Consider the following 72,089-nt stretch of genomic DNA (forward strand, 5'->3'; position numbering starts at 1 on the left):
CTATCCTTGGAAGCCAGTGGGGTGACACCTCCTGTCTCCTAGGGAAAGAAAGAATGATATTTGGCTCGTGTTCTGTTAACCAAGATGCTCTGTTTACCAATACTTTTGTCTGACTCCTTCAAAATAGCTGATGTTCTTCATGAAGAACCAAAAGCAGTTCTAAGAACAGTATGTGCTTGCTGTATTGCCAAAGATGAAGTAAAATCATTTTTCTAGAGCCAGAAGGAGCTTTAGAGCACAGAATGTTAAGGCTGATGTGTGCCTTAAAACACAGAATGTCTGACCCTAGAGATGGAAGACAGCTTAGAAATCATCTCAATCCAAGCCTTATTTCACACACAATGAACTAAGACCCAGAAACAAAACCATGGCTAGCAATTCTGGGCAAATTCAGCTGCAAAGGAAGAAGATTTCAGGGAGACTTATAAGTAATGTTGCTTTTAAGGAAGGAGATTTGGCGGTGTTGGGCAGAGTAATGCCAAGCAACCCTGGGGAGACAGTGAGAAAGACAAGGAAGAGAAGTGAAGTGAAGGGGACGGTGTGCCCTGGTGGGGTGTAATTAGTTATGCTGAACAACTCCAAAGTATGTGTGGGGAGGGAGAGGAACTGCAGAGGACAATCTGCCTGAGTTGGGTATGCATGCTAGGCAACCCTGGGGAGTAGCCAAGGAGGAGGGGGAGGCAGAGGAGGGGAGGGGATAAGGAGGACAGTCTGTCCTTCTTAGGGATAATCTTGCCAAGTAGCTTGGGGATGGCACTCATGGTATCCATGGTTAGGGCTGGCCGTAGGAAGAAGTGTGAACCACAACCCACCTTCCACCCAGACAAAGCCCCAGTCACCCTAGCCTAGTTACAACTCAACTCAAAGAGATAATCTTCAGTAGAATGCATTTGTTGTATTTTAGAAAAGTCGTGTGTTACATATGCTGGACACAAAATGCCCTGGCCTAGGCCATGTTTGACCTTCTTCAGTTTTAATGACTTTTCTCTAAGTCCGAGCAGAGAAATGTTTGAGATGACCCTCAGCAGTCTCTGCTTTGGATGTGACAGTTAGGACGAATTCATTTTTAAAATTCACATAAAACCCAAAAGAAGCATACGTGACTATAAGAAAAAAGCTAAAGTGAAAATGGGTTTAAAAATAGGTACTTGTCAACAAAACAGCCATGCCTACTTACAGGAATTATTTATAGAAACTAAAATTACTCTAGAGAAAAAATAAAATTTCCTCACAAGTAGAAATGGGCTTCATATACCTCCAGATGATATCTGCTAAACAATTACCATTCATATAGCTACGTAGCTAATACAGTGATGGCCAATTTATACTATTATCATTGGAAAAGAAGTTACTCTACTAAATCGATTTTCCAGCAAGGAGGAAAAAAATGGAAAAGATCACAAATACCCCCTTCCCTATCACTCCAGACATCCTCTTGAAAAGTGATCCCCCCCCTCCAAATCTATAACCACCAGCCCTTTATAGTGCAACCAGGGTTGCACTCTGATTCATATCCCGGACCCACTGGTTGAGTCAGGTGAGGGGTAATAGGAATATTCTTTGCTCTTCTCTCCTTTTACCTCCATTACCCAGAAACCTCATCTCCTTCAAGGATCCTCAATCCACATTTACTATCCACTCAAGGTGTTATCTACTAACCTCCAGGACTCTTTCTTTCTCAATGAATTCAGTAAAGGCATACCTCAGAGATATTACAGGTTTGCTTCCAGACCACCATAATAAAGTGAATATCATAATATAAAGTGAGTCACATGAAATTTTTTTGGTTTCCCAATGCATAGAGATGTTATGTTTACACTATAAGTGTATAATAGTATTATATCTAAAAGAACAGTCTTAATTAAAAACAACCTTAATTTAAAAATATTTTATTACTAAAAAATGCTAGCCATCATCTGAACCTTCAGTGAATCAATCTCTTTGTTGGTGGAAAGTCTTGCCTTGATGTTGATGGCTGATGACTGATCAGGGAGGTGGTGGCTGAAGTTTGGGGTGGCTGTGGCAATTTCTTACAATAAGACAATTTCATAATTTGCAGAATCATTGACTCTTCCTTTCCCTTGTACACTTAGAGGCCATTGTAGGGTTACTAATTGGCTTGGTTTCAATATTATTGTGCTTCAGGGAATAGGGAGGCCTGAGGAGAGGGAGACAGACAGAAACAATAGATGGAGAAGTCAGAACACACACAACATTTATCAATTAAGTTCACTGTGTTATATGGATGCAGTTTGTGTAGAATGAAATGTGGTTTCTCAAGTAGACTATTTGCTAAAGTACTAGAAGCCTTTAGGCCTTAGTCAGGTGACCTGGGGGAGGGAAAAACGAAATTCCGGAAATCCCCCTGTCACCCCACTGGCCAAATAAGGAAATGTTAACAAAACAGCCAATCAATTTAAAAGATTACATGAGGAAGGGGAGGGTCGAGGTTTTCGAATGGTTTTTGCCTATATAACCCCTTTGGTTTCAGTAAGGCGGCCTCCTCTCTCTGGACTTCCCAGTGACAGGACCACCCGATTTTCACAAGATTCAATAAAACTTTCTAGTGAAGTGCCCATCAGAAATTATACACCAAAGCCCCCTAAACCTACCAGGGTCCCTGGAAACCACCTAATAGGCCACAATAGTGAAGGAACTTTTCACCTGTGGTGTCAATAACAACAAAATGTGGTTCTAAGGGGGTGTAATGCCGTTTCTAGTGAAGCCTTGATTACCTAGCAAAGCCCTGGGTACAAACATAAACAGACCTGAAACTGGGGCATGTTTCTAGGAACACAGGTGAAAAGCTCCTTCACTATTGTGGCCTATTAGGTGGTTTCCAGGGACCCTGGTAGGGGCCCCTTCTGGCAGGTTGTATCAGCAATGCCATATTCACAATGCCTATAGAGATTACAAATATGCTGATATAATTATCCATCACAAAATACATCATGCTTGCCATATGGGGAAATAAACTAGAAAATTTATTAAGATACCAAAAGACTGAGTCCCAAAACCAGAAAGTGAAAGCCATCAGAGTAGTTATGACATTGGCACAGGTAGATAAAGTAGAAAGCACCCACATTTTCAAGCCTTTAAAACAGAACAGGCTACCTCAGGCAAAGGTCCTCCTCTCCCCACGCACAGCAACCACCCAGTGTCCTGGAAGCGCACTCCCATCAGCTCCGGCCCCTGGCAGTCCTCAGCAGGAGTCCTTAGCAGAAAGTCCTTAGCAGTCCTAACTCAAAAAAGGGCTTCGAGCTGCTGCTGCCTCTGCTGCTGCTGCCGCCGCTGTCGATGTCGCCACCACCGCCAGCCACCGCAGGAACGCTAGCTTGGCTTTCGCTTTCTCTGGCTTTCGCTTTCGCTTGCTCCGCCCCTTCCTGCTATGTCAGCATGTCCAATGGGGCATGGAAGATCTTTAAATCCCATAACCCTTACACAGGTTTAGGGGGCTTTGGTGTATAATTTCTGATGGGCACTTCACTGCTTTCACCTTGAGACATCTCGGAGTAGTCAATTTGGGTAGGGTCTCTGTACCCCACACAAGTTCATGGCACCCTAAAACAATTACAATAGCAACATCAAAGATCACTGATCACAGATCACCATAACAAATAAAATAATATAATACTGAAAAAGCTTGAAATAGTAGCAGAATTACCAAGATGTGACAGAGATACAGTAGGAGCACATGCTTTTGGAAAAATGGCACAAGATTGTCACAAACCTTCAATTTCAATTATCTGTGAAGTACAATAAATCAAAATGCCACAAAATGAGGTATGCCTGTGTTTGGCTCACAGTCTTTCCCTCTGTCCCAACCCCTGACCTCATACTAAGAGATTTCAATATGCATATTGGTGCTCCCCCAAGCACCCTAACCTCCCAGGGCTTCAATTTATTCATTTTTTCTTGACCCCACCTCACTGAGACACAGAGATGGTAATACCCTTGATTTTGCATAAATGATTTTACCCATAAAACTTTTACTTTTGTGTTCATGAACTCTGAAATTCCCTTATCTGATCACAGTCTGCTGTCATTCCACCTCTGCCTTGCAACCCCAAACCCTTGGTCTTCACCAAGAAATCCAGGTTGGGGCATTCAGGTAGCACAGTGGATAGAGCACTGACCTGAACTCAGGAGGACCTGAGTTCAAATCTGACCTCAGGTACTCACTGTGTGATCCTGGGCAAGTCACTTAACCCCAATTGCCTCCCTCCCTCCCCCAAATCCATTCCCTCCACCCTTTAGTTCTCTCCCAGACCATCACTCCTGCATTAGCTAAACTCTTTACCCTTCTCTGTTTGACCCATTGTGAAACAATTCAACTCCACAGTCTTCTTAAGTCTTTACTGCCCACAAACACTCCTATATCCAGTGCTTGATATTAAGGCAATATTTATTGACTATTGACTGACTGATGTTTTTCCCTTTAAAAAAAAAAAACCTCTCAATCCATTTATCCAAGTTATCTATCATCCCATTTTTCTCATCCCTGTTATGGCTAAATTCCTTGGAAAGATTGTCTATGATAAGTGCCTCCACTTCTCTACTCTCTAACTCCCTATCAGTCCAGCTTCTGATCTCATCCAGTTAAAATAATTGCTCTCTCTGTTGAAGTTTAGGGTTTAGGGATGCTCAAGAGCCCAAAATACCCACACACTGGGTCCTGCTGAATGAATTTGACTCAAGTCTTCTCTCAGTCAAAGTGAAGCAAAGTTTATTAAAGATTAACCCTAATGGATAGACTCTTTTTTTTTTTTAAAGCAATTGGGGTTCAGTAACTTGCTCAAGGTTACACAGCCAGTTATTTCTGGGTGTGGTGCTAAGTTTCTGAGCCCGGATTTGATCCCCAGGTCATCCCGACACTGGAGCTGGTGCTCTTACTCGCTGTGCTACCTGGCTACCCCTTGGATAGACTCTTAAAGAAGCTAAGCATGTGTGAAGCTTGTATTGACAAGCAGGCCAGAAGAATCTGACACAGACTGAGTCTGGGCTAGATTAATCTCTGCCCCTTCATGGAGGCAAGATGGATCTTAAATACAGAAAGATTGTGGGATGGATCTAGGGGTGGTCTAGAGGAGGGGTTTGGGGAGGGTCTTGAGGAGGAGTCTAAGGAGGATCTTGAGAGGACTGAAGTCAGACTCTAGGAATGGGATTAAGGGTAGGAAATAGCTGAAGGCTATCTGGAGATGACAGACTAAGGAGGGCTAGGCTAGTTTAAGGGTAACAGAGATTTGGGCCTAGGATAATGAAAGGCTTATGGCCTCAGGCAAATGCCTCATCAAGTGGGAAGATTGAGTCAGAGTTCAAGGGGTTTCCCAGAGCCTGTACCCCTATCATCTCCAAAGTTACCATGTTCTCTTAATTGCCAAATCTAATGATTTTTTCTCAGTGCTCATCCTTCCTGACTTCTCTGAGACCTTTTATTCTGCTGATCACATTCTTCTCTTCTTTCTCTCTAGGTTTTCATGGCACTGCTCCCATTCTGGTTCTCCTATCTATCTGATCCCTCTTTCTCAGTCTCTTTGCTAGATCTTCATGCAGGACAGACACATTTGTCAACCATGTGTGTCCGCCTTCCTGGGCCCTCTTCTCTTCCTATACTAGTTCATTTGGTGATATCAGCATCCGTGGATTCAAGTATGATTTTATGCTAATGTTTCTCAGATCTACTTACCCAGCCCTACCCTCTTTCCTAACAACCATACTTACATCTTCAATTACTTATTGATGTCTCCAACAAGATTTGTAGAAAGCTCAAAAGAAATCAACATGTTCAAAATCATTCTTTACCATCCCCTCAAGTCCCCCCCCCCTTTTCCTAACTTTCCTATTACTGTTGAGGCCACCACCATCCTCCTGAAGAGGTTACCCATAAAGAGGGTTAGGGTTGCTCTGGAGACCCCAAAATACCAACACACCGGGTCCTGCCGAATGAATTCGACTCAAGTCTTCTCAGCCAAAGAAAAATATCATATTGGGACACAGGTAAGTCTGTGCTAGGTCATTCTATGGCGCTCACACCACATGGAGGGAAGATGGGGTCTTATATACAGAAAGGTTGTGGGAGGAATCTAGGGGTGGTCTAGAGGAGGAGTTTAGGGAGGGACTTCAGGAGAAGTCAGATGAGGTCAATGAGTGATTAAGGGGGGGAAGTTGCTGAAGGCTTCCTGGAGACTACAGACAAAGGTAGGCTAGGCCAGTTCAGGGGTGGATTGATATTTTGATAGGCTCAAGAGTGGGAAGAAGATGGACAATGGAGGGCTAGGCTAGTAACAGAGGTCTGGGCCCAGCCACAGTGTAAGGCTTATTGCTTTATGCAAATGCCTCATATGATTTAATCAGAGTTCAAGGGGGGTTCCCAGAGCCTGTACATCAAAGATTCAAGGAGAGCTTAAAGGGGCTCCCTCATCATTCCCTCCTCAAACAAATGGGAATCAAATTCCTTTGGGGTAAAGGGGCAAAGTTCTCAGCTTCTGAAAGTGCTTCCCACTGGCAAGGGGCATGGAGCTGTCCCTGCTTCTCTGGGTCCCATTCAAGTGGGTCAGACTCCAGAACATGGATGATGCCAGGTCCAGTGGACTGGAAAACTGGAATTTGGTCGTCCAGAGGTTGATGGCTTGAACCCTGTAGGTAACAAACCTGGCAAGGAGGTTAAGCAAACAAAGACCAAACAGGCACTCCTCTTCCCTCCCCCCCAAAATGAAGAAAAGACAATTTTCCTGGTCGGAATTAAAGATGACTATGGCAAGGCCAAAAGGGAAAGGGCAGTTATAATTTCACCTCTTTTTACTCTTTTTGCTGGAGGGCCTGGGGCCTTTCTAAACAGCTTAAGGTCCTCCAATGGCTCACAGGTATATTCTAGAGTCTCTGGGGGTGGAGGGGGAGAAGCAAGAGGTGGTCCTGGTTTAATCCTAGAATTATGAGTCCAGCTAGGGAGACCTTTGAGTTTTACTGCCGTTGGAGTGGTGAGTAGGGTCCCTTCCATTTGATGTCTAACTATTCTCCCTTTTGGGTTTTCCATGACTTTAAGTAGACCCAGTCTCCAGGTTGTACTGCTGCAGGACACTCCTTTTCATTTCCAAGAGGTTTTGGGAGATACTTATTGGCATATTCAGTCAGAGAATTTCTGACAACTCCTAATTGAGTTGCAAATTGGGTAATTAAATGCTATTCTGAGTCCACCAAGATGTCAGAGGTTAGGAAGGGCCTCCCATATATGAGTTCAAAGTGACTAAGCTTGATATTTTCCCAAGGTGTGATTCAGACTCTGAGCAGCCCAATGGGGAGATTCTTAACTCAATCTTCTCAGGTTTCTATGCATTGCTTAGTAAGAAATCGCTTAAGGGTATGATTCATTTTCTCTACTTTACCAGAGGATTTTGGCTGAGTGGAGGTGGTAAGTGATTTTAAGTGTCTTTGCCACTGCCTGGGTTATCTGTGAAATAAAAGCTGGGCCATTGTCACTCTGTAAGGAGCCAGGCAAGCCAAAAGGAGGTACGATTTCCTTTAATAGGAACTTTGATACCTCCTGAGACTTTTCAGTTCTGCAAGGGGAAGCTTCTACCCAATTAGTAAAGGTGTTAACAAAAACCAAAAGAAATTCAAAACCCTTACATGGGGGCATATGTGTAATATCTATCTGACAGTCTTCACCTGGGTAGGTACCCATCCTCTGAGCAGGTTTTAAAAGGGGAGGAGGTTTGACTGCCCCTTCGGCATTCACCTGAGCACAGGTTGGGCAGGCCTGACAGACTTGTCTGATGGTTTCTTCTAGCTTATTGCCAGTAAAAATGGGCTTTATCAGAGACTGGAGGGCATTCTTCTCTAGGTGTGTGGCCTGGTATAAGCCAAAAAGAAGCTTCCATTGACTTTCCTCTGGGATAAGAAGTTGTCCTGATGGTTTTTGAAACCACCCAGAGGAGAAAAGAGAGTATCCCCTTTCCTTAGCAAGGGCCTGTTCCCCAGGACTGTAAGAAGGTGTAAAGGAATCAGGGAGCTGTGGGAGTAAAGATGCCAGTATAGTCAACTGGAGGGCAGCATTCTTTGCTGTGGTGTGTGCCAGGCGATTTCCCACAGCCTGATCAGTTACCCCTTTCTGGTGGCTTTTGCAAAAGATAACAGCTACCTCAGAGGGCTTTTGAACAGCTTGGAGGAGATGTGAAATCTCCTGTGTGTGTTTAATAGGGGAATTTTTTGCTGTCAGATTTCCCTTCTTTCCAAATTGCTCCATGGACATTTAGCACATGGAAAGCAATAGCAGCCACAGAATCAAAGTCTCAAAAGCTTTCACCTGGTGGTCTAGACCCCACTCTAGACAGAATGAGTCAGGACCTTGAGTAGCAATTAATGGTTACAGTCCCTCCCAGGCCTTCGGTTTAATTAGATGTAGACCATGATGGGGGGACACTTTAGGATCTAGGAGTCAAACAAGTGCTGGTGTGGCAGAAGTAGCTCACCCAGGAATTTCCTGATCCCAACTATTGACTCAACTATCTCCCACACTTCTGAGGGAACATGGGGAGATCTCGGAGGCTTAACTAGAGAAAACTGGCTTCCCAATTTCACCAACAGGTCCCTTCCCAACAAGGGGACAGGATAAGAGGAGAGCATAAGGAAAGAGTGTTCAAACAACAGATCCTCAAGTAGGCAGGGGACTGGCTATGTCTGGAGACATCCCTCAAGTTTCCCCTTCCATGCCCTTGACCTAACTGGTCAAGGGGAGGGTAAAACCAATTGGTCAGAACAGAGAACTTAGCCATAATAAAGTGGGTAACCTTACTTTCAGCCTAAATGCTTGCCCAGAGCTCAGCAAGGGAAATGGAGAAGGTGGGAGCACTGCCAAGTCCCAGGCTTCCCCATCATTCCAAGTCTTGAGAAGACTGGAGGACAGGGTACTGGGAGGTGGCTCTACCACTTTTACCTCAGTGACCATCCTTCCTCCAATGTCCCTCCTGGTTAGATGGGCTCAGTTTTAGAGGTGTTGGTTTCTGGGGCTCCCTCTGGGAGGGGGTGCCCTGGAGGAGCACTCCTTGGACCAGTGACCCTCCTTGTGTCATTGAAAGCAGGTTTTCCCCTGCTCAAGTGACTGGGCTTCCTCCAAGGGGGTCCTCTGGTGGGGCTTTTCCTGGCCATGGCAGCCGCCAAGAATCAAGCATGTTCTCTGTCTCTGGTTCGTTCCCTGGGTTCTTTCTCCTTTGCTGCAACCAGGTCTCTGTTGCTAAAGACTCCAAAGGCCATCTCCAGTAATTGGGCCTGAAGTGTTTGGGATCCCATTGCCAATTTCTGCAATTTCCTCCTAATTTCTGGGGCAGACTGACTAATAAAATACATGATAAGGATTGCTGCCTCTTCTGTAGAGTCAGGATCTAAATTCGTATACCTTTTAATAGCTTCTGCAAGTCTATCTAGAAAAAGGGTGGGGTTTTCTTGATTTGTCTGAGAAATTTCTCCAACTTTCTGATAATTTACTTGCTTTTGAAATGCAGTTCTTAGGCCTTGTAACAGGCAAAGTGCCATATATTCTCTCCCAGATTTGATAATCCCCTCCTGGGTCACTAGTGGGAACAGCTGCTGCTCCTGGGGGTATTTTCTGGGGTCATGGCTAGCCAAAGGATCCCCAAATTTGGGGGCTTGTTCCCAGAGTCTCCTCTTCTCCTCAGTGGAACAACAGGTAGAGAAGAGGATATGCAGATCACCCCAAGAAAGTTCCCAGTCATGCAGGCTAGAAACCTATGTCTCTTCTCTTTATTGCCTCTCACCCACCTCCCCGAAGCCAATCGGTGGCCGGGTCCAGTAACATATCTAGTATACATTTCCTTCACTCTCTAACATTGCTTAGTGACAGTCAGTCACTAAACTGACACTGGAGTGTGAGGAAAATTAATATTGTGCTGTTATTTTAATAACCACTATTTCCCTGTGATCTGTCCTTGTCCTCACTTTGACAGACCCTGCTTGTGAAGGGCAGGCAGTTTCTGATAGAGTAAGACGATCCCTCCCAGTCCCCCAAGGCATTTGCCTGTTAACTAGCTTGGGCTGGGCCCAAGGCTTCTGTTTATCCTGTGAGCACAGAAGTCTACTTGAGCTAGACCCTCCCCAGGGATGACTCTTGTGTCCTTGCTTTCCTAACCAAACTTAGTGGTGACCTGGTCTACCCGAGGAAGACCAAACCAGAGGGAACCTGACAGAGGTGGCTAGAGGCAGTTGAAGGTCACAAAATAACCAGCATTCTTTAAGTGTCAAAGAGGAGTGTAATCAGCCATATCTGAGGGCCAGCCCACTTTTCCCTAGCTTCAGATAAATCCTTTCACTTGAGGATTAGTTCTGCCGCACCCCAGCAAGGAGGAAGTAATAGGGAAGAGGTGAGAACAATTAACTCATCTATTCATTAAAATGTCTATCAATCAGGATTGCCTTACTTTTGCCTGGAGAGGTCCAAACAATGCACTGTCAGGCCAATCAGAAGGAAGACACATCTAGGTTTAAAAAGCCCTGTGAGCCTTCCCTCTGGGCCTCTGGCACAAAAAGAGGTTAACCATCAAGGCCTTTATTATTAGGTTGCATGCCCCCCTGTTAACAAGATCTTCTTGCTCTGAGAATTGCCTCCCTTAACCTCACCATCATGTACTTGAGCTATTACAATAGACTTCTAGTTGGTCTCCCTGCCTACAGTTTCTCTCCACTCTAGTCCACCCTCCCCCAGCTGTCAAAGTGATCTTCCTAAAGTGAAGGTTTAGCCATGTCACCTTCCTTCACCTCACAATTCACTAAACTCTAGTGACTATTACTGCCAGGTGATTTTTTTGATATTGCATGGATGCCAGTGGAGCACATGGGTTTTTCCATTGGCTATCCTTTCTTTTCTCTGCATAAATGGCCAGCCCATAATTTTTCCTGATGATACATTTCTTGGATGATATCTTCTATGCAATTTTCCCTCTGCAACTCCTCATTAATAGTGTGTCACAGCTTGTGAAGGAAATTCACTATTAGAGCTATGAATTATACAGCCATTCTGAAAGAACATTGAAACTATGCCCCAAAAGTTGACAAACTATGCCCTAAGCACTTTGACTCACTGGTACCTCTACTAGGCTTATGCCCCAAAGAGATTAAGAAAAAGGGATTTATATGTACAAAAGCATCTAGTTCCTCTCATAATAAAAAAAAATAACATTAATACTAATATCAATACATAACAATTTAAATAAAATGGCAGCTCTTTTTATAGTGATAAAGAACTGGAATCTAAAGGGGGAGATAAATATCAATTGAGGAATGGCTGAACGGATTATGGGATATGAATTTAATCAAATACTCTATTGCTTAAGAAATTACAAAAAAAAGATAGGCTAAGAGAAACCTGGGAAGGCTTATATGAATTGATGTAGAGTGAAGCGAGCCGAACCAAGGGAATAATTCATATAATGATAACAGCATAAGGCTTACGCTCTCTGAACAATGCAGTGGCCAACCATGATTCCAAAGCATAGACCATGATCTGTGCTACATATCCCCAAACAGAGAAGGAATGGATTCAATATGTATGAGGCAGTGGGAGAATTCGTTTTGCTTGACTGTGCATATTTATTTGAAGGACTTTTTTTAAATTTTGGGGTGGGTTGGAGGGAAAATAAATGTTATTGAAACACATACTCCCCCCAGTGGGGCAGCCTGCTCAAGGCCACTGGGTACTTTTCCATCATCTTTCAGTGAACCTCTACTTCAGTTGTAAAGGCTGGTGGTCACAATGTCAATTCCCAAGAACACCTTTTAATCTGCAGAAAACAGCAAGGAAACCAACTATTCATCCTAGTTAGAACTGTGTAGGGTAGTGACTTTGAGGGTTAGGTTCAGAGTCAATGAGACTTGGAATTGAATTCTGCCTTTGATATTTGTTAACTTTGTGACCTTAGGCAATTTAATCTCTCTGAGCCTCAGTATCCTCATCTGTAAAAGAGGGTTAACAATAGCTGTATTATTGGGGCGGCTAGGTGGCACAGTGAATAGAGAACTGGCCCTGGAGTCAGGAGGACCTGAGTTCAAATTCAGCCTCAGACGCTTAACAATTACTAGCCATGTGACCTTGGGCAAGTCACTTAACCCTAGTTGCCCTGCTCTCCCCTCTCCAAAAAGCAAAAAAAAAAAAAAAACCCCAAAAACCACCCAACCAAAAAAAAAAAACAACAACTGTATTACCTCCCTCACAGGGTTGACATAAGGTTCGAATGAGATAACATATATATAAAGCACTTTCCAACATTCAGAATGCTATGGGAATGTTATTATGAAGCACTCCCAGATTAGGAAATCCCCTCTACCAAAACAGGTTGGCCTCATCTCTGCAAACTCAGATAGTCCAAGAGTTGCCTAGAGCACTGAGAAGTTGTGACTTGCCTATTGTCACACAGCCAGTATCTATCTGAGGACTTGAACCCAGGTCATTCTGACTTCAAGGTCAGGTCACTAGCAACAACACCACAATTGCTTTATTATTATTATTACTAAGAACGAATAGGAAGATAGGAAGGGGTACTTTACAGAACACGATAAAAAAATTTATTTGGAAAAATAAAATACTTAGAATATCAATGGAAATTATGAAAAAAGATAGGGATGATGGGAGACTAATAGTACCTCCAGATCACAAACAGTATCATAAAGTGGTAATCATCAAAACCAGCTAGGACTCGTAAAATTAAGGTAGATCAATGGAATAGACTAGACAAGGAAGAATCAGGAACAATGGAACTATTCAATAACTCTGTGTTTGATAAACCAGAAAATATAATTAGGAAAGAACTTCCTATTTGCTAAAGAGACTACAATGTCCATACTCTTTGACCCAGACATACCACTATTAGGTTTATACCTCAAAGAAGCTATTGATAAGAAGAAAATACTATATACTCTGAAATATTTATAGCAACACTTTTTATAATAGCAAAGAATTAGAAACAAAGTAAATGCCCACTTACTTAGAAACAAAGTAAACTTCCCATTTACTAAACAAATTGTCTTTTTTGTAATTCTTGTCATTTCAGTCATTTCTGACTCTCTATGACCCCCTTTGGGGTTTTCTTGGCAAAAATACTGGAGTGGTTTGCCATTTTCTTCTCCAGATCATTTCTCAGATGAGGAAACTGAGGCAAATAGAGTTTAGTGACTTGCCCAGGGTCACTCATGTCTGAGACCAGATTTGAACTCACAAAGAAGAGTCTTCCTAACTCTAGACCTGGCGTTCTACCCATTGTGCCACCTAAATGCCCAGACAAATTGTGGCACATGACTATAGAATATTGCTGTGTAGTAAGAAACAATGAATATAAGAATACAGTAAAGTTTCGAAAGAATTTACATGAAACTGATGAAGAATGGAGTATACACAATGACTATGATTATAAATAAGAACTATCATAAAACAATCACAAATGAATGTTGTAAAATTAGAAAGGACATGCCCCAAAGAAGAAATATGAACAGACAATCCCCATCCCTACTTCACAGGTGTGTGGTACATTGCACATATGCTCAAACTATTCAATGTACTTATCAGTTTTGCTGATTTTTTTGTTCTTTTTCTCTTTTAAAAATGTAAGGGGTTCACATGAGGGGTGTTGTTTTGTTTTGCCCATGTAGGTTATACGTATCCACGTGGGTCTGTCTATAAATATGGCTCATAGGCAGACAAGAACAGATATTTTTTCTAGCCTTTCCTTTCCCAATTCTTCTCCAAGAAGGACTAATTCCTACCAGGAGGGAAAGCAGCTTTCTGTTGGGGCCAGAGACTGGCCGCTCTGCTCTCCTCAGAGAGAGAGGGTACTGGGTTAGAATTGGAACTATCTACCATCTTAAATATTGTTAGTTAAGGGGAAGTAATTTTCAGGTTTAAGTTATTAACTTAAAGGTTTTTAACTTCTAATTATTATTCCTCAATGGGAAAGGAGGATCCCAAGGTCTATTTAACTTTTTTCCCACAAGATGCCAGTTCCACAATGAACTCCCATAGCTGATAGCAAATAAATTCATTTATCCAAATGGCCAGAAAAAAGAAATCAGGGGAATAATATACATATGAGACTATATAACAGAAAATAGAGAATGAATGAGCTCTCCTTTTGGGAATGAGATAACTTAGTTCAGTCAAATAAGAGAATCCCAGACCTCACCCAAAGGGAAATTCACTGAATTCTCTAGTATAGCAAGCTGGAGAAAGGGACATGATAGAAAATGCCAGCTCTTTTACATGCCAGGGTCTTCCTTTTCCTTCAGGAAAGTGAAGAGAGGTTGGAATGGTGTATCTTTATTGTCTTAAAGCTGGAAGTTATTCTTTCCAGCTCTGACTCTACCAGCCCTCCTCCAATGAGGAGACAGTTCTATACAACTGACCCTTTGAACAAAGAGTTACAAAAGACATATTATTTATTATATGGAATGGCTGAATAGGGGAAGGAGAATGATACTGGAAGAAATTATGGAGATGTAAAAAAGCAAAGGATATCAATAATTTTTTTTAAAAAATAGGCTCTGAGTGAGTTTGAGGGGTTCTCATGTGAATAAAGTACAGTAGCTTTAGCCTATGTTTTGTGTCAAATGTCACAACCACTCAGCAATTCTTTTTGCTGGTTCCTAGCTAGATAAGCAAGGTTACCAGATGAATGGTATAAATGGAGAGAACTCCAGTTGGAGAATCAGATCTGAATTCTCATTTTTGCTCTGCCATAACTAGCTTTGAAATGTTGAGTTAAGACACAACCTCTCTTCTGGAAAATGTGCTACATAGCCTAGATGACTTCTTCCAGTTTTGATATGCTGGTTTAGAATTCAAATCTCTCATTTTAAGTGCTGCTCATATTCACTTCAATAATTCAAAAGATCTGGACATACATCCATGTGAGTTGTTCTCCTCTGACATCAATTGCAATTGTTACCCCTGTCCCTTACTCACTGGAATTATCAGGACTCTGTCCATGGGTTCTGTTAGGTGAGTTTTTGCCTTGTTAGCCAGAACTAGGTCTTTTTTTTTTTTTTAAGCAATCAGGGTTAAGTAACTTGCTCAAGGTTACATGGCCAGTTGTTTCTGGGTGTGGTGCTGAGTATTTGAGGCCGGATTTGATCCAAGTCATCCCGACACTGGAGCCAGTGCTCTTACTCGCTGAGCCACCTAGCTGCCCCTGAGAACTAGGTCTTTATTTCCAACTATTTCCAAACTATACCATCTCTACTCTGGCTACTCTCTTTACCTTCTCCCACTGAAACCACTTGAACTCTGCCCTTAGGACCCTGAGCCTTTGGGTGAGCCTTTGCCTTGAATTGCCCAGAACTAGGACTCCAAGTCATTTCCTGGTATTTTCCAGATCATGCCCAGCTTCCTAGCTCCTCTCTGTTTCCCTCTATTAGAATGCCCTCCTTGAGGACAGATTTTTTTTTGCCTGCCTTTGTATCACCAATGTTTAATACAGTGTCTAACACATAATAAACACTTCATAAATACTTCTTTCATTCATTTATTCCCTGCCTTTGTAGATGTTTATAAATTTCTATAGTCAAAATAATTCTTTACTCAATGGTCAACCTTCTCTGGTGGTAGTCCTTCCTCTACAAACATAACTAGACTGGTCCTCAGACAGCCCCCTCTCAACAGGTCCATACTCATAGCCTTGCTGGCTTGGTAAGATCTATGAATTTCTGTGCCATTGGCATAGCCTTTAAGTACCAAGGACCACTTTCATCCTTTGGTGAGGCATCAGAAAATTTTAGTGGAGAAAGGAGACAGAGAAGCAGCTGTGATATAGTGGCTTGGAGTTATTCATTTATCTTTAGTCCACAGGCAACTCTTCAAAGACTGTAACTGCAAACGAGGTTCAGATCTGCCTTGGTGGAGGGAGATTCCTCACCAGAGAGGTCTCTATACATATAAAATCACATATCTAATTAAAAAAAAAGGTATCCAGGACTTTCTCATTCTCGTTCATGTTGGTTATTCAAATTTAACTATCTAAAACCCTCTTATATTCTTTTCATTTGCAAAGATATCTTTCTTAAAACACTTTGGATTGAAATTGAAACTTAACTTATTTTTACCTTCTGCTAAATCAAGTCAGTTTCCTGTTTGGGTGACTGAGTCTGGGCCCTAAATCACTCAAGAAAAACACATTAGATGCCTATAATCTAAAAAAACCTGCTTTCCTCATGTGGACATGCATTAATTTATTTTTTTTTGCTTTTTAGAGGGCAATTGGGATTAAGTGACTTGCCCAGGGTCACACAGCTAGTTTTTGTGTTGTGTCTGAGGCCAGATCCGAACCCAGGTCTTCCTGACTCCAGGGCCGGTGCTCTATTCACTGTGCCACCTAGTCACCCCAACATGCATTAATTTATGTGGATCATAATTCATCTAGATTTCTCTCCCTTCTCCCTCTCCCCAGTGACTAATGAATACTTGAAGATGCAGGGTTTCCTTCAGTGACTAATAGCTATTGGGAAGCCAAGTCTTCACAGGGATATGGAAATGATTAAACTCTTGAAATTATCTTATCTTATCTTAGTGCATCAGCATGTTCATTGTTCACACTACCTGACACATTGAAGAACTGCTACCCTGTTATGTTACTCACCTGGAATTTACTCCAAAGCAAACAAATCAAGAAAGATAAATGGATTACCGCAGCCTGGAGCTTCCATGTCCATTACTATGAAGAGAGGAAGTAGGGTAGAGTGGAAAGACCCCAGGACCTAGAGCTCCTGATAATACTGTTTCAAGATATGTTTTTTTTTAAAAATTAGACAATAAAGTTCCAGCTATCTGAGACTAGGTGAGAATTAGTCATTCTAGAGAGCTGGATTATCTGGACAGTTGCCCCTTTAAATACCAAAGCTCTCATCTTAACTGAGTAGAAAATGTTTCCTCTTGTTTAAGTCCCCTGCTGATGCCTCATTAAGAAACAGAAGTAGCCCTGACTTCTCCAAGGCTATGCTAGCAGAAGTTAAGCTCTGGTAGGTCCTAGTGAGTGGGAAAGACTTAGAATATGAATTTAGTAATGTCATCTATGGACCAAGATGAGCTAATCTTCAAGGGGCTCATCAGAAAAGGGATGGCCAAAGCAACTCCTGGATTCTAATTAAAAAGGCATAAAAGGGTTGAAATTTAGACTCAGTGAGGAAATCCTGGGTCTTTAAAAGACTAAAGAAAAACTCATGGCTCCATTCTTCAAAACATATTGTCATGTATTTTTGTCATTCAGACCACACAACAAAAGTTATGTTACTTACCTGAAAGTGAAGTGCCCTAAGAGGAAACTAAAGGCTTCCAGATGTGTAAACCTAAATACGTGAAATCATACCAATGGCAGAACCATAGACCGTGTCACTGGATTCTGCTAGTTCTCATCATCCACTCCCTCCAACCTCGGGCCTGTCCCAGAAACAGAACAACCTGGACATTTCTTAGGATCATGACATCACAAATTAGAACTGAAAGAAGCCTTAGAAATCATCAATTAAAACCCTCTCGTTTCAAAGATGGGAAAATGAAGCCCAGGGATGTTGTGACTTATCCAAGTTTACATATCAACCAATGAGCATTTAATATGTGCCAGGTACTACAGCAGACACTAGGGTTACCAAAATAAATATGAAACAGTCCCTACATTCAAGGAGCCTATGTTCTATCAAGGGGAGATAATAGGTACACATGAATATATACAAAATAAACAGAAGGTAATTTGAGGAGAGAGGAAGCACCAGCAGCTGGGGTGGGGAGGGGATGAGTAAATATCTCATGTAGTAGGTGGCATCTGAGCTAAACTTGAAAGTAAACTAGAGAGGCTCACAGGGAGGAAGAGAGGAAGGAGTGCCTTCTAGGCATGAAGGAGAAGCTGTGCAAAGGATGTCATGTGTGAGGAATAACACAGAGGCAACTTTCACTAGTCAACTACAACAAACCTCAAAAGATAGCTTGGCGCTAGGCTTTGAAAGGTTTTAATTGATAAAGGGTTTGTATTCGATCCTAGAAGTAAAAGGGAGCTATTGGAGCTATTGCTGAGCAAAGAGGAGTGATATGTCAGACTATGGGAATACTACTTTGATTTCTGAGTGCAGATTGACTAGATAGGGGAGACAAAGTAGAAGCTATTGTAACCAAGCAAGAGGTGATGAGGGTCTAAACTAAGGTGTGGTTGTGTGAGTGGAGTGATGGAAACCAGTGTAAGAGATAGTGTTGAGGTAAAATTGGTAACACACAGTGAACTAGATATGATGGGTGTGTGTGTGTGCACACGTGTGTGAACATATAGGGTCAAAATGACTTTGAGGTTGCAAACCAGATACTGAAAGGATGATGATACCCTTGAGAGAAATAGGGGAATCTAAAGAGGGGTTTGTGTGTGTATAGAGATACGTACATACATAAATATAACACACACACACAGGGTCATACAGGCATTCAGAGCTGAACTGGTATTTAAAATCAGGTCTTCTCACTCAAAATCCAGTGCTCTTTCTATTATGCCGCTTTGCCTCTTATGATGGTATACCTTATTGGCCACTTAGCATGAGACCCACTGAAAGGTCAGCACCACTAAGCCCAAGTCAATCTTGTTCAAGTTCACAGGGATATTAAATAGAGCCTCTTGTCCCTTCCTCTTCATTCTCTCCCCTATCCCCAACAAATTTCCTTCACTAAAGATGTAGATAACCAATCAATGCATACTGCTAAAGTGTCATCCTCAAGATTAATCTTCTTGGTAAAGAGGCAGAGAAAATAGTCAACTAGACATTTTCTTTACTGCGTCTTGGATGTATTTTCAGGGAAAACCCAGGAACCTGAGTTTCTCTTAACCCAATTCCAATACTAAAACCTTTCCACTAAATGCTTATCTCAATATTAAATGCCCAAGAGGTTTTTATATTAAACTGTTAAGAATCTACTCCGGTATTTTCCTAGTTTCGATAACAGAGGAAGATGCAGTTTTAATGTTAACAAGATACACACTTAGTACTCAAGTTGTTAAATCATTTTTTCCTCACTGTTAACCTTTAACTTTTGCTTAACCAATTTTAAAGTCAACCAATTAGAAACAGACCAAATATTAGTTAACTCTACTAATTTAAGAAAGCTTATGATTCACATCAGAATCTCTCTTCTTCAGGTAGACTCTGACGTTATAGCCCAAGTCGGAATTTTTATCACATCCATTTTTAATACAAACCATGGGGACCACCTCCAGTTGTCCAGATCTGTATCTTGCCACTGGATCCAGATGGCTCCAAAGGAGAAAGTGAGGCTGATGACTTTGCACAGCCCTCACTCACTTAAATACAACTCACTTGCAAGGCATTGCATCACCTTCCTGATGTCATGGTCCTCTTCAAGAATGAAGGACAAACAATAACAAACTATACAGAAAGAATGAAATGTTAAGAATCTGGGTTTCTCTAGCATTCTAAATAAATGGGCTTTGTTATGATTGGGGATTATAGGGTCAAAGAGAATACCAGCAGAATACAAGGCTTTTTTTTTTTTTTCCTATTTATACAAAGAGAGACTTTCTAAATGAAGCTAATTTATGTATTTCCTGTGGTTTTTAATAAGAATATTTTTTAGTCCCTGTTCACTTCCTGGGTCCTCTTTTACACTGTTTTCTAATTTTTACATATTTTGGGGGAGGACAAGGTGGTGTCTGTGTTATGTAGCACACCCCAAAAGGCAAGGATGAATCGAAAATCCTTTCCCCAGGTTCCTCACATAAAACGGACTACCCACAACCTAACATCTTTCTCCTTGCCTCTCAAATTGTGACTTTTCCCCATATTTTCGGCCAGGTAACAGTGAACCTCAAACTTCTTTTAAGGACTGCATCCTGCCATACATGGGTCTTTTTCTGTACTCTATCTTCTTTCACCATTGAGTTACTCGGGACCAAAACATACAAAATGCTTTGCAAGGCCTAAGTAGCAGATATTAGTGTGATTAGGCATAGCTGAGGTATTTCCCTTGGCTACAAAGTTGGGTGGAGGCCTACTCAGTCCAGTATGGTATACTGTTTTGTATTTTTTGGAGGCACTCAGGGTTAAGTGACTTGCCCAGGGTCACTTGAACACAAGTTCAGCTGAACACAAATTTGAATTCTGGTCCTCCTGACTCCAGGGTTGGTGCACAGCACCACCTAGCTGTCCCCAGTATGGTATACTTTAAAGAGAACTGGACTTAAGAATCAGGTGATCTGGGTTCAAATGCTGACTCTGCCACTTATGAAATATAGAAATTATAATGTCTTTGAGCCTATTCATTTGTAAAATCACACAAGATTATGAGGAAAATGTTGTGTAAACTTTAAAACACAATAGCTTTAAATACATGAGATATTATTCAGCAGTTAGAGAGAGAGACTGGCACCAAACTTTATAAAATCATCCCCTATCAAAATCATAGACCCAGCTCCCAAAAGAAGCAGGAGGTTCACTGTTACCTGGCCAGAGATATGTGTAAAGTCACAAAGGAATAGCTTAAGTGTCAGGGCATGAGGATGCTGAGATTCAATTCAATTTCATTTATTAAATGTCTATTATGTGCCAAGTACGTTGGTTGGTACCGGCAATTCAAAAATCACAAAACAAAAGTCACTGCTCTTCAAGGAGTCTATATTTTCCTTACATTCTGGTGGAAAGATGCCTTCACATTTCTATCCACCAAATACTATTTTAATGAAAAAACCAATCCTCTTTTAGAAGTTTATATTTTGTAATAACAGAAGCAGTGCATTTTGGGTAAAAGAAAAAAGCTAAGGAAGAAAACCCCATTTTTAACTGACAGGCACAATCACAAAATTCCTTATTACTATATACACTGTAGAAAGAATTTGATACTACACAGAAAAGTAAATCATTTTAATAAAGGATTGATGGTCTAACAAAGTCCTCTGACAAGATCATATTTTAAGTTATGTTGGAAAAGTCACCGGTTCCTAGTGGATGGGTAGGAATTATATAAACCCAAACAAATAGTTTTAATATCAAGAGTCAAGAACTTGGAAATGGAGACACAATTAAAGATTTACATATGTAGAGAAGTCAGGAAATGCTCTGTCAAACACTTCCAAAGCCAAGAATGTGTAAAGACTAACAAAAGATTTAGAGACTTCCCAACAAAAGGCAGGTGGGCCATGAGGAAGGAAGGAAAATCTGGCAATATTCTGTGGTGAGACACATGGAAATTTTCATTTTAAGTATGCAAGCTGTTTCTGATCATTTTTAAGAAATGTCTCCATTTGGAATTATTTTTTTAAACCAGAAAACCCTTTACAAAACTCACATACCAAATATTTTTAAATGCTTCTAAACTATTACTTTATTCCACCCATGCATTAAACCTGGCATCACAACTCAGCATGTGATGGTCTATCATACCTGAGAAAACAAAATCTGATGACTTCAGGAGCTAACTACGGATCAGTTTCCACACCTCCAAATCCTCTATACAAGTAATGTCACTTTTTCTTAGTGTTAATCTTTTTGTTCAATGTCATACAAAACTAAGAAAGGTACACATACCTTTAGAAGTCCACTTTTAAAGGTTCCTTTCCTAATGATAAATGAGAAGCATAAATGCTTCATGTGGTAATCAGCATTCCTACTTATCTATACTGAAGCAGGAACTGTTCAAATTATGTTATATTATGTTTCTATGAAACATCAAATAAGAAATCTCATTAAAATAGACATACTTTAGCAATATAGCAACTGTAAAATAAAACATCCAAATATATTATCATCAGTGTCCACAAAAACTGAGGAATACAGGTATGTAGGTAGAAAGTTGCCAAGCTCACTACACTAAATTCTCATTTTTCCAATAACCACTGGATAAGCCCTGTGTGTGAGCATAACAATGTGAAGGCACAAGGAGTAGCTAGAACAGACTTGATTCCTGAGTGTCATCACTGGACCTAAGCTATGCTCATGGATGCCATGGGATAGTGTAAGGCACAGACAAGGGAGAAGGAAAAAAGACAGTAAAAAAGAAGAAGATAAAGCAAAAGGAAACAAGAGGAAGGAGAAAGACAGGGCAGGAAAAACAAGAGAGAGACATAGTGAGATGTTTTGAATGCCACTTAATGCTCCAATACCATTCAACAGTGTTGATTATCATTTCATTTGGGAAGGTATATTAGACACAGAACTCTTGAAAAAAAAAAAGAGAAAGAAAAGATGCACATTAGGTTTTATTCCTGTAAATATTTATGAAAAGATATTGCACAAACCAATCAGGCCTTTACCATCAAGAGGAGGGAATATTTACAAAGTAAAAAACATGGAAATGCAAATGCAGACAGAGTAATTAAAACTTTTATTTATATATCTAAATACAATTAGTTTCCCTGATTATAGCCCATAATCAGTAATGACCTAAAATACATTATCTGCTATACCAAATTGGTCTAGCCTGGTGTTTTTGTGAAAATCCATTATGTGTGTATCACACTAGACCATTAACTTTCTGAAAAGCAAAGGTTATGCTGAGCTTATGTCTTTTTCTTAGAGACTGTTACCATTTTTTTAAATCAGAAGAAGAAATTATAGAGTATGGTATTTGTTCAATAATTTAAAAATTGAAAGTAGTACTAAAACAGGTAATGATATATTCCCTTCTTGAACATTTCAGGCAACAGATTTTTTTGCAGATCCAAAGTCCAGGGTAAAAAAGACTAATCATTCCAACACTCTGGCTCAGCTCATTAGCCAGTTGGATGGTCATGGTGCATTTCTGGTGTATAAGTAAGTAGAACAATCATGACCCAGAAGTGAAGCAAAGCCTGAAGAAAGAAATGATGTATAGATTAGTCAGCAAGTCATTTAATGAGGACCTACCATGTGCATAGCATTGTACCAAGTACTTTACTAACTACAACTGTGATGCTTGAGGAATTTAGAAATCTAACGGAGGCAGGCTTGGTATCAAAATCCATGTTGTTGTAACACATATAGCTATTCAACAAATGATCAAATGAATGCAGTGGTAAAGTAATTAATTGCTAGAATTTTTAAAAATTAAACAGAGCCTTGTCTTGAAAAACCAAAACAAAAACATGAGGGGGTAGTCACTAGGATATAGGAAGAAAAACTCCTTAACAATCATAGTATTCCAAGAACTAAAATGGAATCTTTGGAAGGCAGTGGGTTCCCCTCATCAGAGGTGTTTTAGCAGAGGCTAAATGACCACTTGGGGATATCATAAAATGGATTCATGCTTTTGGGTGGGGGGAGAGCAAAGCAGACCTCAAGATCCCTTCCAACTTAAAGGTTCTATTGCTCTAATGATTCTGTGAAATCTTAGTGAATATATATCAAATGATGTATCTGATGATTAAAGGCAAACTTAGAGCTGGATATTAAATTCTAAAAGGGTAAATATTTATTAATTCCTTCCCTAAATAAATTAAGTAAAAATCATACTATAAAGCACCCTGATAACCACAGATTCACTAATGGTGTAGATCAAATTATGGCCCCCACATTACATACTAATATGTATGGATATGTGTACATGCATGCATATGTATGCGCACACACAAAAAGTTATATGCATACATATGTGTGTATACACATATATTCTTTCTCTTGAACATTCCCTCATTATTAGTCATATAAAATCCATTTTATATTTTTCCTCTCTAAATTCTTTGAACATATTTTATTTTCTAAATTTATGGAGATCTTCCCTCTAGTGGATCACTGAGAAATTTCATTTTGTGCATGCACAAGTTTAATTGGGAAATTATTAGCTTAGGCAACAAATTCACCACTTACATAATTTAACACAACTACTTTTATACTAATCTACATAATAATCTACATAATTAACATACATTCAAAGGGAACCCCAAGCTCTTATAACAAACTTGCTAATGAAGTATGAAGAAAAAATTATTTAAGGTTAGTATGGTACTTTTTTTTATCAGAACAAGCTTAAAAATAAAAGGTTACATTAAGTTGAACAGAAATTTAGGTCACCTGAGATCCAGATAAAAACTTCATGTCCACATTGTGGTCATTACTTTACCAGTCATCTAATGATGCAATTTTAAAAAATTTAAGTCATAACTCTCCTAAACTAACTTGACACTTTAATAAACAGTTATTAGCCTGTCAGTTGGAACTAGAAAAAGACTGGTCAGAAGATCAAGTACAGCTCCCCAGTGGAGCTTACTCACCATATATATAATTACAAATATTCTTGCAATGGGGTATCTTCGGAGAAAGATTCCCAGACGGATGCTGTGCAGACATAAAAGATAATTAAAACTCAAAGGAAAGTTCCCCTTGACTGGTAACACAGTCTTATTTCACCCCAGCCCTATTTATCATTAACATGGCAAACCAAATGCACCACCACCAAAGGACAATTTTTTTTCTAAAAACTCAGAGAAGATTGTTTAACCTAGAGTAACTATTCCAAAATAATTCATAGTTGTGAGTGCTGAAAAGAACATTGGTCTTGGGAGTCACAAAGTCTGCCACTTACTAGCTATATGACCATGGCCAAGTCCCTTTAACCTCTGAGCCTTTTTCCTCATCGGAAAAGCTGCATTGTACCACAGAGCTGCTGGGAAGATCAAATGAGATAGTGTACACAGAGCTCTTCCATAAGGAAACAGCAAAGCGGCACACAAACGGAAGCTACTTATTACTGTCATCTTTAAGGGGAATAACTATGGCTTAGTTGTTACATTTAAGCTCTGTCCCCTGCTACAAAGATGAGACCTCAATTGGAGAAAGCCTAGGACAGGTGGAAGGCAGGTGTGCTGGACTTGGGCTCAAGGCCCAATTCTTCCCCTTACCGGTTGTATCATCCTAAGCAGGCCACTCTACCTCAGTTTCTTCATCTGCAAATTGAGGGAGTTGAACCAGATGATTTCTAAGGTATCTCTAGCACTCCCATTCTGTGATTCTTTCCCTACAGCTGCATTCACATGAGGCTAGCGTGACTCAATAAAAATTTCTTCCATTCAATTTTTCTCCTAGAAATAAAAAAAGTACTAACAACAAGGCTGGGTGGGATGCGACTGAACCCCACCCAAGAACCGCCATCTGTGACCCCGATGCAGTAACAGCTTCATGCCAACAAAAAGCCCTACGGGCATCATCTTCTTTGATTCTCAACAGCCTTGGGAGGGAAGAAGCACAAACAACGTTCTCCCAACTTTATGGACGAAGGAAGAAACGAGTCCCTAGGCTCAGTATCTTCTTCAAAATCATGTAGTTAATAAGTGATAGGACCTAATTTGAACCCAGGTTTTCTGACTTCAAGGTCACTACTATTTTCATAACTCTACCCTGTTTCTTGGAGACTTTTGATTAGAATCCTCTATTTTGGAGGGCACAAGAGAACAGAAACGAAAGAAAAAATGGCACAAGTCAAAAAAACGACCCTCCCTCTCCCACTTCCGTGCACCATTTTACTCCTCAACAAAATGAGCAGTTCGTAAACCTGTCCTCCCCTACCACTATCATGGAAGGGAGGCATCTGAGCTGGGCCTCGAACATGGGGTAGGATTTCAATGCATTAGACTTTAATCTTTAAATTATGGAGTACTGACATAAAATCTAGCAAAGGCAAGTTAACAGGCCCCAATATTCAACTCTTCAGGTTACAAGAAGATTATGTGAAAGCATTTCCTTTTAAATATGAATGTAACTTTGTTTTTATTTATAAAAATGTTACAATTTATACTAAAAATAAACATTACTTGTTTAAAATAACTTCATTTGTTCCATTAATCTAGCAAAATACAGGACAAATAGGGTCTTTTTTCTCAATTAAAAACGTTAAGTGATGATATAATTTATAGAAAGGGAAGCCAGGGTTAATCATGTTCCATTAAATCTTCATGTTATAGCGCCACTATTCTGGGAATATGTAAAGTAAGGCTCATGTCCACTGTCTTAAAATGACTAAGATAAATGTCACTCTTAAAACTATGGTTTTGCAAAATGATGCGTTTTACTCTCCATGACTGGAAAGACTTTTCAAAATAATCTGTGTAATTCGTTTCTAAATTACCAAGTATTAGTTCTTACCTAAACTGGTCGACAGTACTGGCAGCTTTCCGTACTCTACCATACATTCCTGCCATGTTGGTTTCTGAATCACCGAAAAGAACAGGAACATTTCGTACACGTGTTCCTAAACAAAAGAACAGTTGATAAACAAACAGTTCTACTTGTGGCCTTTTTTATAATAAAGAACTGTCTGTACCTTTATTACTACCCATCTACATCAAGACTCTCAAGGCCTAAGCCAAAGGACTGATGGTATTAGTGAATCACTAATTTGCAGCATTTAAAAGAGATATTTTGCAAAAAATGTTTGTGTTGGTTAATATTTCAATCATCAATTATCTTTGGCTTTTATTTTTGAACTAAGAGATCAGAATTTAAGAAAGTAGATCTATCTCTAAGAATTTAGTTCAAATGCTCTCCATTATTCATGAATAGATTACTAAAGCAACTCTTGCTTTTAAGCTTTTAAACTGGGCTTTAACTATGGTACATAGCCCTCTACTAATAATTCTTCATACTGTAAGACAACCTTCAGCTTTTAGCCCTCCTTTCCCAAGATGAGATACTAATTCCTTTAATTTCTCCTCCCGAAACTATCACCTATTTTTGTTATCCAGATCACTGATGAAAATATAAGTAGAACCTGGCCAAAAACTCAGCATTAGAGGAAGTTTTAAATGTTAATTAAAAAAAAAAATTTCTCCTGATTATGATTAAATAAAATAAAAACACAAACTAATCATCAATAACACATCATTCTGTGATCATTAGTCAAACTACTTACTTTAGTTAGACAAAATAAAATATGCTTTCCTAATGAGCAGACTTAAGGTCAGTATGATATAGCATAGTAATATACAAGCTAGACTCTCTAAATTGTACAAGCTTTCAGCATTCTTCTTCCAATTACCTTCGACACCATCAATTCCAGACATATTAATAGAAGGTCCATTACTATGTCCAGGGACAGACTTTATCTGTTGCTCAAGCCGCTCCAGCTGATAGACAAGAGAGTTCTTTTCGGTGCTAAGATTCTCCAGCATGGTTTGCTTCTGAATCAGAGTCTCAGTCAGTTGATGAAGTCTATTTTCTAGCTCTGATTGACTACTATTGCTTAGAGTTTTGTTTGTGAGCTGAAAGTCAAAAAAGTTGAAAAGTTGTCTGAATATTTCAGTCAGTTCATGAAATGAGTCACTATTTCGTACTATACAAAAGTAATTAAGAACCTATAAGTCAAAGTTAAAGTTAATTTTCTAGCTGGATTCTAACATTCTTAGTTTAAAAAATGCACAATGATTACTCGTTGTTTACAAAATAAAAAGAAACTCCCTTAGCACTTAAAATCTTCCACAGTTTAGACCAACCATTTCTACTTAATCCTTTTTTCCACTACTTCCTACCACGTCTTTTGTCAGGCTTGCTATCTTTTTCTTAAATGGTTCTGTTTATATTTTCCCCAGCTGAGAATGCTCTATCCACTTAAATCATCTTCACCTATCCAAATCCTATCCACCTTCCAGGGCCCAGATCAATCCCTAAATGTTGATAATGCCTTTCCCAATCTACACATTTGTTGCTTCTCTAAATTTTTTTCACTTATACCACAAATTTTGGCACTTAATATTTATTTTATGCAAATAAATCTTGCCTACCCAACCTGAAGGGCTTATATTATTTTTATGTCTCCCACATCACTTAACATAGGACAAGGCATATTAATAATAGCTGTTAATACAACAAATGAAAGTCTATTTGCTTACAACAGGGTTAAAGTTTTTAAGATTTTTACAATAATTTCATAACCAATCTATTTTAAGCTAGTCTTTCAGATTCTAAATATGAATCAGTCTAATAAGTTTTTCCCCCAAACTTATATTTTTCTCCAGGAAGCAGAGAAGTAGTCAAAATAAATGGAATCAGCAAACATAAATCACTGATCACTCTAGGTAAGTGGTTATTTGCAAGCCTTTGGTTCACCTTTCCACTCTTTATTTATTTATTTTTTGCTTTTTGGAGGGGGAAGGCAGGGCAATAGGGGTTAAGTGACTTGCCCAAGGTCACATGGCTAATAAGTGTGATCAAGTGTCTGAGGCCGCATTTGAACTCAGGTCCTCCTGACTCCAGGGTTGGTGCTCTATTCACTGTGCCATCTAGCTGCCCCATCATCTTTCCACTCTTAAAAAAAGAGCTCAAATTAAAATAAAGCACTGTGATTGTTTCCCAAAGAGACACAGTCTAAAATGGATCACCTTCCCATACTCTCATTTTTTCCAAAAGTTTTGAACACTGTATGATGAATAGCACCTGATTCCTGAGTTTCTGGATTTCATCTTCTCGATCTTTAATTCTGCTTTGTAGTGTACTTTTGGTTCGAAAGAGTTCTTCTTCTATATAACTGAATTCCTGAAAAATGAATAATAAACATTAATAGGCTTTCCAAAAATTGGAATAAACTCTTGTTCAAGTTCAGTATTATATAAATAATTAGCACCTGAATAACTAATATCTTGCTCCGAAGACAGTTAACTCAATAAATCAGGTGGACGCAATGTACTACAAAAAGTACTACAAAGTACGCAAAGTACTATAAAAGAAGTTATCAAATAAAGAAGAAAATACTTTGCTCTAACATGTTAAGAAAATTAGCTAACATGCTGGAAATAACTGATTAAATTAAAACCAATTAAAATATTATTTCAGGCCAGACTCTAAGACTACCTGTCAAGGATCATTTTGTATCCTTTTTTCTTTTACCTCTACTGAAGAAAGCAAAAAACAAAAAAAAACCTCCTTCTCTCACTTAGGTTTCTTTTTTTTTTTTAATTTATTAATTTGTTTGTTTCCTTTTAATTTACAGGATTCAATTCCACAATTCCTTGGATTTCACATTTTGTCCCCCTCCCTCCCCTCTCCCCCCCATGGCGTCTTATAATCAAGTATAGGATCTGTAGATACTTTCACATTATACAATGGTCAGGTTATGAGGATGGATTGTACCAGCTGGGATGAAAAATGGTATAGAGGACATAAAATCAAATAAGAGAACAAAAAAGATCAGGTATTTTGCTTCCACCTGGATATAAATTTAGTTCTTTCTAGTTCTTTCTCTGGATGCACGTTTTTCTCTCCATCATGCGTCTTTTGGGATTGACTTATATCCCTGCATTGTTGAGAAGAGTCCAGTCTATCAAAGTTGGTCATCACACATATGTTGTGTCCGTAATTGTGTACAAATTCCTCCTGGTTCTACTCTTCTCACTCAGCATCAGTTCTTTTAAGCCTCTCCAGGTAAATATGAAGACCGCCTGCTCCCCGTTTCTTATAGCGCAATAATATTCCATAACATGCATATACCACAACTTGTTCAGCCATTCCCCAATTGATGGACACCCCCTTAATTCTCACTTAGGTTTCTAAGCTTCATTATTATCCACAGCTGCTAGTGTCAGCAAAGACCTTCATCTGACTATGGAACTATTTCACATCCTTGTAGGGAAAAACACTAAGTTTATTCAAATACTCCCAAATGTTACTGTAAGGGGTAACCAAATGTTTCAAAAGTTACATATTTTAGTACATAGATAACACTAGAAGGGGAGTGCTGCTGAAGTTGAGAATGGGGGAAATCTGAGAAACATATAACAAAGGACAGAACTAACAGGGATCACAGACTTTAACACCTTCATTTTATAGAAGAATCAAAGTAGTTTAGAAATGAGAAGAAAAACCAGAACAGTAACTTAAGATGGGTAAGAGTCTATGTAAATATTTATTAGTAAGCCGCCTGATTTTTTACAGGCCTGCAGGGAGGTAGACATGTTATGGTTATAACGTTCAAGTTAAAGGAATACAGAAATCCTAGAAAGCTATTTGATCTGATATACTAAAGTGTTTCAGGTCTGTAACATGGGTCAAATGAATAAATGGCTTAAGGGTACATTCAACTCAACTTTTCTCTTATTCCCACCCTTACTTTAATGAGCACTGATAACAGGAAATAGTATACCATCTGCTGCGGTTAAAAAGTAAAGATAATTCTGAATCATCAAGAAAATTGAATTTGTGCCTTTTAATTACATGCTAGCTGACCAAGTTAATTAAAATGTCATTTCTGAAAGGACAGATAATTCCATAAACTGAATTGCCTGCCAGAGTTTATGACGTATTCTGTAGTTTGCTTGGTTTTTTTGGTTGGTTCTCATTTGCCATTTATGAAATACAGAGACTTTTACCTCACTTCCTAAGGACAAACAGACTGTTGTAAATAGCACACTGTTTCAAAAGTAATAACTTCTAAAGTAACAAATATTTCAAAGATTTTATCGAACTAAGACTTGGAAGATATCAATTTCTAGGAAACAAAAAATACATAAAAACTATACTGACAACAACAAGCCTTTGAAAAAGCTACCAATGTTACATATTATTTGTCTAAATATAGAAAAGTAAAAATTCTGATTTCCTGACTCTGATACTCACCATCTATGGTCTCTTGGACAAGTCACTTACTCCCTTAGAGCCCCAGTTTCCTCATCTGTAAAATGAGGATAATACTTACACTACCTACTTCCCAGAGCTGTTTTGTAGGAAGAATTCTAACAAATCTTGAAGTGCTTTATCCATGGTGAGTTTTATCATTATTCAATGAAGTGCCTATCATAAGCACCTGACTTTCTGTAACAAATGATTAGCATTCTTAAAAGCAACTAGAAAAATTAAAATCTTCCTGCTGAAGTTAATTTTTCTGTCTAAAAACATTGTCTTTTTGTCCTAAAAAAAATTATTAAATGAATAGTTCTATATTCCTTCATGATTCTACTTAGTAGTTATCCTTAACAATATCCCAGATTAGCAAAATGCGGAGATTTTTTATTTTTTGACTTTGATCGACTACAACAATTAAATTTCTCTCTAAATATTGTCACTCTAATTCTCCAAACACTGGAGGAAAGGAAAGTTATACAGGCTCTGCACTCTGTCAGGGGATCCTCTTTAGCTTTGTGTAGACCTGATATAAATAGCTATGTAAATAACTAAATTAGCACAGCTACATTATAAATATTATATATTTTATTACGTGGAATGTGTATGATATGTTAAAAACAGAAACATTGCTAAAAACGTAGTCAAAATTTAGTGTACTGCTTTCAGCAGTTTTACACTCCAATAATGTTTTCTATAAAGCAAAGCTTCAAGTTAATGGAGGCTTTTGATCCCTAAGCTCTCCAGTTTACATTAATAAAGCACTTAATGATAATAAAGTACTTTTATGTTCTATTAAGGAGACCATGTAGGTGTATAACTTACAGGTGAGGAGACTGAGTAAAGAATGCAAAACTCAATACTGAAACTATTCTTTATCTACCCAGTTTAATTAAGTGTGAGTTCTCTCTCTTTGTCCCATTATACTAACTACAAGTTTCTCTTAGATTATTCTTTATTCTAAAAGGTTTTCACAAGGCATTTTTATGTCCTGTAAGTAAGGTGAATTCTAGTGTAGGTAAGGTGGCTTTTAGTGTGCATAAAGTGAATTTTTATTATTTCTTAGAGTTCAGTTTTCCCAGGATCCATAGTCAAAACAATCTCTTGTTCACAGATATTAGATACAAATTCCCATAACTATGGTTCAAAACATCTCCACCAAGCTTGCACAGCATTATATAATGATAAATAATATAAACATCCACTGTGACTGTGTAGTGAGATAGAAAGATGAGGTGATGTAAACTTGTGAGGCTATTGCTGGCAATATGCCTTCTTTTTCTGTTGCTCCTATAAAACAGGTGGTCAGTGGTCAGTGAATGGGGTTAGTGAATTAGTGAATGGTCAGTGAATAAGGGTTGAATGCATGAATGCTGTGCGTGCCTTGATCAGCCCCCATCAAGGCTTGGGGGGGAATCTGTGTTTGCCTCAGATGGCCCCCACTGAGGCTTGAGGGGATTTAGGGGACACACAGGTAGTACCTATCTCGACTGACCATTGAAATGTAGGGATAGTTGCCCCCCATCCCCCCTTCTCGCCAGTCCTGCAGGAAGGGTGATTAGGGAATGCTGTAGGAGTTTGTCCTCTCATTATCAGCAATCCTCTTCTGAGAAAACTAGACTAGAATAAAGTAAGATTATTAACCCCTTTTTAATGTCTTTCCTGTCTGACCAGATCAGTGTGCTAGTAGCCCTTTTGTGTGGTGTGTTTATTTGTATTACATGTCCTAATGGAAATATTTTGCTTCTTTAAACAGAAGAAGTAGGCTAAAACAGTGACAGATTCAGGATTACGGATTGAAAACTGGAAGTGGCCTCAGAGGTCAACCCCATAAAGATACATGTATTTCACAGACAGTCACAATCTGACCCAGTCTCTTTATCTCTCTCCAGCCTTGTTTCATAGGATCACAGATTTAAAGATAAAAAAGACATCAGAAATTCAACCCCCTTCACTTTACAGATGAGAAAACTCAAGCCCAAGATGCTAAGCAACTTGCTCAGGGACACAAAGAGAGCAAGCAGGAGGCCAGGATCGGAGCCCAAGCAGTCTGACTTCCAATGCAGTACTCTTTCCACCAGACCAACAATTGTTAAACACGCAGAGAAAAGACAGCAAGCTAACCAGATGAGTGAGATGCGGTTTGTTTGGCAGCTTCCTACACCGACAGACTCAATCACGACCAATACTTTAAAATCAATGTTGTCCCAGGGACTGAAATAAACACGACTTTACATCAAGAGCCTTGTGTGGTGGTTTTCCATACCCAATAGGCAGATGGCACAATTCCTTCTACAGTCTGGACAAGACAACGCTCACCTGCTTCTGGCGCTCTAGCTCAGCCTCTACTTCCTGTCTGGCTGCTTTCTGTTCAGCCATTTGCTCTTGGAGATCTTGCAGCTGTTCTCTTGAAGATTCAGCTTCACTTACCTGCTGACTTTCCATGTCCTAAAAAAAGTCATCAAATTAGTCAATAACAATAGTTTATATTTACCAAATTAGTCATAATGTAGGTCATATAGCTCTCCCACAGGACTTTTATAAAACCTGAGAATGATTTAGAATGAGTGTGTGGCTTTTGTGACATAATTTTGGAGTGAAGGCTTCTATTCAGACTTAAATTCTTACTTTATGTCTTGCCCTGTACCCTTTGTATCTGAGTTTTCTGGAAATTCTGCCAAAAGAGCACAAATGCTGGCAGGATGCTGCTGAGCACCATCCTGGCAAAGGACTGTACATCCATCGTCTGAAGACCACCTAGCTAAATGTGAAAACATCACCAACTTGGCTGCAGGGCCCTAATTTTTATGGTGGCAGAAATCTTCAAGTACCATCCACTAAAGTTATACCTAGATCGGTGACAGGAGTACCTTTGTCCTATACTGATAGAATCAAGGATCCTTGAAGTATACCACCTGTACAACCAAATGCAAATATACCTGCTTAGCATTTAAGCCTTTCACAACCTACTCTGATCTACTTTCCCAGACTTGTTAGTCGTTACTCCAATTCCACAATGCAGCCAAACTGGCCTTTCTGCTGCTCCCTTGCACTCCCTTGCTCCTCCCTTCTCTGTGGCTCTGCACAAGCTGTGTCCCATGAAACACCTCTTCATTTCCACCTCCAAAAATCTCCAGTTTCTTTCAAAGCTCAATTCAAGGACCACTTTCTAAATAATGCCCTGCCTGGCCCTTCCAGCTGCTAGTGCCAACCCCATCTGACTAAAGTACGTTGTATTTATTTCGTACACATTCATACATGTACATCTCTCTTAATAGAATGTCATCTCTACATTTTAGGCAAGACATGTTTTGTTTGTATCTCTGGGTTCCCAGAGCCTAGCACAGTGTCTGGCGCCTACTGAAGAAGGTGCCTGACAAACCCTGATGGACTGATATGATACTCATGGTTAACCTGTGAGGCTGTAGGTACGTATTACTTCCATTTTATAAATTATGAATGAATAAGCATTTGCTTGGTCACTGTAACTTAAGCATTCAAACTTTGGACTTCTAAGTCCTATGCTATTTTCACTTTACCACACTGCCTCCTTGAAGGTAACAGGAATATGGTAAAGATATTTGGAAAGCACCTGGTAAAGGTGCCAAGTATAACACCACCACTTTTATGCAAATGCACAAATTAATGTTAAGATATATAGAAAAAATACTGGGTAGATAATCCAAAGGTGAAAGTTACAGAAAAGTTAATTACTAAATTCTTTAGCAACAACAGTTTCCATGTATATGATGCCTTAGATTTATAAAACACCATCTTCATAAGAGGTAGGGCGGTACAGTAGATGGGGTGGATTTTGAAGCCAGAAGACCAGCAGAGTTTTGCCTCTGTTGTTGACGATGTGATCCTAGAAAGTCACCCAACTTCTCAGTGCTTCAGGCAACTCTTTAAGACTCTAAGGTAGGACTAATGTTTAAAAAAAAAGGAAAAAAATTAACTAACGTTTAATGTGAAGGTATTTGTAGAACCTATAGAGGACTGCATGCCACCATGGAGGGGGGGGGCGGGAGAGAGGGCGCAGAGAAGGTGGGGAGAATGGAGGAGAAAGAAAGGGAGAAAATTTGGAACTCAAGGGATTGTGGAACTGAATGTTGTACATTAAAGGTAAATAAATAAAATTTTTTAAAAAAGAAAGAAAAAAAAGACTTTAAGGGGCAGGAAAGAGGCTGGCCCTAATTGGAAGAACATGTTTCCTCACCTGGAGTTCTGATACCAACAAAGTCAAGGGAAATCTCTCACATCTGTCCCCTTCTCTTTGTTTCATAACCAAGACCTCTTTACTGTTTTTCCATTTTCTTGTATTTCCCCCCTTCTTTTTGACTCCAGTCTGCTTTGTTCCCTAATTTATAATATAATCCCCTTTATAATGCTGCCAGGGCTTAATTTTCATCAGGTATAATGTAAGCTCTTTGAGGATAGAAACATTTATTTTTTAAAACCTTTAGTGGGGGTGGCTAGGTGGCACTGTGAATAGAGCATCAGCCCTGAGGTCAGGAGAACCTGAGTTCAAATCCAGACTCAGATACTTAACACTTGCTAGCCATGTGACCTTGGGCAAGTCACTTAACCCCAATAGCCCTGCACTCACCCCTCCAAAAAGCAACAACAAAAAAAAAACCTTTAGTGACTCCCCAGTAACCTACTAATAAAATTATAGGTCCTGGCATTCAAGGACCTCCACAGTTTGGCTCCAATTTAACTCTTAACTACTATTTCACACAATCACAGAATTAGAGCTACTCAAACCACATCATTTAAAAAAAAGGTAACAGGATCAGAGAGGGTAAGTGTCTTGCCCCAAAGTTACACAGTAAGTTACAGAGTCAAGATTTGAACTCAGGCCCTTTGATTTCAAATCCAGTGCTATTTGCACGATATCATTTTGCCTCTTAATACCACTATTCCCTTTCACATACACATACCACACTCCATTTCTCTGAATGTTCACTTCCTGCTTTGATGCTTCTCCTCATACTAGTACCTCCACCTACAACATCATTCCTTTTCCAGCTAAACCTGTCCAAACGCCTACCCTTTCAAGTCATAGCTCAAATGTTACTTCATCCAAGAAGTCTTTTGCAATCTTGCTTAGTGGTGACTTCTCCTTTCTCTGAATTTTATATCCTTCATTACACTTTCATATTAAACCTTGGACATTTCTTCTCCTTTACTAGATCCAATGAAGGGATGGACCATGTTTTTATTCCTATTTTTCTGCATAGTAGCTTGCAAGCACCAAATGTTCAATCAAAACATCTACTGAAGGTAGACTGCGTTCTAGAATGGTCATTCCAAATGTAATTTCTTAAAAAAAAAATTTTTTTTTGAGCTTCTGACTGACATGTCAAAATGATATTATCTCCATCTAAAGGCACTTAGTGAAAATCAGATTTCACCAAGAGGAATAGTTCTATGCAAATGAAAAACAATCATTCTCATACCCTAAAACCATTCTCAAATGGTAGGAACCTCCTACCTCCTCCAAAAGAGCTAACTAAAAATACACGTCTTTTAAACGCCAAGTGTCATTGTTGCTTTACTGCTCTAATCAGTTAGTGAACACAAAATGGATTAATTTCTGCACAGAAACTCCCACGTCACCATGAACTTCAGACAGACCGACTAGTTCATGAATGTTCTTCTTGTCACAGCCTGTATGTCATCACTCATCACTGGTCTTACAAACTTCTGTTAGTTTAATCATGGGAGCAGATGACTATAAGGTTTACCTGTAACTCAGTTCTAAGCTGCTGTAGCTGGCCCATCAATTTTTGTATTTCTTCTCTTTGCATCTCTTTCTCATGCCGAAGGTCTTCTAATTCCACAGTACTTGCAGTATGGCTATCCAGACCTTCAAAACCAGATCCTTCTTTCAAACTGCTAATCAATTTTTCCTTTGACTAAAAAGAGATAATGATTAAATGTGCGAAAGAGATTTATTATCAACAAAATCAAAGTGATAACAATGAAAGATTTTTATCTTGCATATGAATCATAGCCAAAGTTCTTTATCAGGGAAAGTTAATATATTCCTAATTTATAGCAATAAAAAATAGTGAAACTTGACATGGCAAAATCCTTGAGAGTTCATGGCAAGGAAATATATTGTAGCTAAAGAAAAGCGGAGGATTCTAATTGCTCTGGTACCTCTAGTAACAAACTCCTGAGATGATTTTTATTAATGCTCACAATGAGTCACACTATACAGCAAAGCTCTAGAAGACCACATAAATATAAACTGTGTATAAACTGCACATTATTTTTTAATATGATGTAATAATAGCAAACTATCATTTATATAATTCATTAAGTATGGCAAAATGTTTGATTTATGCATATGATTTTCATAAAAAAAAAAAACCTGTGAAGCAAATCAATCCTGTTTTACAGAAGAGGAAACTAAGGTTCAAAGAAGATAAGTGACTTACAAAGGGATCACATAGTGTCAAGGCAGGATTCCAACCAAAGGCTTCTAGATGCCAATTCTAGCACTTCTAAACTTCAAAGCAAAAGCTACCATTTCCTTAGTAAATAATGTTACAGAAATTGTTTCAAAGTTAATTTTCTGGTACACACTGACAGCAAAAAGTATAAATCTTATGCTCACTTGAAGTATGCGAGAAGCTTTTTGTTTGTAGTCAGTCAGTTCTTGTTTAAGGGATTCAACACTGGTCTTAGACATTTTGACTTGCTGCTGCAATTCATCAGCTCTCCTCTTTTCATCCATGTATTTTCTTTCTGCTGTGGTGACTGCTTCTGCCAAATTCTGATGTTCCATTTCTACTTTACTGAGGCGAGCAGCAAACTCGCTCTGAAAGAAATATTCACACAATCATTATTCTATCATTTTGCAGCCACATATTTAAGAATCTAAATATGTCACTACAGATTCAGTACTTAGAACAGACAAAACACAAAATTAGGTAGAGTCTCTCCTTAACAGTCCTTTTATGCATTGGAGAATTTACAGTTGATAGAATTCCAGAATATTTAATATGAGAATAATTTAATACTTATAAATGGAAAAGTCTTTTTCTTGTATGATGGATGACTTTTAAAAATTTAATCTTATTTAGTAAGTTATTTTTAAATAATCTTGAAATATATGGAATGCTTTAAAAAAAATCACATCTGAAGATGACAGAGGTCAGGGACTTGCCTGAGTTCTCCTCCAAACCCCTCCAAAGACCTTGAAATAATGCTCTAAAACAAATCTTGGAGTGGCAGGACCCCAAAACAGAAGGGTAAAACAACTTTGCAGACCAAGACAACTTAAAAGTTTGGCAGGAATGGTCCATTGTACCAAAGTGAGAGTGGAGCACAGTCCACTGCAAGCCAAACCAGCCCAGCCCGGGCCGGGCCGGGCCCCAGCAAACCAGTAGCAGGCCTTGGGAGTGAATGAATCAGCAGCTGCTTCCAAGTTCTCAGCCCTCAGAGAGTAAGGAGGTTGAACAGCTGGTCAGAAGGAGATTCCTGGGGTCTCTTTACTGGCAGTGGGAGCAGGACTCTGCTGATGCGCCCACACTCATATCCGGGTCACAGTCCTGGGGGGCAGTCCCAGGGTGAGGAGGAGCATCAGCACACCAGAGCTTGCAGCCACAGGGGAACAGGGGACCTTCATCACAGCTCCAGGAGAGAAAAGAGTGCCAGTCACTCACAGACTAGAGCACTGGACAGAAGAGTGGTAAATGCACCTTTCCTGTCATGCCACCTTGGAAAAACTGAAAACTTATAGGTCTCTAGAAGCATCTATGAAGACAGCTGCATAAAACCCCTGAAGCTTGGGACAATGTGCCCTCCAATCCAGAAGCAGAGCCCTACTTTAGCAAAGAGTTTTTTAAGGCAAGAAATGGGCTGGGGAAATGGGCAAGCAACAGAAAAAAATTCTGACCACAGAAAGTTACTATGGTGACAAGGAAGATCAAAACACACTCAGAAGAAGACAGCAAAGTCAAAACTCCTACATCTAAAACCTCTAAGAAAAATATGAATTGGTCTCAGGACACAGAAGAGCTCAAAAAACATTTTAAAAATCAAGTAAGAGAGGGCAGAGCCAAGACGGCAGAGTAGAAGCAGGAAATTCCATGACCTCCTCCCCACAACCACCTCAAATACCTATAAAATATGACTAAAATTTTAGAGCTACAGAATCCATCCACAAAGTGACAGAGAAACAAATTTCCCGCTCAAGGCAGCCTGGCAGGCCAACAGGAAGGGTTCATCACAGCACGCTGGGAGCTGAGGGCAATCCCTTGTGAGCTGTGTGGTTTTGGTCCCAGGGAGGCAGAAGCAGCCAGAGCAGATTTCAGGACAGTGAATCACCAGCACCGGTGGAAGTTTCTGGACCTTTTCAACCCATAAATGCCAAAAAGAAAGTAAAAGGTCAGTTGGGAACTCTGTTGGAAAGGAAGCGCTCAGTCTGGCCCCTGCCCTCAGGGCAAGAGATGGTGGCACTGTGGCTGCCACATGGCTGCCTCAGGAGCTCCTGGCCTACAGATTATAGGGGGACCAAGCAACCATTCAGAGGGTGATTGCTCTTGTTTTGACCTGCTTGGATCTGGGTCACTTTCTTGGGCAGTGGTCCTGGGGTGAGAAACGCCATTTTGTTAGTGTGGTGTCTGTAGAAAGAGTGCCTTCCTCAGACTTCTGACAACATCTGCAAAAACCCCAGCAATTTGGGATAAAGCTCTCTTCTCTGGAACTAGAGTTCTACTGGGGCAAAAAGCTCAAAAGTCAAGTAATTGACTGGCAAGATGATCAAGCAGAGGAAGTACAAACAGACCATAGAATGTCTTTCTGGAGACAAAAACTAAGCACAGAACAGGAGGAAGACAATGAAGTCAGAACTCCTGCATCAAAAGCTTCCAAGAAAAATATGAATTGGTTACAGGCCATGGAGGAGCTCAAGAAGGATTCTGAAAATCAAGTAAGAGAAGTGGAGGAAAAACTGGGGAGAGAAATGAGAATGATGCAAGAAAATCATGAAGAGAGTCAGCAACCTGACTGAAGAAAATAATACCTTAAAAAATAGACTAACTCAAATTGCAAAAGAGACCCAAAAAGCCAATGAGGAGAAAAATGCTCTTAAAAAATCAAATTTGCCAGATGGAAAAGGAATTTCAAAAACTCACTGAAGAGAATAATTCCTTCAAAATTAGATTGGAGCAAATGGAAGCTAATGACTTTATGAGAAATCAAGATACTATTACACAGATCCAAACAAATGAAAAAATAGAAGGCAATGTGAAATATCTCATTAGAAAAACTACTTACCTGGGAAATAGATCCGGGAGAGATAATTTAAAAATTATTGAGCTACCTGAAAGCCATGATCAAAAAAAGAACCTAGAAATCATCCTTCAAGAAATTCTCAAGGAAAACTGCCCTGATATTTTAGAACCAGAGGGCAAAATAGAAATGGAAAGAATTCACCAATCACCTCTTAAAAAAGATCACCAAAAGAAAACTCCTAGGAATATTATAGCCAAATTCCATAGTTCCCAGGTCAAGGAGAAAATATTACAAGCAGGCAGCAAGAAACAATTTGAGTACTGTGGAAACAGAATCAGGATAACACCAGATCTAGCAGCTTCTGCATTAAGGGATCAAAGGGCTTGGAATATGATATTCCAGAGGTCAAAGGAGCTAGTATTAAAACCAAGAATCACTGACCTAGCAAAACTGAATACAGTGTTTCAGGGGAAAATATGGTCATTCAATGAAATAGAGGACAACCAGAGTTGAATAGAAAATCTGACTTTCAAATACAAGATGCAAGAGAAGCATGAGAAAGTAAAAAGGGAAAATAAATCCTAAGGAACTTATTAAAATTGAACTATTTACATTCCTACATGGTAAAATGATAATTGTAACTCATGAGACTTTTCTCAGTATGAGGATAGTTGATGGGAATATACATATATATATATATGTTTATATAAGAGGGTATATGTGTGTATAAATACATGTGAGTATGTATATATATGTGTGTGTATATATCTACATTGACAGAGGGCACAGGAACAGCTGAATAGGAAGGGATAATATCTATAAAATAAAATTAAGAGGTGAGAGAGGAATATGATGAGAGGAGAAAGGGAGAGATAGAATAGGGTAAATTACCTCATAGAAAAGAGGCAAGAGAAAACTGTTACAATGGAGGGGAAGAACAGGAAGGCAAAAGGGAATGGGTCAACCTTACTCATTGAATTTGGCTTAAGGAGGGAATAACATACACACTAAATTGGGTATTTTACCCTACAGTAAAGTAGGGGGGAACAGCATAAGAAGGGGAATGATAGAAGGGAGGGCAGATTGGGGGGGAGGGTAGCTCAAAGTACACACTTTTGAAAAGGGACAGGGTCAAAGTAGAAAACAGAATAAGTGGGGGGGGGGGCTGAATAGAATGGAGAGCAATATAGTCATTCTTTCACAATATATCTACTATGGAAATGTTTTGCATTACTACACATGTATAACCTATATTGAATCGCTTTTCCTCCCAGTAGGGGTGGGTGATTAGGGAAGAAGGGAAAGAATATTCTGATGGTGGCTCAGGTATCATGGAGCCACCATCAGGATAACACAAGATTTAGCAGCTTCCACACTAATGGACTGGAGGACTTAAAATATGATATTCTGGAGGGCAAAAGAGCTAGGATTACAACCCAGAATCACCTACCTAGCAAAAATCAGTATAATCCTTTGGGGGGAAAAATGGAAATTCAATGAAACAGAGGACTTTCAAGCATTCCTGATGAAAAGACTGTAGCTAAATAGAAAATCTGATTTCCAAATGCAAGACTCAAGAGAAGCATAAAAAAGAAAACAAAAAAGTGAAATCGTAAGGGACTTAATAAGGTTAAATTGTTTACATTCCTACATGGGAATTATTAGGACAGTTTAGAAGAAGTAATTCTAGAGGATACAGGTGTGAGCTGAATATGATGGGATACGCTTAAAAATAAAATTAAGGGATGATAAAAATGAATACACTGGGAGAAAGAAAAAGTGAGAGGTAGTATGGTATAAATTATCTAACATAAAAGATGTAAGAAAATGCTATTACAGTGGATGGCAAGATGGAGGATGTGGCAGGGAACATCTGAACCTTACTCTCATCAGAAAAGGCTCAAAGAGGGAATAACATACATACTCAATTGAGTATAGAAATCTATGCTTCCCTACATCAGTGCTTCTTAAACTGTGGATTGCAAACAGAAGCACTAAAAGGGTAGAGAGTGGAAAATGTTTTAAGGAGTCCCACCCTAGAGTTAGAAGCAAACATTTTTGAAAAGGGACAGGGTCAAAGGAGAAAATAGAATAAGTGGGGGGCGGGATAGGTTGGAGGGAAATATAGTTAGTCCTTCACAATATAACTACTATGGAAATGATTTGGGTAACTACACATATACAACCTATATTGAATTGCTTACATTCCCAGTGGGGGTGGGTGAGGAGGGAAGAAGGGAAAATATCTGGAACACAAAAAGTTTTAAAAACAAATGTTTAAAAATTGGGGTGGCTAGGTGGCGCAGTGAGTAGAGTGCTGGCCTTGGAGTCAGGAGGACCTGAGTTTGGATCCGGCCTCAGACACTTAAGACACACAAACAAAAAACCTAGCTGTGTGACCTTGGGCAAGTTACTTAAACCCAACTGACCTCCAAAAAGCCAAAAAAAAAAAAAGTTAAAAAATTTGTTTTTCACATGCAACTGGGAAATAAAATATACAGGTACTGGGGTATAGAAACCCATCTTGCCCTACTAGAAAGTTAGGGGGGGTTACAGGGGAGGATATAAGAGATAACAGATTAGGGGAAAGGTATTCAGTAGGCTTGCTATTTTGGGGTGGGAGTAGGAGAAAGATGGGGAGAAAAAAACCGTAACTCAAAATCTTGTGGAAACGAATGTTGAAAACTGAAAATAAATTAATTAATTAAAAAAAAAAAAAGAAGTTCCACCCTAGAGGAAAGTAGGAGTGGAAGGGGATAAAAGAAGGGGGCAGTGTTCATAGAAAGGAAGGTGGACCGGAGGAGGCAATAGTCAGAAACAAAACACTTTTGAGAAGGGACAGGGTGCAGAGAGATAATAAACAGGGGGGAAATAGGATGGAAGGAAATACAGTTAACAATTATAACTTGTGAAAAAAATTTTAAGCAAGTTTCTCTGGTAAAGGCCTCATCTCTCCAATATATAGAGAAATTAGTCAAATTTATAAAAATAAGATTCATTCCCCAATTGACAAATGATCAAAAAATATATAAACAGTTTTCAGATAAAGTAATTAAAGCTACCTATAGTAATATGAAAAAATGTTCTTTAAGAATGCAAACTAAAACAATACTGGGGTACTTTTCACACCTTTAGACTGGCTAATAGGATAGAAAAGGAAATGATAAATGTTGGAGGAGATGTGGTAAAATTGAGACACTAATGTACTTTTGGTAGAGTTGTGAACTGGTTCAACCATTACATAGGGCAATTTGGAACTATGCCCAGATATTTATAGCAGCTTTTTTCTGGTGGCAAAGAACTGGAAATTGAGGGGATTCTCATCAACTGGGGAATGGCTGAAGAATTTGTGGTACATGACTGTGATGGAATACTACTGTGATATAAGAAATGATGAGCTAGATGCTCTCAGAAAAACCTAGAGATCATGAACTGATAAAAAGTAAAATGAATAGAATCAGATCAGAGTAACAACACTGTAAGATTATCAACTGTGAATGACTAAGCTATTCTCAGCAATACAATGATCCAAGACAATTCTGAAGGACTTATCAAGAAAAATGCTATCAATACCCAAGAAAGAAGTGATGGGAGTCTGAATACAGATAGAAGCATATTTTTTTTACTTTATTTTTCTTTGGTTTTTATTGTGCTCTGTTTTCTTTTATAACATGACTAATATGGAAATAAGTTTCACATGATTACACATGTATAACCTATATCAAATTGCTTTCCTTCTCAATGAAGGGGGATGAAGAGGGAAGGAGAGAATTTGGAACTCAATCTTAAAAATTAATGTTGAAAATTGTTTTTACATGTAATTAGGGAAAAATAAAATATTAAATTAAAAAAATTGTAAAAATTTACTATATTTGTACAAAAACACATAGTTTTAAATTGCCTAGCAGGATGCTGACACATTTGGGAACCCAATCACTTTTTTTTTTAAGTTGGCTGCTATGAATGCAAAGTCAGTCACCACACACACCAGAGCAAAAAGGATTTCGGTACATAAAATTTGAGAAAAACTGCTTTGTCAAAGCATGTAAAACCAAGATGTAATATCAAATTCATAGAAAGGCAGGAGCAAATTTAGAAATTCTAAATGTGAGCCCAAAGCTGAACATACGATTAGAGGGGAAAAGGAGTGTTTTTACAAATATGTTAATTACATTAATTTATAAAGAAATTAGAGGAGCAAGGAATAAATTACCTTTCAGATCTATGAATGGGGAAGAGTTCATAACTAAATTAGGAATTAGAAAGGATCACAGAAGTTAAAATGGACATCTTTGATGGTATAAAATGCTTAAGTTTTTGCACAAATAAAACCAATGTAGTTAACATTGGAAGAGAAGCAGATAAATGGGAAAAACAACGTTTCTCTCATAAACATCTCATTTCTAAGATACATAATGAACTGATTCAAATTTATAAGAATAAGAGTCATTTCTCAATTGATAAATATTAAAAGAATATGAAAAGGCAGTTTTCGGAGTAAGAAACCTAGGCCATCATTACTCATATGAAAAAGTTCTCCAAATCACAAATTGAATTAAAGCAACTTTGAGGTTATACCTCAAAACCATCATCAGACTGGCAAAGCCAGAGTTGTCAAAACAAAACTTGTAGCCTGAAGGCAAAACTTTCTAAATGGCAGATTCAGATTAAAATGCAACTGGGAAATATGCAAGTCACTTAATCCCAATTGCCCTCCCCCCAAAAATGTCCCATTTGTCTTACTAAAAATGTTAAAGTCTGGTTTATTTGCCTAAAGAAACAAGGTATTTTGCCTGCCCCCCCCTCCAAAAAGCAAAAATATAATATAAAAAAAAAATCAAAATAAAGGCATTTAACATTAAGCTGTGTGACCCTGGGCAAGTCACTTAACCCCAACTGCCCTACCTTCCCTCCTCCAAAAAGCAAAGGAAAAAAAAAAGAAACAAGGTATTTCTTGAAATGCTGCACTGTGTAGTTGTTAGAAAAGAGACACATACAGACAGAATGAAATGATAGTAGAGAAATTATTCCCCTTATTGTATTTGCCATTCTAACCTGCATCTGCTTGTAACTATCCTGCTCCCGCTTCAAGGCAGACTCAGCATCATGTAGTCTTTCTTGCAGAGTTTGCAAAGCTTTATTTTGCATACTGTTCCCTTCACTGTGATCTTGCAGCAGTCTAAAAGAAAATATCCATTTATTCATTCAACAAACATTTATTAAACATCTGTGTGCAAAGCATATTACTTTATATCAGTGGCTTACTGAATTAAGTAATTAAGTAGATCAATTTTAAAGTGTCTCCTTACACTTCAATCCATGACAAAAAGATGGTTTGACTAGATTTTATGTTGAAATATTTTCCTTTTGTTGGTAGCCAACAATGACATCCTAATGGATCAGAACGTAAGCACTGATCAAGTTTGTAATTATGTGACAGCAATATCGGATGATCTGCTGTACCTAGGATACTTGATTGCTTTTATTTCTTAGCTAAGGATTTTTTTTTAAAACAAATATTTCCAGGTTCAAAACCTGCTTACTGTAGTAAGTATGCATTTTCAATGCTTAGAATAAAACAACATCTCTCTCTTTGGGACATTCATAGGTTGCATTTAACTAAAATGGAGGATTTCTGCAACATTTTTACATTATCCTTTGAATGATCTCTCATCTCCAACAATTAGAAAGCTACCGTGATTTTTCACTCTGTAGTGCTTCTAAAGCTTCAGTTCGAGTATTCAGCAGGTGATCAGCTTCCTGTAATCTCACTTTCAGCACAGCCAACTGGGAATCCTTTGCACTGATTGCTTCAGTCAGATCATCAACTTGAGCTCGAAGTTCTCGAACTACCTGATCATTCTTAGAATGGTCTATATTCCATTTCTCCACCCTTGCTCGTGCCTTGTTTAATTCTATGAAAGAAAATATTAACCATGATAGATCACCTTCCTATAGTGCATACACATTAACATTTGAATAATTTATCACCCCCAACAATATGAAGACTATGAGGCAAGCAGTAAGATTTTATCCCCATTCAATAAACTGAGGCTGAGGTTAGCCTGGATTCTAGCCCAGATCTTGCTGTGCTAAGTCCAGCACTCTTTTCTAATATAGCCTTTTTATTTCTAAACTACATATGTAGAGAAAAGGAATATGAGTTCCTCTACTGTTCACTTAATATATACTCGTTAGCAAACCAGTTTATTTAAAAAGCATTTTTAAATTAGTTGCCCTAATAGTTTTATCTCATCAGACCCATTTCCTTAGCTCTACCATTCATATCCATAAACAAAACTATTGATGAGGAAAGGACATGGAACTAGGTGCCCTGTCCATTATAGCAATCTGTCACCAAGTGTCTAGAAGTCAAAGCTAGTTCATGGTTGAGAGTTAAGCAGAAAACTGACAAGTGGATTTTTCATTTTCTAACAAAGCCAGAGAAAAGAATTCTAGCCAAATCTCAGATAGATAAAAATAGCTAACCCACCTCAAAAAAAAAAATCAAAAAAGATAACACCACAGAGGATGGGTCTACTTCAGAATACTTTTTCAAGAAATGGGGGCGGCCAGGTAGCACAGCAAGTAAGAGCACCGGCCCCAGTGTCAGGATGACCTGGGGATCGAATCAGGGCTCAGAGACTTAGCACCACACCCAGAAATAACTGGCCATGTAACCTTGAGCAAGTTACTTAACCCCAATTGCTTTTAAAAAAAAAAAAAGAAATGGTGCTAGATTTCTATTCAGGGAACATAAAGCTCAGCCTTCATATAAAACCGCACTGGAAATTCCTTCCCATTACCTTCTAACAACAGTCACTGCACCTTAGCACTCAAATTCTTCCTTAATGTGTAAGATTCATAGGAGTCATTGTGAATATGGCTGCCCTGGCTCTGCATAATTCACTTTCACAATGACTACAACAACATAAATGAAAAGCACAAACAAAAACTGAACGTGCAAAGTTAGAACAAACTTGGCCCAAAGAAAAGATATAAAGAGGAAATTCTCCCCAACTCCTTTGCAGAGATGAGGAGCCCAGGGGTGTGAAATGCATAAAATATCAACTTTTTCTAACATACTGATAAATTTTGCCTCTTCCTTTTTTTTTTTTTTTTTAAAGCAATCGGGGTTAAGTAACTTGCTCAAGGTTACACGGCCAGTTATTTCTGGGTGTGGAGCTGAGTATCTGAGCCCAGATTTAATCTCCAGGTCATCCCGACACTGGAGCTGGTGCTCTTACTCACTGAGCCACCTGGCCACCCCTAAGCAATTGGGGTTAAGTAACTTGCTCAAGGTTACACGGCCAGTTATTTCTGGGTGTGGAGCTGAGTATCTGAGCCCAGATTTAATCTCCAGGTCATCCCGACACTGGAGCCGGTGCTCTTACTCGCTGTGCTACCTGGCCACCCCCTCTCTTCCTTTTTTTTTTAAATTAATTGTTATAAGGGATAGTTTTCTGGGAGTAAAACAGGAAAGAATAAAGAGTGGAAAGCTAGGCAATGTACAAAGAGAAAATATTGGTAAAAACCCAATTTTTAAAGGACTCAAAGGAAAGAAATACAACTATTTCCACATATGAATAATTTTGGTTGGTAGATTTTAAAAAATATACTGGTGTTGGGACAGCTAGGTGGAGCAGTGAGTAGAGCACCGGTTCTGGAGTCAGGAGTCCCTGAGTTCAAATCCGGCCTCAGACACTTGACACTTACTGTGTGACCTCGGGCAAATCACTTAACCCCAATTGCTCTGCCTTCCCCCCTCCAAAAAGACCAAAAAAAAAAAAATATACTGGTGTTATATTAACATGTCCTTTTGCTTCATTCTTCTTGGTTTCCTATTATGCTTGCATTCCTTTAAACTATTTTACCTGGGTCACCTGAAATGATATTTGTTCTTTATCCCTTTATCAGTCTTAAGACGGACATGGATTGTCTCTTCTTTTTCTCTTTCTCTTCAGATAACCTAATCACATTTATGATCATGTCTATCACTTCTGGGCCTCATCTTATGGTCACTTTAGGTTTTTCTTCTGAGGCCTACTTATTTTCTCACAAGGAGTGCAAAGTTCACTCTTCAGTCATACAGGGTAGCAGGTATTGAATTGGGAAGAAGGGATGAAAGATCAGCAGCCTGAATATGCACTAGTACACCAGAAATCTTAAAATATCTCTAATAAAGGCCTCTAATAAATCGAAAGATTATCTATGGAGAATTTATGGAAAGACATGCACAAAATTACATAGGACAAAGTAACAGAGAGGAATTGCAGTCTGGACCAAGGAGGAAGTAACCCACATTGGTAAGCAATAATATTAAACTTGAGATACTGGTATAGCAAGGTTGATCTTCTAATGTTTTCTATTTATATAATCACATTTTTGCACATTTGTACACTTACTCCAAGGTTTTTAAATGAACTAGTTTTAAAATTCAATGATTCTATATTTGGATGTTGCCAAAGAAACCAAAGTGCAGTAATTAAAAGGAGAAATCATTTTTTCCCCATTTTTTTCTTACCAGTCTCATCCACCCTCACAGGGAAGCATGCTCAATTTTTAAAATTATGTTTAAATTTTAGCTGTAGAATCATTTTTGATGTAATATAAATGGAAACCAAAGTAATTTTCTGAGTTAGAGTGTAAAACTTATTTTTTAACTATGAAATTTTCTACCTTCTTGTGTTTCCTTGGATCTTTGAATTAATGAAGCCATTTCCTGATTTAAAGATTGAATTTCATTCCTTAGTAGCTGATTCTCCAATCGAAGATTAGACAATTCCTGGGACCTGCCATCATCATTAGCAGAAAGGCTTCGATCACCAGATCTGATACTCAGGGATAGATTTTCCTTTGAAGCATCCACTTGAGCTCCTACTCCTGAATCTGAACTGTCAGATGTTTCTGTAAAAAAAGGGGGGGGGGGTAAGAATACTTATAATTTTGCCATATGCATTAAAAAAAAGACATGTCATGAGGTGTTTTTCACACTACTACAGGTATTATGAAAAGCAAACTTGAAATTCATCAAGAAATTTCACTCTGAATGATATTTTTACTTCCACAAAAGGGGCTTAGGGAGCCTTAAGTATTCGAAGGACCAGAATAAACATGGTGATAGGGAACAGAAAAAAGATAATGAATTTGGAAATCAAAAAAGCAGGAACAGGTATCTAAGGGCATATGTTTAAGCAATAAAGTCAGGATACAGTGAAAAGACCACTAGCCTTGGAGTCAGATCACAGTTTTGATTCCTGACTCTGCCAACTACAGGCTGTGTAACCTTTGGAAAATCACTCGGTGCTTCTTTTCTTTGATTTAAAACTCAGTTTTGCTTCTTGTGTTTCTTGTTTTCTTGGACAAATCACTTAATGTCTCCAGGGCTCAGTTGCCTCAACCACAAAATGGGCAGGTTGGATCAGATGCTTGCTAAGTCCCTTTCAATTCTAACATCTATGGTATTACAATCTATTGAAGGAGGAAAATTGCATCGCAGGATGGTGAGGATAATATAGATACTATATACAGAAAGAAAGCTTTATAATCTATGAAGTACCATAACATCTGGGGCACTTTTATTGTGGGAATAGGCCAAGAATTTGAAATTATTAAGACTAAAAAAATGGCCATAAAGCCCAAGAAAAGGAAATTCCTCCTCTCCCCATACCACTGGTTTAAAACAAAAAACTAATCCTAAAAGAAAGTTCAAGTTTGAAATAGGGTCAGTGAAACTGATTCAGAAACAAAACTAAGTCCTTGAAACTAAGATAATTTACTTAGAATGAAAGAAACACTGATCCAGACAACTTGGTTTTCATTTGTTCCTAGACAATGTTAAATCTGGAATGGACCCCACTAGACAGACCACTAAACTTAAGAGACAGGAAGACCCAAATTTGAATCCTACCTCAAACACTTTCTAACTGTGTGACCCTGGACAAGTTACTTAACCTTTCAGCTTCAGTTTCCTCCACTGTAAAATGAAGATGATAAAAGCAGCTACAACACAGAGTTAAGATTAAATAATACATGAAAAGTGCTTGGCAAAAAGTGTTATTATTATATATTAAACTGCTATATGTTAGCTACTTATTATTATAGCTATTAATAGGGTGGGTCATTATCTAACCTAATCTCATTTTTGCAGGTGAGAAAATTGAGGCGGATCCAGATCCAAATTTAAGACAACTCTAAATCAGTATCTTCAAATTGCACACAGCAATTGTTTTTCAAAATGTCAGTCATTAAATGAGACATATGTGAGTGTCATAGGAAGAATATTAAGACGACAACTGGTGGCCCAGTAAATAGAGATGTGGGCCTGTAGTCAATAAGTACTGAGTTCAAACCAAATTTAGGCTACCAAATTATGGCTACTTTATGAAACAATTCAAATAAGGACATAATTTTAGCTTATCACCTACACACTCCAGAAAGAAGTTTTGTAGTCTTAATGAATGGCTAATACCATTGTCATAGACAGAGCTATCTGGCAGACAATCACAGTAAAATGCTCATCAACATTTTCAATAACCTGATCTGTGATTTCACTGGGGCTCCCCATGAGGAAACCCCCTCTACTAAAGCATATCAGCAACTACTCTAAATCTGAACTCTTCAAGAATTATCTGAGCCACTCCCACTTTAAAGTGGGTTGGCCAGGACCACTTCACTTGGTCAGAACGTACCTGAATCAGGAATCCAATCCAGGGATTCCTGACTCTAAGGCCAACCCTATTCATGACTACACCATGTTGCCTCACAATTAGGTAGATAATAGATTAAAAACCCCAAAGCAGAGACCCTTCCAATTCCTAATTGTCACATAAAAACTTCCTCAAATGTCAAGACTGAATCTTAGTTCAAAATCCAATACAAAAACTTGTTAGATAACAATACCTTACCCAAATAAAAATAATCAAAGTCTTAATTGAGATCTGCTTTTAAAGCAATATCAAACAGAAAATTTGGTAGGAAAAAATTAGTAATATCTTATAGAAATGTTTATAATAAGATATGATCTAGAAAAGGAATGCTGATAAAAGTGAGATAAAAACTTTCATTATCATTTGCATAGACCTAGCTAAGAAGGTAATAGTTTCCATTGCTAACTGTTGTTATCAAAGGGAAAACTGAAAACTATAAAGGTTATCACAGGTACACAAACATTGCAATAAAATTCCATGAATAAATTCTCAAACTATAAAAAATGTCGATGATGAATACCAGTGGGCTGTCCACAATTATTTGCTGATATCTGAATATCCTTTAAAATTCTATGCTGAGAAAACTGGTCACTTCAAACTGGTCACTGAGAAAACTGGTCACTTCAAATTTAGGCATGCTACACAGATGTTATTACTATTAAGAGAGAAGGGACCATGTCATTCATTTTTTAATCTCCTCTAGAATAGCAAGTAAAGTGCTCAGTATCCCCACTCAACAGATGTTGGCTATCACACAATCCATATTTTACCTGAATCATATGGCTTATCACAAGTATCTTCTATAGCAATCTTGCCACTGTGGATTACTTTCCTTATGGTGGGTCTTTTGATCTATTTTTACTTCTCTTTGAATAAATCTGAATTCACTGCTCTCACTTCCCATGTACAACTAAATACCAAGAACAAAATAAAGCTCGCATGGCAGAATTTAGTAAATGCATCTACATAAATGATCAATACATACTCCTGTGTGCTCAAGAATTAAAACTTTTTAAAAATTTACATCACTAGATAGCAAAGTCATTTTCAGAGTACTACTTCTTAAACATTTTCTATTTCATCTAGATCAAGTATTACTTAAAAGTCTTAACTGGAGGCCTCGTTGTAACATGGAGGTGACTCTGAATTCTCAAAGGCAATGCCAGTGGCAGGGAAGTTCTGGCAAGTCCTACCAAAGCTGGACAAGTTTTGAATATAAGAATAGAGATGGACTGTACACCATCCAAAGACTAGCCCAGTCAAAGTTTGGAGATCACTGGGTTGGTAATAAAATGGTGAATTTTTTTGGTCACAGCAATTATGGATTCTCGTCTCAAGAAAGTCACATGGGTGTTATCTCTACTAGTAGGAGGAGTAATCACACCACCAAAATTATGGGCCACTGAAATATGTCACATAAGGATTAAAGATTCTGTTGAATGACAAACCAAGAGAACAAAGTAATATTTAAGAGAAAAAAAAAACAAATCTCTACTAACTTTATTAATATGGCTATAATGCTATGAGGAATCACTGCAAACTCAAGCTGCACTTTTCACTACTGTAAAGTACAAACAGTCATGTCCATTCATTAGTCACTCAATAATCTTCATTTTTGCAGACAGAGCAATGCAAACTCAGAGGTACTAGTCTTATAGATTGAGAAATCAAAGCTTTTGTTTAACTACCTTCAAATCCTTCCATCTGAGTTAGATCGGTTTTCATATTTCCTTTTGCTTCTACTGGGTAACAAAAATGAATATAGGAGGTTGACAAAAAAGGCACAAATTCAAAGGATATAATTTTAAAATTCCAGATAACAGCATTCTTAAATCTCATAAAATGCCCTTATTCTGCTGTCCTAAAATATTGTGGCAGATCAATTTTGAGGTAAGTTCTAAGATTCTGGGCTGAATAAATGATTACCTTACATGTAACATTTCAAGGCCCTTTGCTGTGAAAATGCTAAAGCATATCAGTGTTCATTGCTGTTACTCTAAGCACTTGCTGCTGTTCAACTCTGGGTCAATTATCTCTGACCAGGTATCCCTTAGACTAGAAGAAAGTGGATCAGAAATACCACTGGAACTTCTTTATGCCATGGCTTCATATCCAATTTACACTACTGCTTTGAACACTGTAATTCAAAATGACATATAGGACTAATTAGCTACCATGGCCTTGACTCCTGGTGGAGTTTTCTTCAGTAGTTTTGATGCTGGGTGCACCGGCAGACACAGAACTAATGCTTGATGTCCGAGAATGACTCTGAATAGCTGCCTTGCCCCTTTCTTTTTTAGTTTCAACCCTTCCATTAGGTTCCTTCTCTGAGCTATTGAGAAAATCAAATAACAGTTCATCATCAGGTTCAGATTTTTTTCTTCGAACAAAGTGGGAAGAAGGCCTAGGAGTAGATGTATTTTCACCCAGGTGGGAAGCCTCCACTGATGTCCTAGATCCCACTTTCACATTTGCAGTCCCTGCTAAAATGGTAGCCTTCTGATGTCTAATATGATCCGCTGCAGAAGAAATGTAATTAGCTTTAGATACAGTCTGGTACGTCAAGTCTGTATTTTGTTGCTGTAGTTCAGGATATTCAGTGTCTGCATTATATATGACGTGGCTGATGTTTTCTTTTCTACTAAGAGCTGTTGCAGCCCCTTGGTCAACTCTGTTCAGAAGGTCCTCAGCTTTTCCAGCAAGATCCGCAAACCAAGACATGATGGAAATTGGAGAACCCTACAGAATTGAAAACACCAAATTAGTAATGTAATATAGAACTTTTACCAATATTATTGTTACAGCAAAATATAATAACAAAAAGACAGTAAGCCATAATAGATGGTACAGTTATTTCAGGTAGTAACTAATAATAAAATTCTCATAGTTAATTTATTTTAAAAAGTACTGGCAATTCAACAAATATGGAGCACCCACTATGCACAAAGCACTGTGGTAGAAGATAAAAAAGGTACAGAAAAGAAACCAGGGATCTTGCCCTCATGCAATTCAGTCTTTTTATAATTTGTTTTAAGAACTGATAAATAATGAAGTAATAGAAATAAAGTCTCCTAAAATAGACTAAAAATAATGCAATGTAATGCTGAAGAAATGGCACTAGAATTAGGACCAGAGTTAGAATTTTAACTTTTAACACCAGCTGTATGAGCAGAGGGAAGACATTTAACCTTTCTGAGTCTCAATTCCTTCCTCTATAGAAGTGGGATAAAACTGTAGCACCTACCCCACCGAGTGGTTGTAAAAGTACTTTGCAAACTTTAGAGCTATATAAATCATCTGCCATTATCATTAACTTTCATGTTAAAATGCAGAACTATCAGAGTTACCTTTAAATTTGAGACAGGGCAGCTCATATTTGTGACTTAAGTTTTACAATGACAATTTTTTTGTAAATCAATTTTACAATGATTTTTCCCTAAACCAATTAAGGCAAAATACAAGGTGAAGTTAGTTGCTATATCATAAATTCATTTTGGAAACAGGAGTAAAACCCAAACTACTTTAATACCAGTCTAGCTCTCTCTCCTAATAATCAAAATGCACTTACCACTTATCTCCTGGCTTTCACTGTAAATTTAACAATTATTCTCCAGACTAAAAGCATCTGCCATAAAGCTGATTGCCCAATTAAACACTACAAACTAATTAATACAAGATAACTTTGGGCATGTGCCACATAAAAAGAGAATACTAAGAAGGTTCTCAAGCTAGCTCTATTTCTTTCAGAGTTTAGTCTCTTACAAACTACAAACCAATGAAATGATTCGTCGAGCCAGGGGGCTTCCAAAGATGGAAAAATAAAAATGTCACAGTGTTCGGGAGCCTCCGTGCTTAAGACAGGGCAGTAACCAAAAAGCCTATTTTAAAGTTCGTGACTTCAGACACTCATTACAGAACTAAATATTAGAGGAAGGCCCTAAATCGGGGATTTTTAACCTGAGGTCCATAGACACCCAGCCAAGGGGTCTGTTGATAGATTTCAGAAATGGGGAGGTGGTGAACTTGGATGGGGAGAAAAATTACATCTTGATTTCAATATTAAGTGGTATCTTTTGTAACCCTATGTATTTCACTTTGTGTATTTTACAATATTATTCTGAAAAAGGGGTGGAAAGGCATCACCAGATTGCCAAAGGGGTCCACAACTCACAAAAAGGTTAAGACCCCCCCCCCCGACCTTTTAAAAAAGGAGAGGAAGAGACGGAAAGACCACTGGTGCGGGCGGGAAGTAGGGGTGGGTTGGCGAGGGAAAGGAAGAGGCGGGGGACGGGCCCCACTTTTTGCTCCTGGTAAAGAAAAGAAGGGGTCGGTCCTCAGCCTTTAACCGCCCACCCGGGCAGAGGCCTCAGGCCGCGCCTCCGCCTCACCTGACTGCGTCAGTCCCCAGGCCCGGAGCGAAGGGATGGATGACAGCCTTCCTCCTCCTTTTCTCCTTATTTTTTCCCCCTATTCCTCCTCCTCCTTCCTCCGGAACTAGAGGAAGGAGGGAGCCCGGGGAACACTCGCGCAGCTCCCCGGCACCAGTCAATTCCTCTATCGCCGCTCTCTCTTCCGGGAGACGTGGAAGGGCGGCGTGAGGACCCCAAAACAGAACGTCCGTTGCACTGCCGGAGCCACCGTTCTAAACACAGAGCGGCGAAGGAGTCTAGAGCAGCGAGGTCCTAACTGAAGGCCACGCCCTCCTTTCTCTGGCTGGACCAACCGATAGAGGGGCGGGACTAGGTACGCACGTGACTTTTGCGCAACCTACCACAACTTTTCAGCCCACTGCTTGCAGTTACACCTGGTGGTGTTGATGGTGGCAACAACTTTATGTCACACCCACTTGGGAGGGGTCAAATGGCCCTACTGAGGGAGTGACAGGCGCTCGACCCTGGTAGGACGAGTTCTACTGCCCCTCCTCCTCCATATACCTCCCGCCAAGTGACCTCAGATTTTTGACTCTTCCTTAATTTTGCTTAGTGGGCAGGTAGTTAGCTACCTGAAGTAGAGAGGATACCTGTGGAACTGTGTGTATTTTGTAAGCTTCTTATACATAAATACATACACACACACACATGCATGCATGCAGAGAGATAGATAGATCTGGATCAAATACAAAGTAACTTTGAAGGGGAAGGCACTAGCAACTTGATAAACAGGAAAGGATAACCAAAGTAAATGGCCCTTAAACTTAGTCTCGAAGGAAACCAAGGATTCCATGATGTACAGGAGTGAAGTGAGAGCATTCCAGGAATGGGAGACAGTGCAAAGGGAAGGAGAATCTCCTATGAGGAACACAAGGTCAATATGGCTAGACCATAGAGAGCATGGAAGGAAGTAATGTTTAACTGAACTGAAAAGGTAAAAAGAGCTTTAAATGCCCAACAGAGGACTCATATCATTTCCTGAAGATAAGTTTGCTGAGTAGGGGAGTGACATGGTCAGACCAGATCTTTAGGAAAATCACTTTGGCAGCTTTTGTGAAAGACTGATTGATTTGGTGACACACTTGAGGCAGAGAGACCAGTTGCAAGACCAGGTAAGAGTTCAGGTAAAAAAAGATGAGGGCATGAAATAGGCTGCTGATTGACTGTATGGATGGAGAAAAGGTGGTATATCAGAGAGATGATATGGAGCTAGAAAGGACACAATTTGACTAACTGGATCTGTAGGATAAGTCAGAATCAGGAGTTGAGAATAATACCATGGTTGTAAACTTGGGTACCTGGATGGATGCCTTGAACAGAAAGTTCAAAAGAGAAGGGGAAGGAAGATAATAAGTTCTGTTTTTGAACATGTTAAATTTGAGATGACTACGAGACATCCAGTTTGAAGATGTCCAAAAAGTTATTGATGATGGAGGATTAGAGTTCAGCAGTGAGACAAGGGGTAGATATATAAATTTAAGAATCATCTCCATAGAAATGGTAACTCAACTCATGGAAGGTGATGAGTTTTCCAAATAAGAGCATGTGGAGAAAAAAGAAAAGAAAAGGGCATAGGACAGAATTTTGAGGTACACCTAACATTACTAGCAATGACAGAGATCACAATCAAGTCAATATAAAGGCGAATAGAATTGTTTATAATGTTAAGAAACTTTGTTCAGATTCCTTGATTCCTCCCTGTTAAAGTTATTAGGGAATCTGAATAATATCAAGGTCAAATCCATCATTTAACAGATAAGAAAACTAGAAGTGAGATGCCCAAGATCATAAAGTTATTTAGTAGCAGAAGTAGAACAAGAATCCAAGTTCTCTGATAATAGGCACTTAATAAATATTGAATGAGCCTAAAGAATGTCATGAAATGGGAAGAATATTTGGGAGTCTAGGCTCTGCTAACAAACGGGAACATGATCATGGACAAATTTCTTTATTTACTTCAACTTGCCTTAGTTCTTTCTGTGCTAATCTACCACTTTCAAGAGGCTTTATGAGGATAAAATGAGAAATTTAAAAAGCACTATAAAATGATCCTATGTGTAAATGCAAGACAGTAGTATATATTAGGGGCTCATAGTTATCATATAATTGCAACTTCATAAGTCATAATCACAAACATAAAAACTCATTCTCCCTAAAGCATGGGAGACTTAATCTCAGTCTTTGGAGAGAAAAAGGGATTAGGTTCATAGTTTAGCTCAGTTCCCATAGAGCATAATACCAGTTCCAACTGCAAAGCCCACCCTACCCCGCAGGAGTCCCAAGCACCCTTTTTTTCTCCTGACTGTCTGTACCTTCAATCTTGGCTCCAAGGTCACCATGGCTTGTACTCCTGGCCTGTGGAGAACACTCTGGACAGCTGAAACTGAGGACAAACCACACAGAACAGAAACAAACACCGCCAGAGAGGAAAGCAGGGAAAAGAGAGTCCTTGCCCTTGCTGAGTCAGTTCATGGTGCCTATACTGTTGGGCAAAGCTGGCAGGAATAACCTCAAAGAGTAAGGCTGAAAAGACATGGAAAGAGAGTTGCTCATCTTACCACTTTGTAGATGTAGGCAGCCAATCAAGGAAACTACCCATACCAATATGGTGGAGGAAGCCAATTGGGTATGCGCAGAAGACCAGCCTGGTTATGTAACATTAGCTTGAGATAGTTTAGTATAAAGCCCCCTGAAGGGCAGGGCCACTTTGCTTTTTCTTTGTATCTGCTGTGGCTCACATATAGTAAACACTTAAAAAACTCTTGTTAACTGATTAAGCGAACTCATTATACAAATAATAGGATCCAGAGCTGAAAGGACCCTCAGAGGCCACCTAACTGAACCCTTTCATTTTATAGACGAATAAGCATGAACCTCAGAGAAGGAAAAAGGACTTGCTCCCAGGAGTGTACTGGAGTCAGTTTCTGCCCAGGTCTAAGACCTGATTTTTAAATTTTCAGCATGAGCATTTACACTTCAGAAGTTGGCAAATAGCTACAAATAAGGGCTTAATTCAGGGGTGGACAACCTTTGGTCTCAAGGATACATGTGACCCTCTAGGTCCTTAAGTGTAGTCCTTTGACTGAATCCAAACTTCACAGAGCAAATCCCCTTAATAGAAGAATTTGTTCTGTAAAACTTGGACTCGGTCAAAAGGCCTCACTCAAGGACCTAGAAGGCCACATGTGACCCAGAGGTCACAGGTTCCATACGCTTGGCTTAATTTATTATTTTATTGATTGTCTAGACTCAAGAAAGTGATGAAGAAATGTTAATAATGCAGGTTAAACCTAAAAGTGTATCAAGTGTACTTTTTTTCTTTCCAGAGAGCCAGTTGTTAAACATTTACCAACACACACCTAGTACATGATATCTTTATTGGACAAGAAGAGTAAAAAGAATTGTTCCAAAATAATATAATAGAAGTTATTATTGAACTGATTAAAATAAAATGTAAATAAAGGGGTAGTGGTACTCCAGTGTGCTCTCATCCTTGTCTTAATCAGTTACCTATAAAAACATTTTCCCTCTCTGGACCTCCAATTCCTATTTTATAAAATAAGAGAATTGAACTACATGAACACTAAAATCCCTTTAAATCCATGTTCAGACTTCTGGCCAAGATAGCTTCCTAAAGAGAAGGTAAAATGCCCCACTCCCAAATATCTACCAGCCCAACCCTGAAGTTTGCTCTAGACTAAATAATGATCAAGAAGTGAAATGACAAAATATAGTGACTTTGGGGGTAGAGCCTAGGTGGTAGAGTAGAAGCACAAACTTGGCATGAGCTCCCACTGCAATCACTTCTAATACATGTAAAAAAATTTACTCTAAACAAACTTTAGAACTACAGAACCCACAAAGAGACAGAGAGAAACAAATCTCCCACTGAAGGCAGCCTGGCTGGTGGACAGGGAGGGTCTATCACACTGAGCTGGGAGCTGAGCCCAGTCCTGCATGAGCTGTGCAGTTCTAAACCTGGGTCAGCCCCTACTAGTGGCAGCCAAAGCAGACTTCAGGAGAGTGAATCACCAGCAACTGTGGTGGTTTCCAGACTTCTCAACCCATAAATGCCAATGACAAAGTAAAAAGTCAGTGTGGAATCCTGTTGGAATAGGCAGGGATGGAAGAGTGCAGTCCAGCCCCTGCCCCTGGAGCAAGAAGCAGTGGCCCACCAACCACATGGCTGCCTCAGGAGCTCTTGGCCTGCAGATTATAGGGTGAACAAGGGACCATTCAGAGGGTAATGGCTCTTGCTTTAACCTGCTTGGATCTGGATCACAGCCTTGGATGGCGTTCTTGGGGTGTGTGGTCAGTGTGCCAGAGCTTGTGGGGGCTGTAGAGAGAGCGTCCAACTAATAGCTCTGGCATCTGCAAAAACCCCAGAAATTTGAGAAAAAGCTCTCTCCATTCTGTAAGCAGAGTTCTACCATGGCAAAGAGCTCAAAAGTCAAGTAATTGGCTGGCAAGATGAGCAAGCAGAGGAAGCACAAACAGACCATAGAATCCTTATTTGGGGACAGAAAGGATCAATGCATGGAGCAGGAGGAAGACAGTGAAATCAGAATTCCTGCATCAAAAGCCTCCAAGAAAAATATGAACTGGTTACAGACCATGGAGTAGCCCAAGAAGGATTTTGAAAATCAAGTAAAAGAAGTGGAGGAAAAATTGGGATTAGAAATTAGAATGATGCAAGAAAAGCATGAAAAGCAAGTCAACAGCCTGCTAAAGGAAACCCAAAAATACACTGAAGAAAATAACACTGAGTCTGGCGTGGAGGAGCCAAGATGGTGGCATAGAAGCAGGAAGACTCCTTGGGCTCCCCCCATAACCACCTCAAAAACTTATAAAAAATGACTCCAAACAAACTTTAGGGCTACAGAACCCACAAAGTGATAGAGAGAAACTAACCTCCCGGTGAAGATAGACTGGCAGGAAAGGACGATTGCAGCGCACTGGGAGCAGAGCCCACAACCATGGGAGTCGATGGTTTTAGCCCTAGGGTGGCCCAAGGAGACGCCAGCTGGAGGGACTCTGGGAGAGAAGATTACCAGTAGCTGTGGTAGTTTCCAGAATTATCAACCCATAAATGCCAAAGACAAAGTAAGAGGTCAGTGGATTTTGGGAACAGGGGGTCTGGGAGTGTGGTCTGGCCTCTGGCCCTGGAAGGAGAAGCAGCTGAAGTGCAGTGGCCGCCACCACGTGACTGCTTCAGAGCTCCTGGCCTGCAGGTTGTAGGGGGACCAAGCTTCCAGTCTGAGGGGTAATCGCACTTGCTTTAACCTGCTTGGATATGGTTTGCTATCTAGGGTGGAGGAACTAGGGTGCATGACCAGTGTGCCAGAGCCAGTGGAGGCTTATGAGAGGGCACCCAACTAATAGCTCCAGCAGCTGAGAAAACCCCAGCAATTTGGGACAAAGCTTTCCTCTCTGGAAGCAGAGTTCTACTGTGGCAAAAAGCTCAAAAGTCAAGTAATTGAGTGGCAAAATGAGCAAGCAAAGCAAGCACAGCAATCTGAATTTGGACTCCTTTTTTGGGGACAAAAAGGATCAAAGCATGAAAGAGGAGGAAGACAACAAAGTCAGAACAACTGCACGAAAAGCTATCAAGAAAAATATTAATTGGTTACAGGCCACAGAGGAGCTTAAGAAGGACTTTGAAAACCAAATAAGAGAAGTGGAGGAAAAAATTGGGAAGAGAAATGAGAATGATGCAAGAAAATCATGAAAAGAGAGTCAACAACCAGACTGAAGAAAATAACACCTTAAAAAATAGATTAGGGAATGAAATACACACTAAATAGGATATCTCACCCTCCAGGAGAGTAGGGGGGGAAGGAGATGAGAGGAGGATGATGGAAGGGAGGGCAGGCTGGGGAGGAGGGAAGTTGGAAGCACCCACTTTTGAAAAGGGATGGGATGAAAGTAGAGAATAGAACAAGTGGGAGGTGGGATAGGAGGGAGGGAAATGTCAGTCTTTTACAATATATCTACTACCGTGTTTCCCCAATAATAAGTGTCTTATTATTTTTTTTGGACAGAAAAACACCAGAGGGTTTATTTTCAGGGGAGGGCTTATTTTAATGAACATTGACAGCAATTTTAATAAACAGGTAAATGTGAACAAAAAAATGTACCTTTATTCAATAAGCAAATCACTGGGGAAGAACAGGATGACGTGCTCACTGCTGCAGCTCTGATTGGATGCAGCTCGGAGCGCGGCGTGCATTTCACTGGGGTGGGGGGGAGCGGTGCATACAGAGGGTACCATAATGTAGCATGTAGCGCAGGGGATCACCTTCACTATAGTAGCAATCTCAATAGGGCTTATTTTCGGGGGAGGGCTTATTTTAGAGGAATCTTACACAGTAAGGGGAGGGCTTATTTTCGGGATAGGTCTTATTATTGGGGAAACACGGTATGTTATTGTTTTGCATTAGCCACACATGTACAACCTATACTGAACTACTTATCTTCCCAGTAAGGGTGGGTGACAAGGAAGGAAGGGAATGAATCTGGAATTGAAAGTTTTAAAATAAAATATTCAAATATATATGTATATATATGTGTCTGTGTGTATATATATATATATATACATACATACATATATATATATATATACTATTATTAATACCATCTTACATGTAATTGGGAAATAAGATATACAGGCACTGAGGCATAGAGATCCACTGGAAAAGTCGAAAGGGGTATGGGAGAAAACATGGAAGAGAGCAGATTGGAGGAGGGGATACCCTGTGGGAGACTGCTATTTTGGGGGCAGTGGGTAGGGGAAAAATGGGGAGAAAATTTGTAACTCAAAATCTGGCAGAAACAAATGATGTAAATCAGAAGTTAATAAAGCATTTTTTAAAAATAGACTAGGGGCGGCTAGGTGGCACAGTGTGTAGAGCACCTGCCCTGGAGTCAGGAGGACCTGAGTTCAAATCCAGCCTCAGACACAACACAAAAACTAGCTGTGTGACCTTGGGCAAGTCACTTAACCCCAACTGCCCTCCCAAAAAGCAAAAATAAAATAAAAATAGACTAACTCATATGGTAAAAGAGGCTTAAAAAGCCAATGAGAAGAATGCCTTAAAAAGCCAAATTTGCCAGATGGAAAAAGAATCTCAAAAGCTCAATGAAGAGAATCATTCCTTCAGAATTAGATTGGAGCAAATGGAAGCTAGTGACTTTATGAGAAATCAAAATACTATTAAACAGATCCAAAAGAATGAAAAAATAGAAGGCAATGTGAAATATCTTGTTAGAAAAACCACTGACCTAGAAAATACATCCAGGAGAGATTATTTAAAAATTGTTAGGCTACCTGAAAGCCATGATCAAAAAAAGAACCTAGAAATCATCCTTCAAGAAATTCTCAAGGAAAATTGCCCTGATATTTTAGAACCAGAGGGCAAAATAGAGGTTGAAAGAATCCACCAATTGTCTCTTGAAAAAGAACCAAAAGGAAAACTCCTAGGAATATTATATCCAGGTTCCAGAGTTCCCAGGTCAAGGAGAAAATGCTGCAAACAATCAGGAAGAAACTATTTGAATATTGTGGAAACATAATCAGGATAACACAAGATCTAGCACCTTCTACATCAAGGGATCAAAGGGCTTGGAATATGATATTCCAGAAGTCAAAGGAGCTAGGACTAAAATCAAGAATCACTTACCCAACAAAACTGAGTATAATGCTTCAGGGTAAAATATGGTCATTCAGTGAAATAAAGGATTTTCAAGCATTCTTGATGAAAAAACTAGAGCTGAACAGAAAATTTGACTTTCAAATACAAGAAGCAAGAGAAGCATGAGAAGGTAAACAGGAAAAAGAAATCATAAGGAACTTATTAAAGTTTAACTATTTATATTCCTACATGGAAAAATGATAATTGTAACTCATAAGACTTTTCTCAGTATGAGGGTAGTTGAAGGGATTATATATGTGTATATATATATATGTGTGTGTGTGTACATACATATATATGTATAGGAGGGTATATGTGTATATAAGTATATATATATGAGTGTGGGTATATGTATGTTCATGTATACATGGACAAGGGGCACAGGATGTGTTGAATATGAAGGGATGATATCTAAAAAATACAATTAAGAGCTGAGAGAGGAATTTATTGGGAGAAGGAGAAAGGGAGACATAGATTAGGGTAAATTTTCTCATATAAAAGAGGCAAGAGAAAATTGTAACAATGGAAGGGAAGAGCAGGAAGGTGAAAGGGCATGGGACAACCTTATTCTCATTGAATTTGGCTTAAGGAGGGAATAACATATACATTCATTTGGGTATCTTACTCTACAGGAAAATAGTGGGGCAGGGGATAAGGGGGGGATGATAGAAGGGAGGACAGATTAGGGGAGAGGGTAATTAGAAGCAAACATTTTTGAAAAGGGATAGGATCAAAGGAGAAAATAGAATAAGTAGGGGGTGGGATAGGATGGAGGGAAATATAGTTAGTCTTTCACAATATAACTAGTATAGAAATGATTTGGGTAACTATACATGTACAATCTATATTGAATTGCTTATCTTCCCAGTTGGGGGGTGCAGGGTGAGGAGGGAAGAAGGGGAAAAAATCTGGAACTCAAAGTTTTAAAAACAAATGTTTAAAAAAAATTTTTTTTACATGCAACTGGGAAATAAGATATACAGGCACTGGGCTATAGAAATCCATCTTGCCCTACTAGAAAGTTAGGGGTTAGACAGGGGAGGATATAAGAGAGATTAGATTTGGGAAAGGGGTATTCAGTAGGCTTGCTACATTGGGTTGGGGAGTAGGGGAAAGATGGAAAGAAAAATTGTAACAAAATCTTGTGGAAATGAATGTTGAAAACTAAAACTAAAAAAATAAATAAAATTTTTATATATAGTGATTTCTTCCACCTTAGAACTACACAAGAGGTCAATAGTAAAGGGAGTTACTAGCAAAGATAGTGCCAGTGTTTCCCAGAATAACCAGAGAGCAGAGAGAGACACATAGCCTGCAAGGCTCTGTGTGTAGATGCAACAATAATAGAGGGCTTACCTGAGAAATCTCTAAAGTGGTCAGAAAATACCAAGATTGGAGGCTTGAAAACCATTGAAAACTGATTAGGGATGTCCAATTTGGTGCCTGAGCACTCATATTTGTATATCCCAGCCCTAGGGATTCCAAGGTTCCTTCTACAGTGTCTTGAAATACCAGAGAGGGCCTTGAAGATCTGGTGCTCTGAACCTTAAAATAGAGGTCAGTTTATGAATCCAGGTGACCCAGGTCTAGACTATGCAGGGCCAACTACCCCATCCAAAAGCATAGCAGGAGGTGGTACTTGGCCATGACACAAAGACCTACCTCAGGAACTAAAGCTGGAGAGATTAATAAATCAAGGAAAATTCCTGCCATTATCAAAAATTATTGCAAATCCAAATACTCCCCAAAATAAGATTGTAATTCCATAACAACTACAAAACAAAAACTCAAAGGCAAAAAATGCCACATGAATACTTGAAGAAAAAAAGTAAGACATAAAAAATTAGATAAAAACTCTTGAGTAGAGATTTGGGAGAACAAAACTAGAACAAAAAGTAGTAAACCTTACCTAAGCAACAGACTCACTAAAACCTAAAATAGAACAAAAATCACCATCTCCTTAAGACAGCAAGAAATATTAGAACAAAACCAAAAGATTAAAAGAAAATAGAAGAAAATGTAAGACGTCTTATATCAAAAGGAACTAACCTGCAAAATTGGTCAAGGAAAAATTACTAGAGAATTATTAAACTTCCTGAAAACCATGATTTTTAAAAAAATACTTTATTTTTAGTTTTCAGCATTCACTTTCATAAGCTTTTGAGTTTTAAATTTTCTCCTCCTCCCTCCCTCTCCCTCCCCAAGACAACATATAAGCTGATATAGGCTTTACATATATATTCATATTAAGCATATTTTCACATTAGTCATGTTCTAAAGAAGAATTAGGACCAATAGGAGGAACCATGAGAAAAAGCAAAACAAAACAACAAAAAAGAGAGTGAATAGTATGCTTCAATCTGCATTCAGACTCTCTTGTTCTTTCTACGAATGTGGACAGCATTTTCCATTGTGAGTCTTTTGGAGTTGTTCTAGATCCTTGCATTTCTGGTAATTGCACAATGTGGCTCTTACTGTGAACAATATTCTCCTGATTCTGCTTACTTCACTCAGTATCAATTCGTATAAAGTCCGTCTGCTCATCATTTCTTACAGCACAATAGTATTCCGTTACATTCATATACCATAACTTGTTCAGACATTCCCCAATTGATGGACAACCCTTCAGTTCCCAGTTGTTTGCTACTACACAGAGAATTGTTATACATATTTTATACATGTCAGTTCTTTTCCCATTTTTATAATCTCTTTGGGATACAAACCTAGAAGTGGTATTGCTGGGTCAAAGGATATGCATATTTTTATAGCCCTTTGGGCATAGTTCCAAATTGCTCTCCAGAATGGTTGAATCAGTTCACAACTCCACCAACACTGCATTAGTGTTCCAATTTTCCCACATCCTCTCCAACATTTATCATTTTTCTGTTTTGCCACGTTAGCCAATCTAATAGGTATGATGTGGTACCTCAGAGTTGTTTTGATTTGCTTTTCTCTAATCAATGGTGATTTAGAGCATTTTTTCATGTGACTATAAATAGCTTTAGTTTCTTCATCTGAAAAGTGCCTTTTCAGATCCTTTGACCACTTATCAATTGAAGAATGACTTGTATTCTTATAAATTTGACTCACTTCTCTACATATTTGAGAAGTGAGGCCTTCATCAGAGATACTGGCTGTAAAAATAATTTCTCAGTTTTTTGCTTTCCTTCTAATCTTGGTTGTATTAGCTTTGTTTATGCAAAAGTTTTTCAATTTAATGTAGTCAAAATCATTCCTTTTGGGGGCGTCTAGGTGGCACAGTGAATAGAGCACCAGCCCTCGAGTCAGGAGGACCTGAGTTCAAATCTAGCCTCAGATACCTAACACTTACTAGCCGTGTGACATTGGGCAAGTCACTTAACCCCAATTGCCCTGCCCTCCCCCCTCCAAAAAGCAAAAAAAAAAAAAATCATCCATTTTGCATTTCATAATGTTCTCTATCTCTTCTTTGACCATAAATTCTTCCCTTTTCCATAGATCTGACAGGTAAACTATTCCTCGCTCTCCTGTTTTGCTTTTAGCATCAGCCTTTATATCTAAATCATGTACCGATTTTGACTTTATTTTGGCATAGGGTGTAAGATGTTGGTCTATGCCTAGTTTCTGCTATACTATTTTTGAGTTTTCCTAGCAGTTTTTGTTAAATAGTAAGTTCTCATCCCTAAGGCTGGAGTCTTTAGATTAATCAAACAGTAGATTACAATAGCCATTGACTATTGTGTCTTGTGTACCTAATCTATTTTACTGATCCACCATTCTATTTCTTTTTTTTTTTGGAGGGGGAAGACAAAGCAGTTGGGGTTAAGTGACTTGCCCAAGGACACACAGCTAGTATAGTGTATTGTGTCTGAGGCCGAATTTGAACTCAGGTCCTCCTGACTCCAGGGCTGGTGCTCTATTCACTGTGCCACCTAGCTGCTCTACCCCACTCTATTTCTTAGCCAGTACCAAGTAGCTTTGATGATTGCTGCTTTATAATACATTTTAAGATCTGGTACAGCTGGGCCACCTTCCCAAACCATGATTTACAAAAAAAAGTATGAACACTTTATTTCAAGAAATCATAAATCAAAACTGCCTAGATCTATTTAGAATCATAGGACAAGATAAAGATATAAATAATTCACTGATCACCTTCTGAAAGACTCCACAAAAAGAAAAATCTGAGCTATGTCATACTTCACATCAAGAGCTCCCAGGTCTTGGGAATACTATAATCATCCTGCAAAAAATACTAAAAACATCCAGAAAGAAGCAATTTAAGTATCAAGGGACCATAGTCAAGATCACACAAGAACTGGCAGCTTCTACAATAACTAAAAGGAGACCACAAAATATAATATTCTTTTTAAAATTAATAGTATTTTATTTTCCCCCAGTTACATGTCAAGAAAATTTTTAGCATTTGATTTTACAAGATTTTGAGTTCCAAATTTTTCTATCTACCTCCCTCCCCTTCCTTCCCTTCCCCTCCTCTGAGAATGGTAGGCAGTTTGATATGATTTATACATGGACTATTATGTAAATATGTTAGTCACAATTGTGAAAGAAGAAATAGATCAAAAGGGAAAAAATCATGAGAAAGAATAAAATGAAAAAAATATGCTTCAATCTGCATTCATAATTGTGAAAGAAAAAACAGATTTTTTGAAAAATCATGTGAAAGAATAAAGTAAGTGAAAAAAAAAAGCTTTGATCTTGCATTCAGAGCCCATCAGTTTTTTTATCTGTATATGGTTAGCATTTTCTTTCATGAGCCCTTTGTACTTGCCTTGGATCACTGTGTTGCTAAGAAGAGCTGAGTCATTCATAGTTGATCATCACACAATGTTGCTGATGCTGTATATGATGTTTTCCTGGTTCTGCTCATTTCGCTTTACATCAGTTCATACAAGTCTTCCTTGGTTTTTCTGAAATCTGCCTGTTCATCATTACTTATTGGAGAATAGTATGCCTTTACATTCATATACCACAACTTGTTTAGCCATTCCCAAGCAGATGGGCATCCCCTCAGTTTCCGATGTTTTGCCACCATGATAAGGGCTGCTATAAATATATTTTTGCATATAAAAATATATCATTTTTTATGATCTCTGTGTATGCACAGTTTAGTTGCCCATTGGGCATGGTTCCAAATTGCTCTCTAGAATGGCTGGATCATTTCACAATTCCACCAATAGTGCACCAGTGTCCCATTTTCCCATGTCCTCTCCAACATTTGTCATTTTCCCTTTTTGTCATATTAACCAACTTGTTAGGGATGAGGTGGTACCTCAGAGTTGTTTTAGTTTGCATTTCTCTAATCAATAGTGATTTAGAGCATTTCTTCATATCCCTATAAATAGCTTTGACTTAATCTGAAAACTGCCTGTTCATAGCCTTTGAGCATTTATCAGTTGCAGAATAGCCTGTATTCTTATAAATTTGACTAAGTTCTTTATATATTTGCTATTTACCTCCTTAGTTTCTTTCTAGTTTATTTTTTGGTTGGATTTATTGAGTTCTGAGAGTGAACAGTTGAGGTCCCCCACTAGAATAGTTTTGCTGTCTATTTCTTCTTGTAATTCACTTAACTTCTCCTTTAAGAATTTGGATGCTAGGGGCTGCTAGGTGGCACAGTGAATAGAGCACAGGCCCTTGGAGTCAGGAGGACCTGACTTCAAATCCAGACTCAGACACTTAACACAAAAACTAGCCATGTGACATTGAGCAAGTCACTTAACCCCAAATCCCCTACCTTCCCCCCTCCAAAAAGCCAAAAAAAAAAAAAAAAAAAAAGAAAAGGAATTTGGATGCTACACCACTTGGTGCATATATGTTTGGTATTGATATAGTTTCATTACCTATGGTACCTTTTAGCAAGATGTAGTTTCCTTTCTTATCTCTTTTAATTAGGTCTGTTTTTGCTTTTGCTTTGTCTGAGATTGAGATTGCTACCCAAGCTTCTTTTACTTCAGCTGAAGCATAATATATTCTACTCCAGTCCCTTACTTTTACTCCGTGTGTCTCTCTGCTTCAAGTGTGTTTTTTATAAACAACATATTGTAGGATTTTGGGTTTTGATCCATTCTATCTGCTTATGTTTTATAGGAGAGTTCTTCCCATTCCCATTCACAGTTATGATTACTACTTTTGTATTTCCTTCTATCCCATTCTTCTTCCTGTTTGTCCTCTCTCTCTTTTCACCCTTCCCCTCCTCACCAGTGTTTTGCTTCTGTTTACCACCTCCCCTGATCTGCCCTCTCCTGTCAGTCCCAAACCCACCCACCCCTCCTTTATTTAATCTCTTCCTTTCTTACTTCCCTGTCAGGTAAGATAGATTTCTAAATTCAACTGATTGTGTATGTGATTCCCTCTTTGAGCCAGTACTGATGAGAATAAGGTTCAAGTGATGCTTATCGCCCACCCTCTCATTTTCCCCCACTGTAATAGGTTTTTCCTGCCTCTTCATGTGAAATAATTTAGCCCATTCTACCTCTCCTTTCCTTCTACACCCATTGCACTCCTTTTTCACATCTCTTGATTTTTTTTATGTCATTCCCCAAATTCACCTCATACTCATACCCTCTGTCTATGTGTAGTCCTTTTGGTTGTACTACTAATAATAAAATTTTTAAGAATTACAAGTATCATTTCTCTATGTAGAGAAGTTTAGCTCTAGGGAATCCCTTATGTTTTCTTTTCCCTTTTTACCTGTTTATACTTCTTTTGGGTCTTAATAATGGAGGTCAGATTTTTGGTTTAGTTCTGGTCTTCTCCTTATGAAAGCTTGAAATCCTTCAATTTCACTGAATGATCATTTCTCCCTGGGATATTATGCTTAATTTTGCCAGGTAAATGGTGCTTGATTGTAGTCCTAGCTCCTTCACCCTTCAGAATATCATGTTCCATGACCTCTAATACTTTAATGCTGTAACTGCCAAGTCCTGTGTAATCCTGATTGTGATTCCCTGATATTTGAATTGTTTCTTTTTGGCCACTTCTAGCATATTTTCCTTGACCTGAGAGTTTTGAAATTTGGCTATCATGGTCCTTGGAGTTTTTATTTGGGGATCTCTTTCCTGAAGTAATTGGTGGCTTCTTTCAATCCCCATTTTGCCCTCTGATTCCAGGACACCAGGGCAGTTTCACTTGACAATTTCTTGAAAGATGCTGTCCAGATCCTCCTTTTAATTATGACTTTATGGTAATCCAGTGATTCTAATATTATCTCTCTTGGTTCTATTTTCCAGGTCGGTTGTAAAATGCCATGAGGCATTTTACATTTTCTTCTATTTTTCATTCAGTTGAATTTGTTTGATTGATTCTTAATTCCTCATAGAGTCATTAGCTTCCACTTACCCAAGTCTAACTTCTAAGGTATTTTTTTCTTCAATCAAGTTTTGTACTTTCTTTTCCATTTGGCCAATTGTACTTGTTAAGAGTTGTTTTCTTCTGTGGATTTTTGTATTCCCTTTTCCATTTGGCTGATTCTATTTTTTTAAGCAGTTTTCCAAACTGTTGACTTTTTTTTCTTAATTCTTTTGTATCACTCTCATTTCTTTTCCCAGTTTTTCTTCTACCTCTTTTATATGATTTTAAGCTCTTCTCAAGCCTTCTTTCTGGGCTTGAGACCACTTCCCATTTTGCTTTGAGGTTTTGCCCGTAGGTGTTTTGACATTGCTGTCCTCTTCTGAGTTTGGGTTTTGGTCTTCCTTGTCACCATAATAACTTTCTGTAGTCAGGTTCTTTCTTTGTTGCTCTTTGCTCATCTTTTTTTTTTCTTTCTCCTTTCTTTTAAATTTGAGTTCTTCTCCTGGGGTGGAAGGAGCACTGCTTAAGCTTCTTGTGCCACGGACTGCAGGCCCTAGCTATTTACCTGGTGCCGAACTGCCCAAGGGCTCTTATGTCTGGTGCTGTGCTGAGGAGGTGGGGGTGGGGAGATGCTGGCACTGCTGGAGGCCGCAGGGGTCTGGCAGCCTACGTGGTGCTGAGCTGGGCTCCTAGTGTTGGTGTCTGACCTGTGGTGAGGCCTGGTGGGATGTCTTTGCATTTCTCCAGGGCTACACTGGAGCAGATAGAGGCTTTTAGAGCTGGAGTCCACCCATTTCACTGGCTATTCTAAGGTAGGGAGAAAGTCCTGGTACTGTTATTTGCCCACTCCACCCAACTGGGGCTCAGGATTTCCCACTGGTTTGCTGAGTTGGGGCTTGCTACTGGCTTGCTGGGATGCTTCCTGTCCTGGAATTCACTCCCTTTTTACCACAGTGAGATGTACCTTTCTTGCTGATCTTCCAAGGTTCCTGGGTTAAATGATTGTTTTCCCTTGTCTTTTTGCTGGACACATTTGAAAGTATTGTAGTTATATAACCTATATCAGAGTGTTTGCCATCTTGGGGAGGGGGGAAAGAGAGAAAAAAAATTTAGAACTAAAAATCTTATAAAAAATGAATGTTGAAAACTATCTTTATATCTTATTGGAAAAAAATAAAATACTATTTACAAAAAAAGGAAAGAAAGTAATGTAGTATTTTATATACTTTATTAAAAAGTGAGTGGTATAAATAGAGATTCACGATTTCAGAGAATAATCTTTTTGTGTTGTGTATGTATATGCAAATACTCTTTTTTGATGTTTAAGTTTCAGATTTTAAAAGGAAAATGTAAAAAAATAAAGAAATAAATAGTTTTCCAGCTCCAGTCTTGTATGGTTTTCTAAGATGCTCTGTGGTTCTGTCAGGTTCCTATTTCTATATGCAATTCTGCTTATATGGCAGCAGGTGGCACCAAATACTGTTGTATAGATGATTATTATTTTGCTTTCAAATCATACACTGAGTCTGCCAGAAAATATAAGTTTATAATATGTGTTTGAATCGACTTATGATCTTTTATACAGTATTTTAAGAGTTCCAGGATAAATTCTTTTTAATTCTTAAATTCATTCATCTTAGATATCTTCTTCTTATACACTTTGAATTTTCTGGAATTCAAAGAAACCTTTGCCTTTTCCACAAGACATATTCCTTAACAATTCTGGGAATTGCTTCACTTATGCTAGCATCACACTCTGCCAGGGAAAGGGGTCATTATTCTCCTTGTTTCCTATTGGTCTTGCCAGAGGCTCTGCTCTGGAAAGAAAAACACTCAACAAACTCTCCTACTTTGAGGTTTACTCCATTCATCTATATCAAGCAATCAATCCAAGAATCCTTATTGCCATCACTTTATTGGCTTACAAATCATTCTTCTTCCTTTTAAAAAATTTTTTTTAATTTGTTTATTTTTAGTTTTCAACATTCATTTCCACAAGATTTTGAATTACAAATTTTCTCCGTCTTTCCCCTACCCCCCCCCACCCTGAAATAGCGATCTTACTGAATACCCCTTCCCCCAATCTGCTTTCTCTTATATCCTCCTCCATCCCCCTCTAACTTTCTAGTAGGACAAAATGGATTTCTATACCCCAGTGCCTGTGT

General features: G+C 38.8%; 1 protein-coding gene across 2 annotated transcripts; it reads right to left on the reverse strand.

Moving 5' to 3' along the window:
- Positions 1-22,338: 22,338 nt before the first annotated feature.
- On the reverse strand, positions 22,339-55,202 carry GOLGA5 (golgin A5). Of its 2 annotated transcripts, XM_069086044.1 has the most exons (13): positions 54,899-55,202; positions 52,685-53,249; positions 48,481-48,708; positions 45,497-45,716; positions 44,857-44,980; positions 37,178-37,381; positions 36,300-36,470; positions 32,872-33,000; positions 28,375-28,473; positions 26,981-27,203; positions 26,089-26,194; positions 24,222-24,285; positions 22,339-22,823 (listed from the first exon to the last, which is right to left on the reverse strand). In XM_069086044.1, the coding sequence occupies exons 2-13, from the start codon at positions 53,229-53,231 to the stop codon at positions 22,746-22,748; spliced, it is 2,193 nt and encodes a 730-aa protein (XP_068942145.1). In that variant the 5' UTR covers positions 53,232-53,249; positions 54,899-55,202; the 3' UTR covers positions 22,339-22,745. The 2 variants fall into 2 exon arrangements, with proteins under 2 accessions (XP_068942145.1, XP_068942146.1); XM_069086045.1 differs by lacking the exons at positions 52,685-53,249; positions 54,899-55,202 and adding an exon at positions 52,199-52,675.
- Between the last annotated feature and the right edge of the window lie 16,887 nt (positions 55,203-72,089).

Source organism: Petaurus breviceps, unplaced genomic scaffold (genome assembly GCF_028583685.1).
Source record: "Petaurus breviceps papuanus isolate PSGF00001 unplaced genomic scaffold, PetGlider_PUasm1.0 177, whole genome shotgun sequence".
Classification (NCBI taxonomy): Eukaryota; Metazoa; Chordata; class Mammalia; order Diprotodontia; family Petauridae; genus Petaurus; species Petaurus breviceps.

Coding starts and splice junctions, on each gene's coding strand:
- GOLGA5 (XM_069086044.1), bottom strand. CDS start 53,231: ATGTCTTGGTTTGCGGATCTTGCTGGAAAAGCTGAGGACCTTCTGAAC. Junction 37,382..44,856: donor ATAGTTACAAGCAGATGCAG/GTTAGAATGGCA, acceptor TATTTCTTTCAG/AGCGAGTTTGCTGCTCGCCT. Junction 22,824..24,221: donor TATTTGTAATTATATATATG/GTGAGTAAGCTC, acceptor TTCTTTCTTCAG/GCTTTGCTTCACTTCTGGGT.